We start from the raw sequence: 72,089 nt of genomic DNA on the forward strand, positions 1-72,089 counted from the left end.
GACTTTCTTGCAGAGCTGTAGGGCTTTTTGTATTATTGTTGTCATTATTCTGCAGGAGTACCGTATATGGCATCCTCTCCTACAGCCAAGCAGGTGATGCCCTACAACCCCTAACCACATTCCTGGGTGTATACCCAACAAAGGTGTGTCTATACATTCACCAACACACACAAATACGTTCACAGTAGTGCGAATGTTGCCTCCCAAAGGCCAGTCACCAGCAGCATGCATGACCAATCACTGTGTGTCCACATCATAGAAAACTGTGCAGCACTGAAAACAAGCGAACAGTTGGTGTGCATAATGTGAGGTCACAAAGAAGCCGGACACTGGCACAGTGCCTAAGCAGGGCTGCATCAGAGAAAGTCCCCCTACCCAGACAAAGCTGGTCTATGACATTTCAAGTCAGGATCTGGTTACTGGGGAAGGGACACAGGTGTCAGCTGGACGGGTATGGAGGGAGGTCAGCTCCTGTCCAGCGCTTGTGCATGCAGGGCTCTGTTTTCCCAGGAAGCCGTGTTCAGCAGTGAAGTGCACGGCCCTGGGACTAACTCAGCCTCTGAGAGAAGGGCATGCACAGGTTGGATGTGCTCTGAACCATCCCCTAGCATCCCAGCAAGGACAAACCCAGGGACAAGTTTAGCTTTGAGCCCTGGAGACACTTAGCAGTGCTGAAGGCAGTCCGGCTGTCACCATGGGGGACGCTACTGACAACTAATCGGGGGGCGATTATCAGCATCTTGCTTCAAACATTACAGCCCCACAAGAACACATCGCCCTTCCCACACTGTCAGTTCCAATGCTGGAAGTCTGTTCTCTCGCCAGAAGAGAAAATGCCAGGAGACTGACACTTCTCATCCTGGGGCTGAGGCGCAGCCCCACGAGAACCAGAGCTCCGGACTTCCAGCCCCCATCAGCCTATGCCGGGCGACTGGGACCCGAACTTCAAATTCAACATGTGCTTTCAAATACTGAACCCCACGCCTCCCAGATCACGTGAACTAGACACATCGCCCAGTTAAGAACCCAGACAATGAAAACACTTCCAAGAGGGGGAAAAAATGCCCTTTGGGTCGGTGTTGCTTTAGTGTTTATAGAGAACCTGGAAGAAAAATATTATCAGCCAGAAAATATCACAAGAAATATTCAGCATTAATGCACTGCACCAGGTGGACGCTGGTTGGATAAGTACCTGAGAAGTGGAACATTTCCTGCAAGGTGCATCCAGGTCGAGTCATCTTTCTTCATCATCTGGTCGGGGTTTGCAGAGGTCAGAAGGAGGGAGCACATTTCTTAAAGCTATTCATCTTCTTTCCCAGAGGTGATGTTCTGCAACCTAAACATATCATTACAGAATTTCAGCAAGAGCTCTTCTGGAAACGGTAGTCACGGTGTTGATGAATCTGTACGCTCAGACAGAATGTGACCGCCGATGTAGGTGGGGCTTTTCGAGCCAAGCAGCCATGGCAGGTGGCTTTGCACCCAGTCGTGCCCGGTTCCGGCCTGCTTTCCCCAGAATGCAACACCAGCACTTAAGTGTAAGCAGCGTTCCACCACCACCAAGATGTGTAAGGTCCAAGTTATTGCCCCAGCTCCTCCATGGTGCCAGGCTGTGCGCTGAGCATGGAGTTCTGGGAGAAAGGAAGAAAGATGCCCAGAAGTGTAAGATACAGACTCAGAACCATAAAGGCCCAGGACACGGAGGAAGACATCATCCAAGGAAGTCATGTGAGAAGGTCACGGGAAATAGATCGCTAGGTAGCCCTGGGTGAACACTCCAAAGGCAGTCAATTTGCTATTTTGTAGTCCCTCAGCATCCTGCACCAGCCAGTGCCGTCCAGTCCTCCGGAGGTCTCGCTCCTCTCCTAAAGCAGAGCTCCCACAGCCCCAGGGAGCTGGGGCAAAGTCAGACTCCTGTCACTGGAAACGGGGCCCTTGTAGCTAAAGAGCAGCCCAGAGTGTGCTATTTATACAAGGAGCGTGCCCTGAGCACCTGCTACCACCAGGCCCTGCCCAACTGGGGCACAACAGGGAAGAAAACAGAGGGCCCGAGGTTTCCGCACAGGCAGCCGACAAGGAAGCAACCAAACAGCAAGTCCTATGCCCTCGGGGGGTGAAAAGCTGTGACAAAAAGAAGTGGGACAGGTCTAGGGAGTGGGTTGACAGAAGCCCCGGGAGGGTGGCAGGAACGACCTCCCACAAGAGAGGCTGGAGCCGCGCTCTCCTCTCCCCTGTGTTCAGCCACTGCCAAGGCCACAGCTGGTTCCGAGTGTCAAGGTCCCAGCTAGCAGGTGCCGGGAAGGGGCCAGGTGGTGAAGCCAAGAGTTCATCCCTGCTCTGTCCTGGGGACGTGAGAGCAGCAGAGATGACACGTGGCGAGCAGACGGGGCTCGGTTTCCACACAGCTCTGGTCCGGGCCACTCTTTCCCAAGCCCCAACCTTGGGTTGAACCTGAGCCAATTCCTGTCTACTTCCGAGTCAGTCTCCCACCCGGTAATCTTCTGGGGTCCTTGCTCTTCTTCACATGGGTGATTTTCTGCCTCTCTGAGCACAGATGCCTTCTCTTCGCCTCCTCTTACACGAGGTAGATGGGTGGAGAAGGCACTTCTCCAGGGAACAGTAGGGTGTCACCCCCAGTTACCTCCCTAGCAGCACATCTGAAGATCATGGTGTCATTTCCTTCCCCCACTCTTTCCAGGTTGTTAAACTGGAGATCAGAGAGCAGGAAAAAAAACAAAACCTGAGGCCACTCAGCACGTCAGAAACAGAGCCACAGCTAAAGCCCAACTCTCTGGCTGCCCTAGTTCTGCACCCACATCACAGGTCCCTTTTAGCAAGAAATACCAGGAAGGTCCACTGACTTCAGGACAAAGGGGTTCATTTACCAGCATGACAAGAGCCCGGAGGGGGTTCCTGCTGTCTTTGTCTAACGTTCCTTGCCTGGACTGTGGGAGGCTCCCACGGCTCCAGACACCACGAAGATGTTCAGGATGAGAGGAGGAAGAAAAGGGGAGCACTGAGATATGCTCTGCTGCTCCTCCAACCCCAGCTTTCTGCAACCTCCCAGAACGCCTGTGCTCACATGTGGCTCCTCCCAAACACTCAGGATTCTAAAGCAGAGGACAGAAAAGGCGCGGGGGGGGTGCGGGGGGCAGCGGTCCTGGTGGCCAGTCTAAGGCATCTGCCTCAGTTTCCTTTCCACAACTCGAGCCAGTCCAACAAACCCTAAATGACAGCTACTGCAAGACTGGGCCTGGGTCTGCCTCACGGACGCCCAGGCTGTCCTTCCAACCACAGAGCAGGAACTCTGAATCCATGGGAACCTCAGGAAAACCACATCCCACAGTAATGATGAGTTGGCAGAGAAGTGTAGCAGTCTAGAAAGCTGCATGTACACGAACTCTTGCTACAATTTTTTAATTAAATAAAATAGAGCAAAATTAAAAGTTGTCTCTTCAGCCTTCCTGGGGGCCCCTCCGTGATCGGTCCCAGGTGACCCCTTCTTCTGGAAACAGCCAGAGCTTACACGGGCACAAGCCCCTCTCTCCAGCCTTTCCCTTGCTTTGCTCCTGAGTTGCCTATCTTGGAGACCGTTCCACAATGACATGTAGAGATCTGTCTTCTTTTTTGGGGGGCTGCAGGCTAAGATTCTGTGTCTTGTGAACGTTTCCCAAGCAGTCAAAAGAGGCAGCCAAGTGCAGGAGGAAGGGCCACCCTGCACCACAGTAGGGGCCTGAGCAGCCCTTGGGGCAGCAGCAAGGATGGTGTCTGGTAGGAACTTTGGGGTCCTTCTGTCCTCTCCATAACTCCAGAGATGAGGATTAGTATTCACCCCACTTTCCACACCCATGAGACACTGGAGACACGAATGAAGATTAACTTACCCGAAGTTGTGAAGTTAGTAACGCTGTTAGCTCTCCATCATCATGACAAGATGTCTGACAGCTTCAGAGAGGGAAGGTTTATTTTTGCTCCCACTTTCAGAGGTTTCAGTTCATGGTCAGCAGATCCACTGCCTTTAGCCTACGGGGAGGAAGAGGCATCATGGTGGAGAGCACGGTGCAAGGAAGCTGCCCGCCTCACTGCAGCCAGGAAGCAGGGGCAGGAGCAGACGACGCCCCTCATGGCTACACTCTCTGTGACCTCACTTCTCCAACAAAGCCCCAGGCTCCCACCGGCCCATTCAGCTCTGAACTCATCAACGAACGGACCCACTGGTTAATGCCTTCATGATCCAATGAGCTCCCTCACCTCCGTCTCTGACATTGCCACGTTGCTGATCAAGCTGTCAGTAAGTGGGTCTTTGGGGAATTCTCCATATTTAAACCATAAAAGATGCCGTCACAGAAAGGACTCCCTCCGTGTGCCATGGGCTCAGAATCACACGAGTACCTTGATCAGCACAGTGTACAGCCCACCTGTACAGCACTTCCTTGAGTGGCAAATTACCCAGAGCACCTGAAGCAAGAGCAGGGTCTGGCCTACTGGGAGGGTCCTCTGCATTCTTTCTGCTCAAAGATTTTCCATAGAGCTCAGCAACTGTGCTGGGAGGACAGAAAAGTGCCCCAGGCGTCTGGAGTGGGGACAAAGGAGGAGGAGCTGGTACACAGCTCCACTTTCACACCCTCTGTCTTCTGTCCACCTGCCGGCCACCTCCCCAGCAGCCTCCCCACCACCCCCATCACCCCACCCCACAGCTGGTGGACGTTGGCAGCCACACTCCAGCGGTGCAGTCGTGGAGGCGTTCGCAGGGGGCCTGGGCTCAGAATTCATCCACAGCAGAGGAAGAACAACGCCCAGAGACCAGTGACCACAGGACCCACTTTCCTGCCAGGACCAGGGATGCGGGGCATCCACCTCCTGTGCTCCTGAGAGGGTGGCCCACCGTCGGAGCTTGGTGAATGCATGCGTCATGGATTTAGTTCCTGAAGAAGGTAGGGTTCCCTCCTGTGTGCCTCAATACCCGGGCTGTGAGGATGGAGTTAAAATTGTCTTCTGATTCTTCCAAAATTGGAGAGCATCTCACCAGACATGGGGCAGATGAAAAACATATGTCCCTTGTTGTCAGAGAACTTCCTCTGCCGTGAACGAGACAGATGTGCACAGCATTAAGTGTTTGAGAAAGAAAACAGACGACATAAATACCGCAGCAGACTTGCTGGGGGCGAAGGGCACAGTCTGAATCGCCACTGGAGGGGGGTCTGTCTCCACTGGACCCTGTCGGCACTGGCTCCCCAGGCATGATTCGCCAGGTCCCCGGCCAGGACCCCAAGTGAATGGATAACAGTGACCACGGGGTGGCCGCCAAGGACACTTCCTGTGGTGCGTTTCATTGAATCCTCAGCCCGGCCTTCCCAAAGCAAATGTAACAGGCCCACTGGTACCAGACCCTCCGTCTCTGCATCTGTGCAGTGCGGACAACAGCAGCAGCTTCCTTCTGGAGTGGCTGAAACGTGAATGGAGTTATTTGTAGCAAGAGAAGCATGCAGTGAATGCAACCAGTATTGCTCTGGTCTCCTCCATGGTGCATGTGAGCAAGCAGGTACCCAAGAGGGGCAGATGCAGTTCGCTCCCTCCACATATTCATACACGGCACTCAGGCCCTGTCCTCTAGGGTCCAGTCCATCCCAGCTTCCCACTGGAGCTCCGAGACCATGCCAACGCCAGGCACCTATCCTCAGACACAAGACGACCTGCCACCATGCCCAGCGCACAGTAGGGCCTTTTCCACCATGTGTAAGCTGACGCAAGGCCAATTCCTGAAGCTACTGACAGTTAATTTCTTTTCCTCAACCTAATCCTGCTATCTCTACATTTTAATTTCTTTCTCTTTACTCGTTCATGAAAGTTGAGCCAGGTGAAAGAAACCTTTTGTACAGTTAAATAAGAACCCCATTTAATTGTGCTATCCTGTGCTGATTTTAACGGCAGATATGAAGGATGTGGATTTGCAAAATCCAACACTCATTTTTGAATACTGATTATGTGCCAGGTCCTGGGAATATGTCATTTCCAAAACCCTCTCTGCTCTCAGGGACCCCAGTGCCTTCAGGAAGGGCACTCAGGTGATCACAGGGCAGTGAAGTAAGGGCCACCAAGCAGGTACACAAAGGGTTGGGGCAGCAAGTGGAGACACAGCGTGTGGGGAGGTCACTTGCAGCTTCCAAGGGGTGACTTCTGCCGAAGACAGCCTTAAAGGATGGCGCAGGATATGCAAGGTGATTGAAACGGGGAGACATCACACACTAAAAAGAAACATTTGCAAAATTCAAACTTCCCCAAAGGCACAGCATGCTCGAGAGACCAGCAGATATGTCCCTACTCACCAGGCCTGTGCCCTGGGCAGACATTACTAATCAACCACAGCCCTGAGCTCCAGGAAGCCCTGATGTCCAGGAAGCCTGACCTGGCCTTGGAGTCTTTCTGCAGGGGATCTAGGCAGCCACCACCTCAAGAGCGAGAAGAGGAAGAAGACTCGGACTGCAGATTAGGGACAGAGCACAGCACCACTGCTTCCCAGGCAGAGGAGTACTTATCTTCCATCCTGGTATAGAAACTCTCCAGCATCAATGGTATGGAGAGTGTTGATGGTGGGGCGGGCTCAGGAGAAGGAGTCAGAGGGCAACAAGAGCAGGCGGGAGCCGTTCCTATGAGCCTGATTACCCCACAGGAGCCCCAGAGAAATGGCTTTCAAGGTGCAGGAGACGCCACAGATAGAAGGGAAAGGGTATGGCAGAAGGAAGACAGGGACACTCAGATAACAAGAAATCCCACCGTGAGAGTGTGAGCCCGGAGAAGGGGCGCTTGGAACCTCCGTCTGCTGACCTCTTCCCAACGTGAGAGCCAGAGCAGGGCAGCCAAGTGGAGGGGCAGGGACTTGGGTGGCACCAGAGCGCAACCCCTTCCTCGGACATGTGGCTCGAGCTTCCAGAACGGAGGTGCCAGAGGTGAGCAGGTGTGAGCAGAAGCTCTGAGGGCGGGGCACCTGGACCCCCACAGCAGGCTGAGGGGTGACCTCCTCAGAGCTGCCCGGTGTCCCCGGGATGGGCGCAGAGTGGGACACCGGAGCGAGGGGTGAACGAGCAACCTGCACGAAGTGCTGAGAACGTGACCAAGCCTGGGCTTCTGGACATCAGGTCCAGCCCGACCCAGTTCAGGTCCCCTGGGTGCTGTCCCTCACTTGGTGCTGGAAGGAGCTCTAGGCTGCCTCGTCCAGCCACATGTGGTGCCCGCTCAATGTCCCTGGGGGCTGCATACTCAGCCCCAACCCATACTCTAAAATCGGTCCAATTTTCTGTGTGATTTCACTTTGAGATGTTGTTTTCATGGTTCCCAGAGAGCTTGCTTCACTAATGCGGGCCTTAATGCTAGAGAAACAGCGAACTACTCCATCCCATAAGAATGAGTAACTTGTAGAAGAAACCTGTTACAGGAAAGCAGCTCTCCACACTGCAGCCACAGCAGCCTTCCAGGTCTGAGCCTTCGAACACAAGCCTCCTACAGGAGGAAGAGCCGGGACCCCACTCAGAGACCGGTGACTGGGGAAGCAGTGGCTTGCTGGGGGGACTGCTCCCTGCTTAGCTCTATTGCTCCTAATTTAATCCCTTCCCTCCCCTGGGATTCACCAGGACCATGGCGTCTCCCGGCCTTCTGTACCAAGGGGACCATCCGCTCTGAGAGGACCAGAGGCCCGAGGACAGGGCAGCGCTGCTTTCTCGCACTACCTGCAGAATGAGCAAGGTTCCTGGTTCCTGGTTCCAAGGTTCCTGCCGGAGCGAGGGCAGCTCGACACTTCTTGGCTTTGTGGTCGCCACTTAGATGCTGAGGTCCCTGTGCTCGTGGCAGATAAGGCCCAGGAAGCCCGCTGGGCAGTGGTCCCCACTCTTCGGTCGGGCTCCTGCCCCAGGAGAGACCCCAGGGTGCACAGGGCCAGACCCCACTGGGCCCCTGGACCTGCAAGGTGGTCGCACCGGTCTCCCTGTCCCTTGTTCCCTTTGAAGCAAGAGTCTGCGTGTCTGGGGTGCGTGTGTGGAGGGGGTGTTGTTTGTTTGTTTCGAAGAAGAGAAAATGAAAAAAACTATGAAGCTAAACCCCGAATTATCTCTTCTCCCTGAAGTACACCAACCGCACGCCGCTGGAAGTTCTCAAAGACTTGTTTTCACAGTGCAAATTTCTAACGATTTCAGAAAAGATGGTTAAATATAACATTGTTTTCCCCTTCTGAAGAATGGTGGATCACAAAGTTATCTGAGTTTTACAGCCAGGAAGGTGAGGAAGCATAGATTTGAACTGGCTCGGCACAGACATAAAAATCGCTGCGGCCCACTTGGCGCGTGCAGCTTGATTTCCTCTTGTTTTATAATCACAGCCCTTTCCCTCCGCCAGAGCGGCAGGAGCGCAAGGCAACAGCGCCATCTGTAGGAGAAACTTTGCAGCCCGGGCAGGATGCGGCCGCCCAGTCTAATCCCAGACGGAGGGCTCCCACCTCGCCGAGGGCCTGATGTGGAACTCAGTCATCCGAAAAATAAATGGCTATGACTATTTTGCAAAAAGAACAAGATCTATCAGGGCTTTTAAAAAAAAATGTTCCCATTCCTTTTTATCTAGCAGTTATTCCAGTTCTAGGAGTTTAACCTGTATAGATATCACTCATGTGCAGGGAAAAAAGTCCAAGGGATATTCACTGCTACTACCGTGTCCACTTAGTAGTGCAACGTGACAGCAATCTGAACATTTAGTAGTGGAGACTGTTAAATATATTAAGGACCTCGGTGACACAAAAGCCTGTGCAAACTCCACCAAGGAGGAAGTGGAGTGGTAACCCACTGTAAGATTTTTAAATTGCAAAAGCAGCTTTGCCACCAGTACGTGGGACGTGTGGTTTTGCAAAGGCACGTGTTCCTATAAAGTACAACTCTTGAAAATGAACTGCTGGCCTGCACCTACCCCATATCTGGAAAAAATACATCCTGAACTGATCTGATGCTTTTAGCAGTGACTGCCTGGGACAGCCAGAGCAATGGGAAACTCACTTTCTGCTTTGTGCATTTCTGTTATTTGAATTGCCTGGTAAACATGGACTTGTTTTGCATTTATTATACATGCTGCTGGAGGACACAGTCAAGCAATCCTCAGAGTATCTCCGGAAGGCAGACTTTCCGAGTCTTTGCATATCTAAAAATGTCTTCATTTTGCTCTAGCGCGTGAATACAATTTGGGCCGGGCAGGAGACCGCGTGCACACCGCTTGCTTCCCCGGAAGTGGGAAGGGGAGCCCCACTGTCTCCTGGCGTCTGATGCTGGCCAGGAGAAGTCTAATGCCATCTGCGTTTTGCTCCTGAGCATGCATAAAACCACACTTTTCTCTCTGGGAGGTCTGGGTGTCCTCCTCCTTGGCTTTCTGAAATTGAACTCTACACGTGCAGGCGGGTCTTTCTTCCGTCCTTTCTCCCGATGCTTTCAGCATCACAGTCACGTCTTCTGCATTCCTCTCCATTTCTTCTCTTCCTTCCTTCCGGAACTCTCTCGTGAGATGCCGATCTTTTGGACTCATCCTCCACGTCACACAACTTTTCCCTCATCTCGCTTCATGCATTGCAGCTACTTTCCGGAAAACTCCCTGAAGATGTAGCTCCGTCAGTTCCGATTCGGGACCCACACAGTCAGCTACGTGTGTCGAGAACCCCATGGCCAATTTCTGAGCTCTCTGGCTGACGCATTTCCACCCAACACCCTCCATCTCCTCCGCTCTCTGGCGCATCGAGTTCTGTCTGAGATTTTCTTCGGCCCAGTTTTGTGAGCTCTCACTTCTTCCCAGCGCTGCTGTAGGAATCTTGGTCTGGTGTCCATTTCCCTCAGGCGCCTAATGCCGTGTGCTCACTCGCTTGTCTATGTGTTAAGCTCCCCCTTTTGCTACCCAGGCCATTTATTGCCCGTATCCTGTAGCACTGGGGAAGGTGGGACCCATCCTTTTTCTGGTGTGGAAGCAAGCTGCCCCTCTGAAAGTGGCCTCAGAGCACTCAGTGACTAGGTTGGCCTGACGTAAATGTCACTCGTCCATACACAATTGGGGAAGGCAGGGAGTCCCCTTAGCTAAACTGAAGCCTGGTTTAACTTCCCCCAGCTTAACCCTTAGAAGCTCCGCCACCACCCTCCCGAGTCTCTGGGACCCTGCCTTCCCCTTGCCACCCATGTGCCATCCCCAGCTGTGCTCCTCTGAAAGGCGGATTCCATTGACTTTCTGTCTCCAGGTTTTTTTTGGTCCTGTTCTTTTGGAATTCAGAAGATTCCTGTATTATTTCGATGAGACTTGACATGTAAGAAAAATGCACAATGCCCCTGTGGTCATTGATCTTCCCCAGTGTAGGAAAGGCCAGAGAGTACGTAAAGACTTCCTCCCCTGGGCCAAAGCAGACGTCGGTGGTTATCCGGCACAAACAAGGGTCAGGGCACACATAGCCCATTCCACAGTTACTCGGCTCAACTGTCCTTCTGGGCATCGTGGAACTCAGACGGGCAAGTTGCTCTAACTAAACACAAGTGTTACCTGTCTGATGTCAACTCCTTGTATCACATCTGGCAACAGCTCTTCATCTGCACAAAGCAGCATGTACTCAAAATACACTCATTCACCTATTTTCTCACTTTTTATCGTCTCTTCCACCACTACATTTTGGTCAGAAACATCTGGCTCCTGTGTTTATACAAACTTGATGGAATAAACACAGTATTTAAAATCCAAGTTTTCATTTTTGTTATAACCCCAGATATTCTCATGCAAAAACTAGGAGTTGGGTTTGTTCACCAAGTTCGGCAGGAGTATTTCAAATTCCTAACTTAATTCCGCTTTTACATTCATTTTCCCTCACAGCCTCACACAGCACAAGCAGAGCTCGTAGGAAGATTGCAGAGGCTTAATTTTACAGATACTTTCCCGGGTCACAGCTCAGGAAGGGGCGTCTGACCTTCTCCCCCGCCTGCAGCCCAGACGTGCCCTGGGCAGCCGTCCCAGTGAGACTGCACAGCTCCGTGCCACTTGCTCTCTAGCTGGCCATTTGTGCATAATCCTGCAGTGCGCTGAGCAGCGATCCTGTCCGGCGACTGAAAAGGCGAGTGGCTGGCGCCAGAGCCCTTCTAATACAGATATTGCAAGAGTACAATTTCCTTGAAAGTAACCTGAGTGTCAAATCCAGATGCCAACCCGACACGCTCCCCGCGCACCTGCTGTCTAGGCACAGGTGCAATGCCTTGTAACACAGACTATAGGTGGGCACCCGGCTCCCACTCTGGTCCTCTCCAGTTCTCATCAGCAGGCGGGGAGACCTCTCATGTGACCCAGATCCTGTCACTCCAGGCCCCAAACCCCAGGCATCCTTAGACTGAACTCTGAAGTCTTCATGAGACTGGAGACGCCCCACGATTCCCGTGCCTCCCCTGCAGCTGTCCCCTGGTCTTGCCCTACCTCACAAACTGAGCTTGGAACACATCCTCCGGGGTCCTGCAGCATGAGTGCCCCTCACTCCTGGAGCCTTCTGCTCTTGTCACCACCGCAGGACCTCGCTGCCACCACCACAGCCAAAGCAGGAGCCCCATGGCTTTCCATCCCCTCCCCTCACTCTGCGAGAGCACAACTTGCTAGCTTCTTTAGGTCTCCCGCGTTAGAAGTGAGGGCCCTGAGAAAAAGGCTGTGATCTTCTCTACTCCAGGACCCGTGTGCAGATCTCTATCCGGAACAAGGAGGCACACAATGGATACTGGTGTGTGAACAAATGTGTCGGATCTTTTAGTGAAGTAAGTTAGTCTCCTTCATAACTTCACAGGCAAGGCCAATATCCAGATGATTCCTTTTGCATGAGAATATGGCAAAGGCATTCATTCCTCACAGAGCTAAACACAGAAAAATTATCCGTTGCAACAATCCCATTCCTAGGTACAGAACAAGAAGAATTACAAGCAAGACTCGAACAAACACCTGCAACTCGGTATTTATACAGGTATCATTCACAGTGGCCACAAGGCAAAAGCGGTGCAAAAGTCACCATACATAACGGACAAGCAAAACACAGCATATGCACGTTAACGTAACTCTGTCCTGAAAGGAAATCAAATCCAGACTCGTGCTATGACTTGGATGGATGCGGAAGGCATGAAGGACGTGAAATACGCCAGATACACAAAGGGACAAATGCTGCACCACGCCCCTGAGATGAGGCGTTTGGCACGGGCAAACTCACAAGTACGGAAACGAGGATTCAAGTTCCCAGAGGCTGGGGAGGGCGGGAATGAGCGTCACTGTTTCATGGCGACAGCTTCTCTTGGAATAACAAACGTGTATGAAAAGAAAATGGTAAATGGTGCAGCGTTACTCTGTCTGCCTTGATTTTATGAAATTAGATTATTTATCCTGAGATGGTTTTATTAGATGAATCAGCACTTGTAAGAGTCCTTTACCATCTGTTTAACTTAATATTCTACCAAAATTTCTGATTTAGCATTCTTCATTGGTTTTATAAAAATGAATTCTGATAATTAGGTACATAAGCCAAGGATGCCTTATTTATTATGCAAGGCAGAGAAAATACGTCAATACTGAATTCTTATTTTTCCCCATGTCATTTGTGAGTATTACTCTAAGTTTTTACCCGTATATTACTTCTGTTCCCTGAAGATTAAAAAAAAATCACTTCTACAAATGTTTGTCAAAATTGGGAGCACTTTAACAAATAGCTCTCAAATATAGTACCTTCTAACATGTCATTAAATATTCTCCTTTGAATATAATTTGGGCCTTTTCAGTTACATCAGGAGATTCACTAATATATTTCCATAAATTACAATAAATAATGTCCTGTTCAACTTATGGGGGTTTTCAGCTAATGTGTGATGTGACTGATTCAAGTCAGGCTCTTTGTTCTTCCCTGGGCTCCCTGGCTCTTCCTGCCAGCCATACCTGTTAGGGACAGAGCCTGTTCCACCAGGGTCTTTGAAAGGATTTCAAGCTCTGCGTTTGGTGGTCATTGTGGATGGGAAGGAGGTTGGGAGAGGGACTTGAAAGCCCAATCTGCCACTGTGCGGGACTGCGTCACCTGTGTAACCATCATAACAGTTAAAAAAGCACTTGCACCAGTGGGGAACCAAAAGAGAGGACTTGAATGAAGATCCCCACCGTTTTGCAAAGCCCACTACCCCATCTCTGATGGTGGGAGCAAGATTTCAGATGGTACAAGGGCAAACATTTGTTTAATTGTCCACGTTGTTGAACTTGTGGCGGGTGACACTAACTTCACGTCAGTGATAACAACAACAGTTCCATTTAAAGAGATACATTTAAATTTTAAAATGTGTATCTTTCAGGAAAGAAAGAACTGACTTGGACATGGGATTGGAAGCAATCCATGGGGTGCAACAGTGATGTCAAGTGGCTGCACCGGGCCACGCTGAACCAGCAGATGCTCCTTGCTGGCCCTCAGAGCAGTGGTGGTCACTGAGGGGAGCTCTGCCATGGGGACAGCAGAGCCCGGAGCCACAATCTCTGCCTGACAGGTGGGGATAGGAATGGTCCAGCTTTGCAGAACCCACAAGGCAGAAATGTCACCGGCTGTGCCCCACAGCTGGAGAAAGCCCCACAAAGAAAGGTAGGCTTGGGACACAGAGAGCAGCTTGCTAAAGCCCAGCCCATGGCCCCACTGTCCTCGCTTCCCCTGCCCATCCACACCTCCACTCCCGCACCATGCCTCACTCCTCCATCTTTCCAGCTCTCGGCAATCTGACCTGCCTACCTCTATCCTGGGCTCAGTCTTCACCGTGAGCAGCTCCCAGAGCCCTGGCAATGGAAGACCTTCCTCCTTCTTGGGGTTGCCACGCAACAAACACAGCTCTGGGCCCAGAATGGACCGCCTTGCATGAACCACTGGGTGGTGACAGGATGTACACCCACAGCTCACAGGCCTTCCGAGAAGACAGCAGTTTCAAGCTATGTTGGTAACCCCCTTCCATCCCACCTCAGCCCCTGCGGCAGGTCTCCAGGAGAACAGAATGCTCATTTCAGGGACAGTTCATTGTGACAGCCCAGCAGAAATACTTGCCATTATGCCACCATACTGGGGCTCACTAATGTTAGACACTGGGGAAAAACTTAAATTCAAAAACATGAGTCTTCTGTACACCTTTTCTGTCCCTTAGATAGTCATCAGATGCATCCCAGTAGAAGGACATTGTCCTCCAGACCCTCAAGGTCACAGCAGACAAGGAATGCCCAAGCAGAGCCCAGAGCCTGTGACTAATGGTGGTACAGTGTCATGGATGGAATCCTGGAACAGTCCAAGGACACCGAACATGTGTGGACTTTAACTCAGGGTAATGCATGAATGGTGATTCATTAGTTACAACAAACATACTGTATTGAAGTGGGACGTTGTGTTAGTCAGCTTCCTGTTGCTGGGGGGAAATCTCTGACACACAATCTAAAGGAGGCAAGGGTTACTTTGGCTCATGGTTTCCAAGGTTTCAGCCGACGGTGGGCAGGTTCCATTGCTGTGAGCCTCAGGTGAGGCAGAACATCCCGCAGAAGAGCAGGGCGAAGTGCAGCTGCTCACCTCATGGCAGCCAGGAAGCAGAGATAAGGGAAGAGCCAGAAAGAGCCAGGTCCCAGAGACCCCCTTCAAAGGCAATGGCCTGCTTCCCCAGCTCTTTCATTAATTCTCTAATAGGTTAATCTAGTTGACGCCACAACCCAGTCGCCCCTCAGGACCCTTTGTGCATCAGGGATCCAGCACTCAGTAATATGACTTGTGGGAGCACTTCGTATTTAAGCCATAACAGGACCGGGGATTTAGCTCAGTGGTTCCACTGCCTGCCTTGCAAGCTCAAGGGCCCGAGATTGATCCCCAGTACCAAAGGAAAAAGAAAAAGCAAAGCAAAGCATATTTAAGCCTTAACAGACACACAAACACTGCCTTAGTTACTTTTGCTCTAGATGCTGAGACAGTTACTTGACCCCAGTTTGTAGAGGTTTCAGCCTATACTTGGCTGGCTCCAAGGTAGGGTGGCCTGGCAGAGGATGGAAAGCAGAGGACAGCAAAAACAAGAAAGCAAGGGACCTTGACAGCATCTTTCTGCCCCTTTTATACTCTAGGCTACTGGGATTAGGGCAGCATCAAGCCAGTTGGTGGGCTGGGTTAGTAATCACAGACCTTCCTTCCCAGCATTAGACACTCTAAATCCGGCCACCTCTGAAAAAGCCCCACCTATACCATGTACGGCATTGAGGAAACAGCTAGACCCAAACCATGACACATCAGTCATAAGGAAGTGGGGTCTGGAAGATACTCAAGCTCTCTGTACTGTATCAGCAGCTTTTCCATAAATCTAACCTGTTGTAACATTAAAAATTGATCAGAAAACAAAACAAAAATGGGGGGGGTAAGTGTCCCCCAAAGCTACTAGGCTGGCATAGAACAGAGCCACGGTTTGGACTCACCACGTCTTGGAGCACTGGAGCTGCGCTGTCCACTCTGGGGTTGATCAGACCAGGACACACCAGGAAGGAGACCAGCAGACCCAGCAGAGGAGCGGCTGGAGGTGCATCACTTCTACCAGGATTCACAGGAAAAAGCGGAATCAGGAGGCGAGAACGAGCCGGAAGAACAAGCCCTGTCCTCCTGCAGGACACTTGGCCTCGGGCAGCTCCGGCGCACCAGCCTCGTCCGTCTGGATGGAGCTACTTGCCTGGGACACCTCTGTCTTCCAGCAAGGCCCATGCTTTCTCTTGTCACAGCGCCACCCTGTGGCCACAGGGAGCTGCTTCCCTCCCCCCAGCAGGCCCACAGCCCGGCAGGAAGGAAGGCTGGGTCAGGCTGGGCGTTTGTACTGGGCTGTGGTTGGTCTTGGAGAACCAGCACCTGATTTCTGCCAATGCTTCACGGCACCTCTCCTCTCTAAGGAGCTCCCGGGCCCCATCATTTGATTTCCAAAGCAGTGAGGTAGAGGGCAAGCAGCACCTACGCCTATGGTCAGAGACTGCCTTCCTGACACGTCGACCACGGTTTACGTCAGCAGTTCTCTCCCGTCATCTGGTGTCTTGATGAGGTTCTGCTGAGTACTGCCGATGGCGAGGCAGGAGGAAGAAGCTTATCTCCAGCCACTGGACCCCTTCTCGGCCTTGAGGTAGTAGGGAGCCCTCTTGGCTGCCAAGCAAGCATTCCCACTCCTCTGGAGCTGACCCACGTACCAGGAACCAGTCCATCGAGCTGCTAGATTTTCCTGAACCTAAAGGGTCCTGGCCAGTGTGCTGACTGAAGGGCTCATCAGTATCTGAGGAGGAGACATGGTGACCTTGGCTGTGCCGGGTGAGGTCATCTGCGTGACGCCAAATGTGACAGCTGCAAACTGCACACGCATTTCCTTCCTGCACACAGTGAGTTCCCTCATCCTTCTGCTTTTGAGAACATGGCAACCTCAGGTGGAAAACCTGTTCCAGGAAGCCTTCGCCACAGAGAGCAGCACCTGGTGCTTTCCTTGTGATGAGAGCCCAACTACAAACGCAAAATCCAGGAAGAGCATTTCCAAAATGTAGATTCCTTGAAACAAAGGGCTCCTTGGCCATGCCGGTTTTCACTAAGTTGACAAAGTTCCTTTTGTGCAGGGTTTCCAAGAGACCGAGTGTACAAATTCGACTCTCAGGGAGGCAAATGGGCTTCTCTCATATGAACACAGAACAATTCTCTCCTTAAAAATAGAAAATTATGCTGGACCGTCTTCTTCCACCCCACGCCCAGGGGCTGGGGTACTAAAAGCTCTTTTTGTAGTCCACTCCTTCCTGAAGTCTTAATACAGCTCTAGATGCTTCCTTGCTGTAGCCTTACCTCCCACCAAGGCTTCGGGCAGGCCTGGGGAGGGGTGTGGCAGGCAGCAGTTGCCACCTCCTGCTCTTTGGGGACATCACATAGAGAACATCTTTTGTGCAAAGTTTGGGTTTTAGTGGTGAGCAAAAGCATCCTGTTGATGATTTCAAAGGCTTGCAAAAATTAAAAGCAGCTGCTCCCCATATAGTGTCTGGGCTGCTGGCTTTAGTGGATCTAAATATGTACCACGGTTCCTTAAGCTCACAGACATTTCACCTTGACACGGCAGTGTCAGGGGACAGGTGCCTCCAGCGGGCCGCTCTGCGCAAATATCCGTTCCTTAGGACCAAAGGAGCCATTTGGAAATGTCTCGTTTGAAGTCCCTCCTTTTGAAATATCTTTGAACTTGTTTCATCTCCTTTTACCTTTCAAGGAACTGCTACCTTCGCAAACTTTCAGAGACATCCTGATTTTTAGTTTGAATTCTTGGGGAATTTCTGGGACAACTTTTGCATATGGGTACTTTGTCTGGCACTTCTGCTACAGGTGCATTTTCATTCACGTGTCTTGCACGTCACTGGATTTGAAAGAAAATGAGAGCGTGGAGATTAAAAAGTAATGGGAAAGGAAATTGATGATTCTAGCTTGTGTGCATGCAATATAAAGAAAACAAAATTAAAATGCCAAAAGTATGACAGCATGCTTTCATCATATCAACACCAGGGATGGAAAGTTGGGTTTTCCTGATGCTGAGAGCTGGCTGAGGTGATGGACCTTACATCAGTTACCTGGTAGAGGCTCTGTGGACCACTCTTCCTTCTGTAGTCTCCACCCCAGCGGTGGCCTCTCTCAGCCAGCGTGGCTGCTGTGGTTTGCACACTGCTAGAGGGGCTTGGCTGAGTGGCACCCCGACTTCCATGTGCCTTCTCCTTGCACTCAGACATCTTCCTTTGTGGGTTTGCCCTTGGCCCCTGGGCACAGGCCGGGAGGCTGGCAGTCTGGTGCTACACCATTGTTTAACAGGGGTGCTGCTGAGGCATGAGAACTCAAGCTGGGAAATTTCATTGAGTCCTCTCTCTCCTCCACGTTTTAGCGTTTAACCAAAATGACACAAAACAGAGAAAAGAGTTAACCTGCTTTATGCCAGGTGCCCTGAGCCTCATGAGGTGCCTGATGCGGGCTCCTACACCTGGCCCCACCTGGGCACTCCACTCTGCTGCCTCCCCCACCTGGTTCCCCAGCCCCCATGCAATACAATAGCCCTGGCATCTTAGGCTGACCAGAGCTGTGTCCTAGGTTGGATATAGGCCAGGTTGGATGAGCCCTCTCTCCTGAGAAGGGACAGCTGGAATCTTTCTAGATGCCCAAAGGCAACTGATTTCCCTTCTCAGTGACAGGAGGGGAATTGTGTCCGAGACACAAACACCTGAAATTAGGCCTTTATTAGGAGGACGGAGTGTAGAGGACAGGGTGCAGGGATATCTTGGATAATGGCAAGAGCAGTAGGGAGAGGCTGCCTGGATAAGGTTTTATATGGGCCAGGGGCCCCTATAAGGAGGGGTACAGTGGAGGCAGGTGATTGGCTGCAGCCAGAGGTGAGGTTTAAATCCATTGGCAGATTTAAATTTCCCAGTGGGAAGGACGAGAAGTGGGAGAGATTTGCCGTGGGAAAGTTGGGTCTTTGTTTCCCAGAAGAAGCACTGAGGATGCGGGGTTAGGGCAATTTTATCTAGTGGGGAGCTCTGTCACCCAGGAGAGCAGCTGGCAGTGCCCTCCCCTCAGTGCCCAGGCAGCAACCACACGTGGGATGAGAGCTGCTGCTCTGGACTCCATTATGGAGAGGACATAGGACTGTGACTGACAGGTGCTCCACACCAGTGTGATCCAGTTTGAATCCTGACTCTTTTTCTCACCACTGTGGCCTTGGGTGAAGTACTTAACCTCGCCGGTCTTCAGTTTCCTCATCTGTAAAAGGCAGCTGGTGTTATCGTTTTATCTCAAATGCTTGTTTTGCAGATTAATGAGCTAAGAACAGTCCTTAGCCCACAGTCACTCAGTAAGTGTGAGCTCCTTAACTCTTACTCCTGTTACTGCTGGTGCTGTTCTTCTTACAAAATAGCATTTTAGTCTAGAGATGTAGCGGAACAGTCAAGTGGTGCTTGCCTAGCATGGGTGAGGCCCCTGGGTGTGATCGCCAGCACTGCAAATAAATAAATATACAAAATTTCGACAACATTTAAAAACTGAGTTGGATTTTACTAACAATTCATGAATCAGACAGCATCCCTTCCAAAGATTTGGGAAGGTGCTCACTTGGATGAGCTGAGCAGAGGAGGTAGGAGGAGGCAGGGAGAAAGCAGAAAGTAGGAACAGACAGCAGGCCTGTCCTTCCAAAGCTGCTGTGCTCACAGTACAGCAAGGACTTTCTAGTCAAGGGCAGGCAGACTGGGCCTCTAGGGACCGGTGCCGTGAATGTCCTGAGATTTGGAAAACTGGCCCATTCCCACGTGTCCCTTACTCATGCGGCACCTATCGGTTAACTGACGCCATGCGGTCAGGTCAGGTCTGTCAGGCCTCAGGCAGGAGCCCTGTCCAAACTGCGGGCCACCCCATCACTTCATGGGGCCCCAGCATTATCCCGGCAGGTGCACCTGGCACAGGCTGTGGCCCTTGGCTTTACCGATCAAACACTAATCCTTCTCCCAGCAGCAAACTCACATAAGCTGGGCTTCCACAGCCGCCACGACACCACACGTGGGGTCTCTGACCCGGTGATCACAGAAATTAAAAACAAGGCCACGAAGTGTGAGGACTCAAGCAAAGCTCAATTGAAAAGGAAGAGAGGGGAAGGGACTTCAGCTTGAGATGAAGAGAGAAACCCAGAGGAGCAAGCTTTTGCTTCCCCTGCAGAGATTGCAGGCAGGATAGGGCTTTGTCATTGGTTCTCAGCACATACTTGAAGGATATCTTCCTTCTTGTGCCTGGAGGAACAGGAGTATCCCAGGAACAGTTTACCCCAGGAGCTCTCCAGCCCTCCCAACCCACCTGCTACACTGAGACAGACACACTTCCTTTCTGCACAGGGGCGCCCTCAACCAGCATAAATATCTGGCCATGTAATAAGGAAAGACAACTGTAGCTACTAAGAGAAAACCTGGATGAGGGTGAGAGGAAACACGCACCATCCTGCCATTTAGGAGGTCTCAGGGTGTGGGGAAAAACATATAAGATACTTTTAAAGGGCCCTGCATTAGGACCCCAGGAAGGTACCTGCCCTTTGTCCTCATGGTGGTCCCTGACTCTCAGATGCATAAAACCCAAACACCCACGTTTTAACTTAGAATCACTGAGAGCCATAGTTTTGTGTCAAGAACCCAGACTCTGGAGTCAATCTCCCTGGATTCGAGTCCTCGTGTTGCCCCTTGTTAGCTGTGGATTGGAGTGAGTGACAAAGCCCTGTAAAAGGTGACCTTGATTCTGGAACATGAGTGAACTTACCTGGCAGGACTGAGCAGGACTGACACAAGGTAATGCACCAGAGGGCTTCACAGGGAGGAAAACCTGTCCTTGCCTGACCAAGCCCTTCAATCACCAGGGCCATAGGGAACCAGCTCAGATTCAGAGTCACGGTTTGATTTTAAAATGAGAAGTTCACACTGAGTTAACATCGCTATGGTTCCTGCATTATCTGCAGCAGACAGACCAGTGTGGGGCCTCACAGATAATCACAAACAGCCTGGAGCCTACCAGGGGCCAGGAAGACTTAGGGGGAGTCAGGGATAGATGCTTAGTGTCATGGCTAAGAAGCAACAGCCTTGCCTGACAGGCTTTGCGGATCTGGCCCAGTACAATAGTCAAAGCTCTTCCACCCCCAGAGGCTTGGAGCCTCTCTCCTCAGAGTCTTTGCCAGTGGGATTCCTGCAGGCTCAGCTTCCTTGACAGAACAGACCTTCTTTGAATGACACAGCCTCGCCATAGATATGCTAATCGATGGCTCAGTGGCTTAGCCTCTGTTGTCTCAGGAATTTGGAGTTGATCCATTCCTTAAAGTCCAGAAGATGCAGGTAAGGAAGGATCCCTCAATTTGGACTCCACCACTTCACACCTGAACACTTAGGCTGGGTACCGAGGGTCTCTGAGTCCTAAGGCTGCATGTGTAGCTCAGCGTCATTTTTAGAAATGGCATTTTGTGTCTGCACGGACAACAGCAGCTGCAGTCCTGGTGCAAAGCACTTCCATAGAGCATCTCCCTCAACACAAAAGTAAGTCCATGCAGAATACTACTCAGCAGTGCACGGGAATGAACTATGGACGAATGCAAAAGCTTGAGGAAGAAGTGGGCTGTCAAGACATTACACTGAGTGCAACAAGCCCATCTCAAAAGGCTACCCAGTTTCTGATCACACATGTTAATACACATAATGATACTTAGGGGGCCAGGGGAAAGTGTGTACTTTGATGCTGTCGGATGAGTCTTACGGGAGAAGTGGACAGTTGTAGAGAAACATGATTGGATACAAAGGGATGTGGTCCAGCCGGCAAGCTCAGGGCAACCTCAGAGCAGCCAATTTTGGGTATTCTGTTCTTCATCTCTCTAAGGCAATCCTTTCCCCAGGTTATCTGCCTCAACACCTGTCATATGAGGATTCTCAGGGCAGAGGAAGGAGGTCAGAGAGTAACCAAGTTAGATTTTAAGGCTTCCTCTTGAAGAGAGGTATTCTAGTGCCTAGAACACCATGTGTGGGGAGAAAGAAAATTGAGAGACAGGAGGACAGGACAAGTTCAAAGAGCACCCCCGGTCTCTGTCAGCTCAAAACACGTGATATGCCAAGGTGCCTGCTGTGAGGTGTCATGTTCTGAGCCGGGGTACACAAACCGCGCAGCACACTTGAGCATGATTCAGTCAGGTAGGATTGCTATAACAAAGTACCATTGACTGGGTGGCTTGGAAATAGGAATTTTTCTCAGTTCTGAAGGCTAGAAGTCTTACAGCAAGGGTCAGCATGGCTGGGTTCTGGCGAGGTCCCTCTTCCTGTTTGCACACTGGTGTTCATGTGGATCACAGAGGGCAGAGGAGCTCTCCAGGGTTTGTTCCGAAGGGCAAAATCCCACACTCTGCTTACCAGAAAGACGTAGAGCCCACCTGGTGCCCCACTTCCAGGAGCTGCCTTTCTTCTTTTAGCTTCAGTGAAGACTCTCCTTGACCTTCTCCTGGTCCGTGATTTCATTATTCGACTTCATGAGACACCAGCCCAGTTTGGATAGCAACACAATGGTCTTCATGACCTCACCACTTCCTGAGGCCCCACCTCCTAACACCACCACATCATGGGCAAAGACTTTAGCATACGAATTTTAGGAGGACACAGACACACACACGGGCATACGAGGTAACATGTTAAACTGATGCCACAAAAATAAAGCCAGGTGTATGTAACAATCTCAACAGGCTTGTCTTGACATTATACTGTGCTTTTTCAAGATACTACTGTGGTATCTCTGCGTTATTTCTTACACTCACATGTGAATCTACATAACTCTTACCAGAGTTCTGGATCACAACAGTCCTGACTCCGGGGTCCCAACACACCCAGCCCTGGAGAGTCCGCTCAGAAAGAGACACACACAGTGAAGTTAAAAGTGGATTTATTTATTCAGTGTGACCTCACTGGGAAGAAACAAGGGGCCTGGGTCCTAAGCCCTATTTTCAGGGTAGAGACCAGAGCTTCAGAACTAACTAAAGAAGGAACATGAGCAGGGACAAGGGGTTTGTGTGGTTAAGGAGTTTGGGCCAAACTGTGTCCTGGTTGATCTTCATCTCAGTTCTGGTTCTGCCAGGTTCTGCTGGCTCTGAGGGAAATCATTAGTTCCTGAACAGGCAATCTGGCTCCCAGCCAAAGATGGTTATTCCCATTTGGGGGGCAGCCTCCTTTCCCATCAAAGGATGATCTACCAGCAAGACTCCCTGTTCCTGGAGTCCTGAACACACTTCGGTTATTATTCTCTTGACATCATCAGCCTCCAAAGGGTATAAGCAGGATTACATGACTTTGGGGATAATTAACCTTGTATTGCCAGTTTTTAGACAGATTTTCTTTAAATGATCAACACATTTATTGCTGAGTTGAGCAAGACTATGACCTGAGGTTTAAGGTAGCAAAGAAGACAGCCGCAGCCCAAGAAAAGAGTCCTTGTTAACAGTGCTATTAGCAAAGCAGCCCTTCCTCCCCTGCTGTGTTAATGTGAGTGCTCTGCAATGTGCAGCAGGGTCTAGGAGCCAGGGAGCATTGCCTTGGGCCACCACACCACTGCCTGTCCCCTCTGTGACCTTGGGCCTACAACCTTCCCTACCAGAGCCTCAGACCCACAGTGCGAAGGTCACAGTCGTGCCAACCCAAAAATGTAGTAGTTTTTAAAATCTTGTTTGCTTAAATTAGAGAGAACTTGTTTCTGTTGCCTATAACAACAAAACATATTTATTTGTTACATAGGCTATTGTATTGTAAGAATTCAGGTGACTATGGTGAGATATTTTGTCAGCTGGCTAATGATATAAAGGACCAGTCTGCAGCAAAACAAATATTTCACTGAAAAACAAGATATAATACATGCATTAAAAAGCTGGTTTCTACATAAATATGCTTTCCTTCCAAAAGTAGAGAGAAGTATCCAATAAGGAGGAACAATCCAAGATCTCAGGGATAGAGAAGACATATTTAGGCGAAGCCAGTATTCTCCACTGCTCCTCACCTGGTGGATGTGCTGGTTTGCGAGTAGCACGGGCAAATGCTGCAGACACGAGGAGAAAGACAGCAGCAAGTGGGAGCGTTTAGGGCTGAGGGATATTACACATGGAAGGGCTAGGATGTGTCCCAGCGGTAGGGCACTTGCCTGGTATAACAAGGCCCTGGGTTCAATCCCCAACACTGTGAAGTGGGTAGGACGTTATACTCAAGAACGCCAAGGCTACTAGGATATAGAAATCCAAGACCTTGGAGAGAGGACAACAGAAATGTGAAACCAACATGCTGCCCTTGTTCCCCTTGTGATTTGTGCCAATTTGTATAGGGGCTAGAGAAAGGCTAAGAAGACAAGCAGAGCTCTGATCTAGATGTTGGGGAAACTTATTACTTTCAGCAACTTCACACTGCTAAGAAGGTGAAATAAGTTCAAAATTCATCAAAGAAAAGGAGCAAACAGGAATAAAAAGACATTAACGCAATAAAAACTCAGTCTTGGTGTAACAAAACCATTTCTGACTTGGTTTAAGGTCTTCCCCTAATGTAACTGCCTAATGTAAGCTAAAATAAAATAAGATTCTTCTCTGGAGGATTGCAATGTCAAATGCAGGCTGCAGACCATCAATCAGTCAAAACAATAACAAATTAGCATGTGAATCATGAAATAATACAGAGAGGAAAAGCAGACAATGAAAATAGATCTATGGGTGATCTATGTATTATAGTCATTAAGGTATGGATTTTAAAGTATCTATGACCATTACTCAAGAAAACAGCAGAATGGAGAACTTTATTAGAGAATTAGAATATATGAATTGCCAACTGGACATTCTAGAACTGAAAAATTCAATAACTGAAGTTGCATTCTCAATTAATGAGTCTAACAGCTGATCACACATAACTAAAAAGAGGATAGCTCGAATGATTAAAGAGAAAATACAGGTAAGTGGGAAAAAAGGATAGAAAGTACATATTGTAAGATAAATGCATATAACTAGATTTCCAAAAATATGAAGTGAAAAATGGGGAAAGAAGTTCTATTTGATGAGGTAATAATACTGCAAATCTGATTAAAATATAAAAGTATATACTAAAAATATTATGAACCCTGGGAAAGTTAAATAAAAAGAAAATTATAACTACAAAATCTTAATGAAATTCTTGAGCACCTAGAGCAAAGAGAAAAAATTTAAAGTAACCAGAAAAAAATACATTATGACAAAAAGTAGCAATAGAACAAAAGATTAAATAAAAGGAGAGCTGAACTAGATTCTTAAGACATACAGAAAGGTCCCCAGAACTATGAGGCACTGCCTTGAAAATAAGAATGACAGCTGACTTCTCAGTAGAAAGGATGGAACCTTAGAAAAATGAATGACACTTGTAAGGCAATGAAAGAAACCAATGTACAACGGAGAATTTTATTTCCATGAAAATGACATTAAAAAATGAGGACTAATAAAGATGTTTTCTGACAAACAAAATCCAACAGCTACAACTAAGATAAGAAAGAGGTATCTACAAGGATATAAAAATGATCCCACAAAGAAAGACAGAAATTCAGAAAGACCTCTATATAAAACAGTACATGGGTATCTGGATCAATCTCAAGAATTACTATGAGTAAATAATAATAATAATGGGGTCTTATGGCTTTTGAAATATATTTAGAAATATATATAATTCTAAATATATTTCAAAGTAAAATGCACCAATAAGACCAAAAGGAAGAGATGCTAATTAGTTAGTGTTCGAAAGTAATTGAGTTGTCTGGGAAGTAGCAAAGTGGTAATTATACTAGACAGGTACGCTGTAATGGCTCAAGGGTACATGTTCTAATGTCTAGCTTATTAAAATAATAGCAAAAGAATGCATAACAAGCTAAAAAGGAGAAGACAAAAGCTGTGAATACAAACCCCTTACCACAATATTACCACATATTTTCTGAACATACACACACAAAAAAAGTTAAAAAAATAATGCATTATGGCCAAGTTGGATATATTCTAGAAATGCAGCCTATTTCCAGATACTTGTAACATTTGTAAAACCTCAGTGTAATTCACCCTGCTATGACCGCTTCTACCAAATCTCCAGAACAGGGCCACACTTTACCAGGCAGGAAGAGTCCTACACAAACCCACCTCACTTCAGGGCCCCAGGGTCACCCTCAGTCCTGATTACCTGACTACGGATTCGGGAGTGTCTGCAACTCAAACAACTCAGTAGTAACTCCCTATACTTAGGACCACAGTCTTATTATAATGAAAGGATGCAGCAGGGGTGCATGGTGTGCACCTGGGATGGAGGGTCTGCGAAGCTCCTGGCCATGCCCTCCCCTTGGAGTCCTTTACTTCTCCCCAGTGGTTCTGGGATACGATGACTCACTAGAGTGTTGCCAAGCAGGAAATGCACCTGAGCCTGCAGAGTTTGGAGTTTTAAATGCTGCTTCCTCACATACTGATTATAAGTCTCCAGACTTTTCTGGAGAATCTGGCTAAGGCCCTCAGTCTCTGATTCCCGCAGAGGTCAGTGTGAGGCATGCTCTGTCCCAGATTCTCCACAGTAGACCACATTGTGGATTGTTCAAAGTCCTGGCTGTTGGACTTGGAGATCACCTCATGGGAGCTGAGAGAAAAAGCCAACCTTTTGGTTCTGCACTACCCAACCTAATTCGCAGAATGAAGGGGAAATTATATAATCACATAAGCATAAGCTTCCAAGATTAAACCCCACTCATAATATAAAAGAATGAGTACCAAATTAGAATAGAAGGAAATTTCTATAATATGACCACAGAGGTTTACAAAAATTCATACACATGACACTTAATTGTGAAATGCTGGAAACTATCTGCCAAGATGGAGAACAAGGCAGTGATAGTCATTACCTAAAACTCTAAAAATCCTAATCAAGGCAATGAATAAGTAAATATAACAACTTAAAAAAACTATCTTAATATTGATAAGTAGAAAAGCCAGAAGGACCCATAAAGTCATAGAATTAGTAAGAGAATTTAGGTGCACTGCTACATACACATCAGCTTATGAAAAGTAATTGCCTTTTATGTACTGGTAACAAGTAGCTAGAATTTGAAATTTTTAAAAAGTAACAAATTTTTACTATTTTGATGATTAATCTTGATTGTCAACTTGATTACATTGAGAAATACCTAAGAAATCCATGAAGCATGCCTCTGGGTTGTCCCGGGAGGCTGTTTCTGGAGATGATTGGCATGTGGAACAGCAAATCCGAGTGGGGAGAACCACCTTGAATGCACGTATCACTGTCCAATAGGCTGGGTGCAATGAAAGAGGAAGAGGGAGGAGGCCCCCAGGACAGGCTTCCTGCTCCCTGCTTCCCAGCTACCATAGGAGAGAATTCTCCCTCTGCCATGCTCTCCCACCATGAGGTTTCTGCCTCTCAACAGCCTAAAACAATGGACCCATGTCTTAGTTACTTTTCTCATTGCTAAAACAAGATACTGGATACCCAAAGTTAAAGGAGGAAACGTTCATTTAGCTTACAAATTGCAGAGGTTTCAATCCATCGTGGGCTGGTTCTGACGATGTGTGGCATGGCGGAGGGGTATCACAGAGGAGAAACAGTTCTTTGAATGCAGAAGGCAGCAAAAGCAGGAATCAGCAAGTGGCAAGCAACAAGCAACAACCTTCCTTCCGCTCCTTATATCTTATCTAGGTTACCGACCCCTAGGGCAAGTAGCACTCACACACAGGGTGAGGCTGCCTTAATCCTACCATTGAACCACAAATCTCTCCCAGCCTCACAGCATTGCAATGCTAGATCCAGCCCCACCTATGGCCACATGAGCCTTTGGGGGACATCGAGACTCAGGCCATAACAATCCAGTTGATGATAGACTGAAACCTCTAAAACTGTGAGGCAAAAATAAACCTTTGCTCCCTTTAACAACTTACCAGTCCAATTATTTAAATACAGGATGATCAAAAATTGTATATTTTTATTAATTTTTACAAGATAAAATGACAGGAAATATTAAAATGACAATTTTATTGATACAAGAATCAACTGGTTGAAATGACACCTGCCTGAGAGACGCTTGAGATAGTATGAGGTAGTCCGTAAACAAACACTGCTGCCTGAGTGGCACCTGCGGTAAACTGTTAAGTGGTTAAATTGTTTCCTCGGGTACTTTGTCATAACAACAGAAAGCCGATTTGAAAAAAAAAAAAGAAAGCAGAAATATCAATTCTCTGGGAATAAAGCTAACAAAAGACATGCATAAAAATGATATGCATAATTTCTACAGAGAAAAATGCAAAAACATAGAGCATTTAAAAGACCTGGAAAACTGGAAGGATGTGTTCATGAATTAAAAGATTTGTTTTTAGAATGTTATTGTTTTTTCCCCCAAATCAATGTATAGATAATATACAATCCCATCGGAAGTCCCAGTACAAATGTTTTTTATAAATTGACAAGATGGCTCCAAAATTTACATGGAAAAACAAAGGCAAAAGAAAAGCCATGGCAGGCTCGGACAGAGCCCCAGGTTGGAGCGGGGTAGGACTGAAGGCCGTGACAGAGCGTGTAGCCTGGTGGGGAGTGCAGGGTGGCAACTGACCAGGAGTCCCAATCTCAGCACTGCTGACCTCTGGGGCTCTGGCTGCTCATGAGGCTGCCTTGTGCGATGTGAGTTGTTGCTGCTGTTGTCTTTTTAAATGTTTGTAGTACATGACGTTTGCATTCATGTTGCAGAAGAGGTACAAGTGCATAACACAGCTTGTTGTTGTATAAATCCCATCCTCTGCCCACCCATCTCGCTCCCTCCATCTCTAATCCCCTTTCCCCACTTTCATTCTTGTGGTTATTAAGTTAGTTTGTATTTATGACGCATAAGGCTCACATTCACTGTGGCACTTGGCACCTGTACAAGGCACATCTGATTTCTTACCTCCCCATAGTAGGGTCCCTGCTTTCTACCCATTAGAAACCTCCCCCCACATCACATAAACTCTTGTGACATAAAAATGTTATAATAGACAAATAAGAGCTGGTAAAACAAGATGGAAAGCACACGACAAACAATGTATAGAGTTCCTTGACTTTTGACGAGGGTGACGCTGTCACACATTGCAGCAAAGTCTGATTCCAAGTGGTTTGTAGATCCTATTGTGAAAGGTGAAAATTAAAACAACATTTCTAATGACAATAAAAGAGAAAATCTTCCTAGCCTTGGGGCAGAGAAACATTCTTTAAATAGAACACATGATAGCACAGACCATAAAGGGGAAAAGATGATATATTAGACTTTATTAAAACTAAGAACTTAGATTCAGCAAATGACACATCATGAGAGTAAAAAGACAAATCGCAATGTTGGAGAAGATAATTCTAAGGCAAATATCTGACAAGGACTACTGTCTAGAATAGATAATGAGTTAATGCGATAAAAAGGAAAAAATGGCAGGCAACCCAATAAAAAATAGTATCAGCAAAAGACCTAAGACACTCCCCCAAAGAAAATAAGCACATAGCAAGACATTTAAGAGAAGGGACTCAGGAAAGTGCAAATTACAATTACGATGAGATACCACTGTATGTGTGTTGGTCAGCTAATTGTCACCATGGACAAATAACAGAAAAAAAGGAGTAAGGAAAGATTTATTTTGGTCACGGTCGCAAAGGCTTCAGTCCATGGTCAACTGAGCCACCAAGGTGGAAATGCCATGGCAGAAGGGTAGAGTGGGGGAAAGCTGCTCACCTCATGGCAGCCAGAAAGTAGAGAGAAAGGAAAAGAGCCAATGAAGGGACCGGAGACCAGGTAGAGCTCCTAAGGCCACATTGCCCCATCCACTCCCTTCAACTAAGCCCCAACTCCTGTTTCTGTCACCTCCCCAAAAATGCCATCCAATTCTGATCTCAAATTACTAATCCAATGGTGATGTTGATCTCTCATCATTCAATCTCATCTCCATGCCCCACCTTTGAAACCTGCTGCATTGGTTTTCAAAACTGAGTCTGGGGAATACTTCATGTTTAAATCAAAGTAGTATTTCATTGTAGAAATGAAATACAAAAGGGAGAATAGCCACAGTGGTGAAGTCAGACAATGTCTAGTGCTAGTGAGGATTTGGAACAACTGAACTGCTCTTCTGATGCTTGGGGCCTTATGTGGCATACACCCATCAATGCCCCCACAAAGCTCACCATCAGCTTTACGTGTTGTTGTGCAGGAGATGTTCGCTGGGTCAGGGAACCGACTCCTGCCTCTGTGGAGTGGCGGTAAGTTAACACCTTTCCCAGAGAATCCCGTAGTTGATGGGAGACATCTCAAGGAGACCTGTCCCACCGTGTTATACGCATCCCTCAGGAATGACCCACAGCCAATACTTGAACTTTTAATGGGTACAAAAGCCTTCAAAAGCCTAACCTTGTTTGGTGGTTCACGCTCAGAGTGCCTCGTGGCAGCTGTGAATCCTGACCAAATCTGGGCGTTGGCTTGGCGCCTCCTCTGCCCCCTCCTTTCCTTACTTCCTCGAAGCTTCTTTCTGACTTCATCCTTTCTACAACCCACTGGGAGGCCTAGACCCAGATTAGCTTCTTCTGCTAGAGAACGCCATGCAGGAGGCTCAGCAGTTCTGTATGGCAGTGGGATTTCCCTCAACATAAATGCCACAGGGACGCAGAAACCCCAAATGTCTATCAAGAGTACAATGAATACACTGTGATTTCTTCTTCAATGAAAGATCACACTATGACGAAAATGAACACCATACAACTTCACCCAACGTGGTTCACCTCCCAAACACAGCAGCAAGTAAGGGAAGCCAGACACAAAGGGCACCATACTGTGCCAATCCACTGATACACAGTCAACAATCAAAATTCGATCCCAAATGACAGGAGATCCATAGAGGTTTCTTTCCGAGAGTGTGGACCTTGGAGGGGCGCTGCCCTGATAGCCTTCTTACTCTGGGTAGGTAAAGATCCACTAAGTGCACGAAGTTTATTGCTGTACATTTATGTACATATATTGTGCTGTAATAAAAATACCTTTTTAAGAAGAGATCGTGTTCTTATATATTCAGTAATAAATTATACAAATGTACTGCTGGCAGGAAGTTTACTGTAATTCTTTATTGGATTTCTTTCTAGCGTTTAGTTATCCCTCGGGTCTCTTTTGCTGAAAAGAGTGAATGGGTCCCAGGATGTTTCTTTTATATACTGTGGCCACCAGGCAGTCCGGGAGGAACGTATCCAGGTCACCCTTCATCGCCTGCTTTGCTCATCTGGTCGGCCTGGAGGCTTCTGTGTGGCAGTTGTCCACTCAGTCATCACTGGACTCCTGGTCTGAGCCAGTCACCGCCTAGGCTCTTAGGGCAAAGCCATGACTCAGGCTGGGAAGGATCGCACCCGGCAAGTTTTACCTGCCTGTTCACCTGGGAGGTCACGGAGCACCGTGGAGGGGGTTATGCAAAATGCTTGCGATGACATGAACTTTTCAGTAACAACTAGTGGTAGGAGAGAAAGCAAAAGCTGTTGGGCGTCTGTCTGTTCTGCTTCGTTCTCCAAAAATAACAAGCAGGCGGCCATGCAGGCATCCAGAGGTGGAAGACCAGGACCTCGCTCATTTCATCAAAACCTTTAGGATTCTTACACCCCAAAAGGAAGGTACAGGGAGTGCCAAGATGTCTGAGACTGAATTCCCCTTCTGCCTGACAGTAACATTGCCTCAGAGTCATATTTAATTCACCTTTTTAAAAAATAAAGAAATCTGGCATTTCTTATATCCCTGAGTTTGTGGATACGAATCCTGTTCCGCCCAAGGCAGCACCATCCACAGCACAGAGAGCTTCGGAGCAAAAGTAGGAGCCTGCGCAGATGGCGGCGGGGTGCTGGGGTAGCTGGGAGTAAGTGTAGGCACACCACCAAGCCCTTTTGCCCTGTACATCTGAGAGCTTGAAAGGTTCGCCCTAATCCGTTCCCAAGCACTACAGAGGGTTCTCCCATTGGCCAGAGGAGAGTGCAGCCCCCTCAGCCAATCAGCTTTGGCCACACCCCGGGCCCAGGGCCCTAACTGTGCACACAAGCCGCTCCAAGGCCAGCGGGACCCAGTGCCAGCCTGGGCCAGCATCCCCTACAGCCTCCCCCCTCCAGATCGTCAGGGGCTGCCCAAGGGCACGAGCCAAGCACAGGAAAATGCCACACTGCATAACAGACAACAGCCATGCCCAGAGCACCTGCTGTCCCCACAGCAATGACACCTTCTCATGCCCAGCTTGTAATGAAACAACACACTTACCAGGGAGGGGAAAATGCAACTTAATGAGATAGAATCAATAGATAAAACAAAGTATACCCTTCCTGGGCTATTAATTAGGAAGATCTAAATAAATCTCTTTCCCTAATTCCCTTGGAGTTGAAAAGTCAAAATGCATATTCATTAAAATGAGGTTCTTAGCTTGTGCCCCCCGCTGTGGGGATGTCAGAGGTTTTATCTATACTTCCTGATGCTTGACTATAATCATGCTAACCATGGGTTTTGCATATCTCTCTTAAGGCAGGCTCCATGCTCATGCAATTCAAATGAGCATTCAGATTCAGCCATCTGTAATTCCAGTGACAACTGTCCCCTTCCCACAGACTCGCACCGCTAATCAAAGACTGCAGCTCGGGGCTGCGGCATGGGAGGGCAGGGCCTTGGAAGTGGCAAGTTGAGGGACACTCTGAGCAACAGACTTTAAACCGAATGCAAGAGGGCCTTGTTAGCTGAACAGACATAACCTCAGCTCCCAGTTCCAAGGCTGTCTCAGAAACAAAGAGTCGTCACGACATAAAAGTATCCATCTACAGGGGACCTGCAGAGAATTAGCCCCTGTCAAACTTCCCACCCACTTCCTTCTGCTCCCCCCTGGCACACTGTACTTCTGTTTTTATGAGCTGGCTTCTGCGGGAGACACAAGGGTGGCAACATCTAAAAAGATGGGACATATCAATTTTAGACGAAGAATAAAAATTGTGTAAAGGATGCAGGATCTTGTGAAGCAGATAACTGTGGTCTTGGAAAACAGTCTCATGAGGAGACAGAAGATTTGGCAGAGTGAAGAATGGAAAGGTGAATTTATAACAATGATGACAACAGAGAATTTTCAAAGGAAATCATTTGAACTATGAAACCATCTTGGCAAAGTGGACATAGCAACTCTATTTATAATAAGCAATTAAAACAATCTCAATGTCCATCAAAATTTGGACCATGGCCGAGTAAACATGCTACGTTGGACGAGGCCCTTCTGTGTGCCGAGTGGAAAGACAGACACACCTGGATGGTTGGATTACAGGAGGCCCAGGAGCAGGGGAGAGTGCTGTGTGCTAAGGACTTCAGCATGGCGTTGCTTCCTGATGGGGAGAAGTTATTAACTTCAAAGGCACAACTGACTCCGAGCGGATGTATCCAGATTTAAAACTCCACTGAGCCAAATGCGTAAAACTGAGTACACTAGTATAAATGGTGCTTCAATTAAAAATGTTTAAACAATAATATTTATTATTCTCCAAGAAAATTGATAAGGCCCTCGAATGACTCTTCCAAACATCTCCTACCTGGTGGTTCTAGGAAAGTCAAGCAGAAAGTGAACAGGGCTACTGTGGGCTGGCATGCAGCCTGGTCTGAGAAATTGCATGGAAAACACACACTCACCAGCTAGCACAGGACAAATGCTGCAGGATTCCACTCATGTGAGGCACCTGGAGTGGAGGAATTCAGAGACAGAAAGGAGGACGGAGGTTGGGGGGCTGGGGAGGTGGAGTGGGGTGTTATGTTTAATGGTGTAAGGTTTCAGTGTGGGAAGAGAGAAGAGCTCTGCAGAAGGATGGGAGGCAAGGTTGGGCATGGGCTTAGTGTCACTGTCCCTATGCTGAAAACGATCAAAAACGGTAAATTTTACATAAAATGCATTTGATCACAATTGAAAAAGTGGGGGGTAAAAAAACAACACTTGATTCACCCTCTATCTTAAAATTAGTTTATGGTTTTGGTTATGGTCTAAATATTACATATAAAATAATCTTCATGACTTTCATTGCATCACGATCAACTTTCAATCAACTTTGCATTTCATTGCGATTTTGCCTGTCTTTACCATTTAAAAGCCAAGTACTTGCAATAACTAAATCCACCTCTCAGTCCTTTTGCTAAGGACCAAGTATCCTAGAATCACAAAGAACTTCACAGACATAAGCAACATTTCAAGGCTTGCCCAAGATTTAATTCAAATTCTTTTTCCCAAAAAAATGTATTTTAGCTATTCCAAAAAAGTATAATAAAGAACAATATGCTTAAATGTCATATATACCCAGTTATACCACAGGCTAAGCTGTATTTGTGCAGACCTTGAGATGAATCCCCACACAATTTTTGTGCATAGTTTAGTGTCTTTCAGTGTGCTTTATTGGTTAGGAAGGCTGTCGGTCCTCATTGTGAATTTTAAAACCCCCGTGCTCTTGTGTTCTGCTCACATAACACCCTATCAGCTGATACCCAGCCACACACCAGGTGAGCCAGCGGCAGGGTGCACCCAGCATCCCAGGTGTGGGGTTATACAGGCAGAGCAGTAGTGCACACCTCTTGTAGGGGTAACAGCAGTGACACTTATGACCTCAGGGCTGGCTGGGAGCTATGGAGTGACCCCCAGGCCAGCTCCTTTCTGCTCCTTTGTCCTGTGACCTCATTACCTCGTATCAGATCATTTTCCTATCTCAGAGCAAATCCTCAGAACAATCCCACAAGGAAGATGGTGCTATTATCCCACTTTCCATGTGGAGAAACTCAGGTGGGGCTGGGAGAAATAGCTGGCCCAAGGCCACACAGCCAGTTAGAGAAAAACTGGGCAACAGCCATGGCATAGGCCTGGAGCCTGATTTTTCCTCCACGGGCAAGAGCGCTGTGAGTGCTGCAGCTGCCCTAGCATGTGCAACCTTCAGGTGCTTCTTATATGAACCTCTCCTTAGAGGAAGAAACATGACCTTTCAGCAGGTGTTTCTGCTGACCGTGCCTGTACCTTGGAACGCAGCCTGTGCACCCCATGGGACCAGCTGGCTCATCACTGCTGCTGTCCCCTGGACACTCTCGGTCACCTGGAGCAGAACCCCACCTTTCCAGTTTGCACTGGGTCCTACAGTCCACATACTTGTGCTGGGCACTGGTGATTCGTATTGAGAGCAACTCCTGCTTCTCCTTCACTTTGATTCATTAGTTTGATGAAAGAGATGGAAACGTGAGGCTTGAACGCACAACTTCTGAGCAGCGGTCTTCTGCCACTCTGCTACATCCACGACTCCTTTTCCTTGCCGCAATCCCAGTTTTCCTTAGAGCTCACTCATGTCTTTCTCCCCAGCCCTAGTCCCAGTACAGGTGCAGCTCTGGCCCTGGCCCCTGGGATGCAGTGTGATGAGACACAGGGTCCATCCCAGCCTCCCTCCATGACTTTAGGGCCTGGGCATGTCCTTGCTTTCTCTGCTGGCCCTGAGGATCCCAGACCTGCAAACATGCAGCACTGTGGGCCAGAGCAGGTCTGGGAGTGAACCAGCAGACCAGAGGGACTGAGCTGGTTGTTGGATGTCAAGCAGGACTTGGTGGCCACTGGAGTGTGTCACTCCAACCCTTCCTCTGGACCTTCTTGTGTCCTATGAAGAGTCCAGGCTAGCAGAGGACAACTCTCCAGGAACCACTCAGTGCTGTAGCCCCAGTTTCCCTGCTAGTTGTGCCTGGTTATTAAATAGTTTACCAGTCCCATGTGAACTTGCCAGCAGCCAGGTACCTGAAAGTGGAGGGAGGGAGCCAGTTTCCATGGAGACTGAGCCCCTGCATGGGCCTGCACCCAAAGCCTGTCCTAATCTTGCATCATGCAGCCAGTGAAAGGCCTGGGCCAGTGAAAGGCCTGGGCCAGTGAAGGCCACGCTAGGAATCCCATCACCTATAAGCAAGAGTTTTGACAAACACACCTGGTTTCAGTGTTTGTGATCTTCCAGGGTTTAGCTGCCTTCTGGGAAGTGGCTGATTTCAGGCAACAGGTGGAGAAGGTAAGTCTGGACATCACGTGTGTCACATCAGAAAGCAGCCACGGCCAGCAACGGCTGCAGCAAACAGCTCCACTGTCCAGAGATAGCCGCGACACCACACTGTTTAAACCCATTCGCTCACAGTGACACTGCTCTCTCCTCCAAAAGTAAGCAAGCAAAGAAAACTCCATCCTCATCACTGGAGAATGCAAATAACGGATTTTGAAAATTACTAAATACAGGGAAAAGATGAAACTTTTAGCCTCACTTTTTGGAATAAACTGAAAACCACAGTCACCATAGATTCGACTAGAAGGAATTCTTCTGATGAAATATTCCACCTAAAAAATAAGATGGGGGCCAGGGATTTAGCTCAGTGGTTCTGCTATCCACATTGCAAGTACAAGGTCCCGAGTTCAATCCCCAGTACCATAAATAAATAAATAAATAAATAAAGATGGGGAAACAGAACAAGAACATCCCTGTTTTGTCACACTTACTGAACGAGGGACCTAGGCAATGATCAAATCTCTCTCTCTCTCATACACACACACACACACACACACACACACACACACACACACTCACACACATTCTCTCCAAAAAAAACCCCAGATATGGGTGTCCCTAGCATAAGCAACATCACCTCCTATAAAACACCCTTGCTCAAGTACCCAAGCCAGGATCCCATCAGAACTCTCCCTCTATCAGTTCCCAGAGGACAGACAAATGCATGCAATAACTCATTGGAGAGTCAAGTATCAAAATTCAGTCTGGGAAAATCCACAGAACAAATAAACAAGTAAGTGATAAGGGATGAGGGAAAATTACAGATTTAAAAATGGAAACTAGCTGCAGCATGGAACCTTGTTTGGATTCTAATTTGAACAATCTAAGTTTTCTTTAAATTATGTTAACAGGAGAAATTTGAATTTGGGCTATGATAGTTTTTGAGGGTTTGCTTATGCTATTGTGGTTATCTTCCAAGACAAGCATCTTTGCTTGTGGAGATACAAGTAAACTTTAAAGTATTTGTTGGACGGTGGGCAGGAGTACTGAGAAAGTGACGTTACACAGGGAGGCATGACAAACGTTGTGGGCAGGTGAGGCATACATGGGGTCTGTGCTCATAAAATGCACACAAAGCTTATTGAATTTTCCTTACTGTATTTATTAAATATAATATTACATACACACGGGCACTTAATGACTTATTCTAATAAAATGGTGTTTGGATCTATCTTGCATATTGAGGTTCCATAAAATATTTAACTCTTAAAAAAGGCTTTTTCATGGAAAGCACAATTTCATAGCATCCATTTGCTGTGATCATTCGGAGTGCTATAATGTTGTAACATTTAAGAAAAGGAGAATAGGAGAATACAGACAGGACCTCTGGGGTCCTAGTCACTCTGCCCCGGTCACGTGCTGACGGTGATCCTTTGAACTGTGTTCAGTTCAATCAAGACATCCTGCAGTTAAAATGACACTCTTCTAGATTTCAAAGTCTCAATACAACAAAGACTAAACTACATTATTAATTTTACATTCATGACCAAAGGTTTGTTAAGAACACTGCTCCCTCCTATTCCACTCGAACTGGTGTTTGTCGTCTCCTTATACCAATGCAGCCCTACCCCTATTCTCACCGCTAGTTCCAAAAGCAAAACCTTTCCATAGTCACAGATATTGGGTGGATCAACTTATAACCCACAAAGAAGTTTGATGTTTTTCCATCTGTTTCTGTGGTACTGGGAAGGGGACCCAGGGACATTCTATCACTAAGCTACATCCCCAGCCCTTTCTATAAACATAAAAAGGTCTCACTAATTTGCCCAGGCTGACCCTGAATTTGCAATCATCCTGCTTCAGCCTCCTAAGTAGCTGGGATGGCAAGCGTGTGTCACCTCACCGGCTTATTTTTTTCACTCTAGATCCACAGAGAGAAAAACAGCCCACAAGCAAGGGCTCTGAGCCTCCAAGGAGCCCTCCCTCTGAACTACTAGTCTGCTCTCTGCCACTGAGAAGGAGAGAACCTTCAGGGCAGAGTCTTTTCTCTTCCATGAATTTGAGAGTCTAAATCTCTGAGGATTAGGAGGCCCAGCCAGTATCAGCAAAATGATAGGAAAAATAGAGTAATGATGACAAAATAACAGTCTGAGACCCATTCAGTATTTCTGGCCACAGTCTCCCTTCCCTCCGAAATGCTTGGCACTGGCAATTATTTCACTCTAGGAAGTCTTACCGATTAGGGCAAGGTGAAAAGGAGAGCATTGTGCCCTGAAAAAAAGCAGCAAATGAAAAGCCCAAGTTTCACCAGCACAGAGAATGCAGTTTTTCTTTGCTCATTCAGGAGCAACTAGGGTACGCAACACACCTAGGAGATGGCCGGCTGTGGCCGGCATGCTTTACCTCCTCGTCACAGTGTCACCTGAGAAATAGAGGTCTGGAGAACTGAGCTGGCCTTGGGCAAAGTGAAGCGCAGGTCAGGAAAAACAAAAGGCCACGTGCCTTGATCGCAAAAGGCCGCCCAGAAGACACCCTGCACCCTGAGCCTCCACCTAGCACACATTCCACGTGTTAATTACTTGCGAATCCATTTGGTAGGAACCTATGTGCGTTCATCCACTCGGTCATTCACTGTGCTAGTCAGCTTTTCACTGTTGTCACAAAATACCCGTAAATGCAAACCCAGGGCAAGGAAGGTCGGTATTGGCTCACAGTTTCCAAGATTTCCGTCCATGGTTGGCTGCCTCCTCTGCTTCACGCCTATGGCAAGGCAGAAACCCAGTGGTGGGAAGGCATGCCAGAGGAAAGAGCTCACCTCACGGCAGCCAGGAAGCAGAGAGAAGAGGAAAGGAGGGGCCAGACACCAGCTCAAAGCCATGCCCCCAGAGCCCTGGTTCATCCAGTTAGGCCCAACTCTTAGTAAGTCCACGGAGCAGGGAACGCCTCCATGGATGAACCCACTGATGAAGTTAAACTCCTCCTCATCCAATCACTCCCCCAAAGCCTCTCCTCTAACACTGCTGTACAGGGGATCAACCTTCCAACTTGTGAGCCTTTCGGGGGATATTTTAGATTCAAACCACAACATCTACGTGAACTTGACTCTGCAGCCAGCTGCCAGAAATAGATACAAAGACAAAATGAACGCTCTTTCTCAATTCAAGAAAGTCACCACCTGGCTCAGAATCATTTTGAAAGGCAAGAGACCAAGCCCTCATTTGTTTGCCTTCTTAATTTGAGAAACTTCTTAGTCTGACTTTACCCATACTGTTTTTGTGTTTTATTTGTTTGTTTTATCTGAGCTTAGAGGCAGGAAGACTTGCAATCAAAGACTGTAATTTTTTTTCATTGTTTTATTTCCTGTCTATTATAGTTGGATTCAGGACCCACTTTTCTGCAAAGTCTTCCATTTGCATCTGTGTACACTGTAAATATTCAAATCCTCAACAAATGGGAAAGAAAACACTCAGAAAGCCAGTTACTTGACATCAGTGTACTTAACTGATTTCTTCCTTGACTATTAGCCAGCTTGGTGTTGCCCAAACATGATACAGTGGCAGTGCAAGCTAAAATGAGTGTTATTTAGCCCACACAAGATTTTCTTTTTAATTGAATTGATGTTTTGTGATGCTTCAGTTTTGCTTTGCAGCACTGTAGATCAAACCCAAGGCCTTGAGCATTCTAGGCAAGCACTCAATCACTGAACACATCTTACCTCTGAATGGGTGCTTTAAAATTAGGACATTTTATGTAAAAATCCAGACTTCTGGTTTCTGATGACAAATTGGAAACTCTACTCAGAAAGCACTGCACGGACTCCCATGCCTGCCCTGTTAACAGGGCTGGACGTGACTGGCAGCCATCCTCTTCCAAGAGCCTGTTCATTCTAGTTCCCCACAGAACCACTTCCTGTTGTGCCCCACCCTTGTGATACGCACGCCATTATCATCAAATACCTCACCTACACAGTTGCTTTCTTATGGTTTGATCATATTTCTGTGTCTCCATTTTTATCCAAAGATAGGAAATAAAGCTCTAATATCTTGTTCATTTACCCTGGCCACCTGATTCCTACAGCTATGGCTCTGTTATGGCTTTTAACCAGATGCCCCTGAAGCCTCGTGCACTCACAGATGGGGCCTTGGGAGGTGACTGAATCATGGGTGTGTGGTACTGATCAGTCCACTGACTGGCTTAGCGAAGTTCTGGGTGCGGATGAAGAGGGAAGACTCACCCTGGCTGTGGATGGCAGCGACCAACAGACTTGTAACCTGGATGGAATAAGAGGGGAAACAAGGAGGGAGGTGCTTGCTGCCTTCTGCCTGCTGTGTATCTCTGCCAGACTGCCCTGCCTTTAAACCAGCCGACTATGGGCTGAACTACAAACTGTGAACTAAAATAAACCTCTCCTCCTTTAACTTCCAGTTGTTGGGTATTTTGTCCTAGCAATGAGAAAGTTGTTAAGACAGCCTCTGAGGCATAGGATAGACAAAGTACACTGCAAATTAAACCAGCCAGCGAATGAGCAAGTAAAGGTCTTCCATGGAGCACAAAAGCACGTGACTAAAAACTCCACATTGCCTTAGCGGATTAGTCATCAGTAGCTGAGAAACAAAACTCCCCCAAATGCAGAGGACTGTATTTGACTTTCCATTCTGAGATCGGAAAGTTGGGCTGCACCCAGGAGGGTGGCTATTCCATGGTCTCACCTAGGTTCATACAGGCATCCATGGTGAGCGGATGCCCAGGGCCTGGCACACACCCTAGCAGTCAGCTGGCTGCAGGCCGGGCAGCAATGCAACTGGGCTCTGCGGATGCTCTACCTCAGGCCTGCCCGACTCAGCTTGTGACCCTGGCTGTGGACTTCCTGTGTTAGTCTGCTCAGGGTGCCATGCAGGATAGCACAGACCAGGGGTCTAAATAACAGAAACGTATTTGCCCACAGTTCTGGAAGCTGGAAATCCAAGATCCAGGTGTAGTAGTACAGGTTCTTTGGAGGCCTCTCCCAGGTCTCAGGAGGCTGCCTTGTCACTGTGTTTTCATGTGGCTTTTCCCCTGGGCGTGTGCAGGGAGCCTAACTCTTCATAAGGTACCACCCCACTGCACTAGGGTCCCACTCATGTGGCCTTATTGAAGATGTATTATTCTGTGAAGGCCCTGCCTCCAGACACAGTTGCCCTGGGGGTTAAGGCTTCCCCTGTGAAATTGTGGGGATGCAATCAGTTGCCAACAGTTCCCAAGAGCAACCAGAAGAGGAGCCCCTTGTGTCTGGGACCTGCTATTGTCTCACCGGCCCAAACCATTCTGTGGCCAGGCTCTCAGTCTGAGGGGCCACCCAAATGCAAGGGGGCAGGGAGGCAAGAAGAGCAAATGGGAGGAAAGTGGTCAGCATATCAGGACAGCAATCTTACCCCAAACCGATCCTTTTGAACTACAACCCACTTTAAATCAATGCTGCAGGAGTTACTGTGTCTCCCATCTCCGGTCAGGTGACTACCCAGAGCCAGTGGCGGCAAATCTGTAGCACATGTCCGCAGTGGGCAAGCAGAACCCTCTGTGAGCATGCAAGCCAGTACAGCCAGCATTGCCCGCAGCAGCTGAGCATTCAGGTTTAACTACGGTGTTGGCACTTTGTGACAACTAAGAGGGTTTGGGGTTGCAGTTTGGGCACTGTGTCTCTAAGAGGTTCGCCATCACCGAGAAGCTGAGTAGGGGATCCCCTTCTCCTTCAAATGGCTGGCAGAGACTGGGTCATGGATAGAGTCTGCAGGGTAGAAAGGAAACAGAGTGGATCTCTGTTGGGAACCCTTACAGCGAAGGATGTCATGCTGTCAAGAAAATGTGACGCCAGAGGCAGCTGTGGCCACTTTGCCTCCACTGGAGGACGAAGCCACCTTTTGGAAGAGAGAGGAGGAAACAAAATGTAGACAAAGGCCCCAAAGTCTGGCGTCCGTGCCTGGGTCCCGCCATGCCCTGGCTGCCCAGCATCACACGCACCCTGTTGCTTGGGTGGCCCTGAGCTGCCCCTTAGAGCCAAGTGCACAGCAGCCACTGCAGGTGCTGATTGGATCAGCCCGCCTTGCAAGAGCACCCGACTGCAGGGAGCCCTGCCTTCCATTTGCAAACTGGCGGGGTGGTCTACAGTGGTTCCTGTCTCCGCTTTGTCCTCTGCAAAGGTAGAATGTGTCTATTTTGTAAGCTCCAAGCCTGAGCTTCTGATCAGATGAGATGTTGCATGGCAAAACATTTCAAACTGTATAAATTGTCAAACCAATATAAAGAAAAGAGAAAACAGCATCTTTAAGGATGAAAGGATTGACAGCTAATAGCTCGAATTATGTCACACCAACAATCCATCCATTTAGTTGAGTCAGTAAGAGGACTATCAAACGTGTTTACTGTTACAGAGACCAAAATAACCACACACTCTACACCGGGCCTCCACCTATAATTAACTTTTCAATTAAATAAAGGCAGCCTGGGTATTGTGTGATGATGTTTGACAGTGTTAAGGGAGGGGGGAAAGAGAGGGGAACTGGATCTATCAGGATGACTTCGGGTGCAGGGAGCCAACACCAAGATGCCTGACTCTGAAGATAAAGAAATCACTGACTCAACAATGAAGCGGGTAGCAGGTAGGCACCCGTGTGAGGACTTCGAGAGTCTGATTGTGTGGACACTGTCTCCCTCTCCTTATGCCCTCTGCCCTGTTGGTATTGGTCTCACATTCACAAAAATCCCACAGGCCATCACTAGAAGCATGGGCATGTAGGATCACACATTTTGCCCTTGCAATTGCCAGTGCAAAAGCATCAACTTGCTAAATAAAACCCTTTAATATATCCCCACTATTAGAACCCTAGTCCGAGGTCCCTTTATTTTTTCAATGTACCAGGATCTTCAAGAACTAGAGGGGGCCCGGCCTCCCTCAATCCCAGGGAAGTCCTGTTTGTCCTAATCCAACCAATGATCGATACTGAAATCTCTGTCTGAAAACTGTCCCCGTGAAAGGCAGCATCTTCCTCCTGTCTGTCACACACATTTGGAGGCCTATAATCACTGAGGTGGGCTGAGGACCCCATCAGCTCCCTGATCCCACTGCAGGGAAATCTGCAGATTAAGATTATAGAAAGTGCAATCAGCTAAGTACTTCCCACTGAGACCTGAGGAGGTAAATAACAGAAGTAAAACTCGTTTACTATCATGCACAGTGGTTTGGATGCCCATTTAAGTCTGACATTTATTTTAAATTTTAAAATAGAACTTTAAAAAAGAATTTTAAATCGGCATAAATCTCCTAACCTTTCTGATGTGCTCTTTCTCTGCATCCACCACAGACGTTCAGACGAAAGTCTTCACATTGACGTAAACATTTTTTCAGCTGATTCCTAAGGGGGAGGAGGACAGAGAGCTTGGTCACTCTGTGTCGGAACCAGAGAAGCTAAGTGCAAGGTACATCCGAGGTTTGGAACAACCCCGCCTAGTCATTCTCCTGCCGGCTGAATGTGTGTGCCTTTGCATAAGCAAAACCATACGAGACACGCAGGAGCATCCAAACCTCAGTCTCCAGTCAAGCAGAAAGAAGCAGCTATCCATGCAGGAGTTTCTTGGGTCTGACATCGTATATCCTAATGGCACACCACTGAAAACAAAAGCAAACGTGCCCACTTCAGAGATGAACACCATGCTGCCTAGTACTGAGGAGCTTTGGGACCAAATGCTAACAGTGAGTTTTAGTTTTATTCAATCCATCCTACCAGTCAGTCTAAAAATAAAACTCCACTTACTTAAGCAGGCAAAGTTCCCGCCATTTCATTCTGTAAGCCCATTTTCTTTGAATTATTGTATGTGTGAACTATAGTTAAGGAGATCACCACCTAGGTGGCAGCGGGGGTCATTCATACGTTTGTATTTATATCCCCATGCAAGCAAATCATCCTGTAGACAGTCAGTGCTGCATGTGTGGGGGCTAAGGCTTGCTGAAATTTACACACTTGATTATTTGCAAATGTCACCTAGATGCCATCACTCACCTGGTGGTCAACCCTGTGTTTGTGGATGTGCACTGCAGTCTAACCAACCAGAAAGTCCTGGTCAAGTTATTCTACCATGTAAACATGATGGTGCCAAAGCAAGAATAAATAACTCTTACATTTCCCATAGGGTAGATAACTAGAGGGTGTTCATTTTGCCATTCCTAAAACCTCACAAAATAACAGGTTGCTTTTCATAGGACTTCTAAAAAGTCTATGATCTGCTAACAAACCACCTTCGATAAGATTCTTTGTGTCCTCCGAGGGACAGATAGACAAGATCAAGTCAGAAGTTCTTCATTCTTGTCAGAGAGCTTCTCCTCCTACCTCTAAGGACAGAGCAGCTAAGATTCCAAGCCAGCTTTGCTAGCATTACTTGAACTGGAAAAGGCCCGGCCACATGGAGTGGTGATGCTTGTATCAAAAGTTATAGAAGGTTCCCCAAAGAACATCTGCTATGGGTTTGCCTGCCGTGGCAATCTGGGGGAGAATGTGTCTCTAGGGCTCGTGTGTTGGAAGCTTGTTCCCAGCCTGGTGATGTTGAGAGGTGACAGGGAACCTTCAAGAGCTGGGGTCAAGTACAAGGTGGCTGGGTCTGTGGGGCACTGCCCTCCTATGTCAGTTCTAGCAAGCGGGCCGTTAAGAGAGTGGGTCTGGCTCCTCCCACACCTCCAGTCTCAGCTCTGACCTCTCTCCTGTGCAGACACTCCTGCCATTGTTGTACCACCTGCCATGAGGTCCTCACCAGGTCCTCCATGCCAGGGCTGGGCTCTTGAACCCTAGAGATATCAGCTAAATATGCTTCTTTTATCTATGAAGTAATGGCCTCCAGGATTCTGTTACAGTAACCAAATACAGATTGATATATTTGCCCTTTCTCCTTTTTCCAAATATCTAAGTGTAAGTTCCTGTCAGAGAATCCCTCTCTACCACAAGGTGGTTGCACAAACCTATATTAAGGCTCCAGAGATGGAAGCGGGGCCCAAGCTTAGCCGGCAGACAGCTCCTCTCAGGCCAATGTTGTACCCAAGGTTGAAGCTCTGCTAATGAGGCCCTCATTCCCTTTCCAGTGAGATGGCCGACAGCTACTACTGGTGACCACCTTTTCCCCCAGGAGGAGAGTCTGCTCCAGGATGAAGCTGACACTGAAGGCAGCAGAGCGGTGACAGGAAAGAGTAAGATTCCTAAAGACACCACTATGCACTCGGCCAACCTGCCTACAAGCTGGCCTCTGGCTTTTCCGGGGGATAAGACAATACATTCCCTTTCCAAAGGAAAATTAACCTGTGTTTTGAGTGGGACCTCAGACTGGAGGACTACTATCAAATCCAGTACTTGTGGGCAGTCCAGAGAAACACATTTTTGGGAAAATGGAGGAATTACATTTTGTAAACCACCAAATTAGGACAAGAATGCAGTTCAGAGTGTCTTGGTGCAATCCTCTTTGACAAACCCAGGTTAATCTGGTGTTTTACAGTTCCAGAAACTACGAAGGTATTTATCTGTATTGTGGTTCTAAAACCACACACATTCTACAATTAGCCCAATCCTATATCCTGCATTAAGGTGTTCAAAGGGATTTGTGTGTGCCTTAACCAACGATGAGCTGAATGTCTCTCTTAAAGTGTTCTTTTAATATTTCCCAGCAATGACAGATGCAAGTGCTGGGAACATTGTGGTACAATTAATAGTGACCCAAGAAAATAGAGTTCTTCTTTGCTGCCTTTATGTAAATTGATTCAAATACTTAATATTATTTCCAGTGATTCTCAGATTCTGCTCATGCTGCTTCTCTCCAGGATAAAAGTGACTGTTGGCTTCCCACTCTAAACTCCACCTTCCTACACAAATACAAAAGTCTCGTAATTTTCTTTATGTTTCAAGCTTTCTATTGTAGTAATATCTAGTCGATGTCATATCCCACTGCTGGCAATTCCCATGTTAGATGTAAATGGTTTTGATCAACTTCATTTAATTCAAAGTAATGTAATTATTCTAGAATGATGAATTTATAAGGAAAAAAAAAGAAGAGACATATATAGCCAGCCTGGGATACTTTATATTCCCAAGGGACTTACAACATGAGACACCAGTACTTGGAGAGATGGTGAAGTTCAGCAATGGGGGAAGGGCATTTCTGAACACTGAGATTTTTACAAAAAGCTCCTTTTGAGTCTCTAAAATGAAAGGGTAGCAAGGACCTAAAACAGCAAGAGTACAGAAGAGGCTTATGTCTGTTACACATTCTGGTGGTCTCTTTTCTTCTAGAAATAATTAATGTGCACATCTAAAAATAAAGATTTTTTAAAACAGAAGCCACAGTACCATTATCACACATAACAAATGACAAAAGCTTGCTAATATCACTTTTGATTTGTCAAGTTGTGATCCAAACAATCCCTCTCTCTACCTCCCAGTGAGATGAACAGGGCTTGCATTCTTCCTGATATATACCACAGCTGCTACTGTCCCAAAGACAACATGACTGAACTTGGACTGGAACTTGGAGCCAAAATAGACCTTTTCTCTTTTTAGGGTGATTATTTCAGTGCAGTATTTCTCACGGCACTAGAAAGCTGGCCAACACATCATAGGTGGCTGCTCCTCTCTTCCTAATGGTTCACCAACTTGTTTGCCCATGATGTCATACTTTTTCTGTATTCTAAATTTTGCCAGTCACAACCCTGTGTTGTCCTTTAATATGTTTCTCTTCAGGTTCAATATTTTAGCAAGAAAATTGCACACATGCTATCGGGTACTTGATTTAGGTGCACAGTTTCTGCTCATTTTTCTTTTTGGGAAGCGGGTAGTCAGTAAGTGCAGCACAGAAAACAGAAACATCCTGAGGTTCCGATTCTATCATCCATCATCAATACAGAGCAGGAGCCCTTCAATATAAAGAGAATACACCATTGGGCTACTTGACGTATAGCTGTAAAAGCAAGGCTAAAAGAAAACTTGACTCTTTCCAGTTATTTGCCGACTGAGTTGGATCTCTATTATCTTTCAAAATAAACCGATGACTAAAGTTTTTGTTCCATTGTAAGTCACAGGTGAGTTTCCCATCCACTTTCTGCTGTTTACTTGTGTGTAATCCATGAGATTTAACACATGTGGTATGTTTAGGTGCATTGTGGTTTGTTGTTGCTCTGTGTATGGACTGCAGTACAGTAAGTGTGCTTTCTGCTGTTTCTCTTACTGGGCAGGCTTCCGACGTGTCACCTGGTCAAGCCAGAGGTAAAGTTTTTGGAGCTGAGCTGAGGAGTCCTTCTCCCGCATCTGTTCCTGAGGTGAGATGCTCCAGCTTCTCCTCAGGCTTGCTTTAGTGGGATGTGGATGCCAGGAACATCCACGGTTACCAGTTAATTCCTGGTTTCCGAGCCTGACCAGTGCAGAGTTAGGAAATGTGTATTTTAAGTCAAAAGACATTAGGAGCTCATACCAATATTCCCAATTCAAATTTATAATATTAGGGTTTTAGGTAAATTCCTTTCCATTTTTCTCTCTTTCCCTTATGTGATACTTCTTGATGACACTAATACATTATTTATCCTAAAATTTTACTGAAATACTTTCTACATCACAACAGCAACATTATTATTAACAAAAAAGAACAATTCTCTGAGGTTCTTTCTGTCCTTAACATATATTTCACTAAGGTACACAGCCAAACTTTTTTGTCTTTGGTAGTACCTTAAATTAATTCCTTTCTATGTATGAGTTCAACCAACAAGTCAATGCATAACTGTATTGGTTTCATTTTGCTTTTGGTTTTGAAGAAGGATCAAGGAAAAAGCAAAATATCATCAAACTACAAATAATAATTTCTTTAACATTTTACTACATGTCCTTCTAGTCATTTGCACACAGATAAATTATTATAAAAGTGAAACCATAGTTACTGCTATGGTTTGTATGTACAGATGCTGGACACTGGTCTCAGGATGGTCACAGTGAAGTGGTGGACCCTTCAAGACGTGAGGCCTCCAGGGAGGTCATTAGATTCCTGAGGCTCTGACCTCAGAAGGGATGGATGCTGGTCCTGCAGGAGTGAATCACTTCCTGTGAGAGCAGGGGCTATCATGAGCGAGCACCACCCGTTCCTGCTCTCTTGCTTCCTGTTTGGCCTGTGATCTCTTACACACTTTCCTACCACATGACACTATTTGCTGTGTTATGACACAGCCAGAAGGCCCTCACCTGTAGTCAACCAGAGGGGGCTACCTCAGCTTAGACTTTTTGCACCTCAAAAGGTTGAGATGAATAAACCTTTTTAAAACTCAACTTCCAGAGACTCCTGCAGTAAATCTCTAGTCCCCATCTGCCCAGTTGTGTGACACCGGCCTGAGAAAAAAATACACTAAAAGGCAGAACTAAGAGAGAAAAAGCAGGGCCAGGACGACCAATGCCAGGGCAACCAACCGACAAAGGTGCCGGCCACTCCCAGGCCCTGACTTTTATTGGCAATCAATGGGGGGAAAGATGATGTGTGGTTTCTATGGAAATTAATGTAAACAAGGCTGAGAAAGGAGAAGACAAAACATTCTCAAAGTAGGAACAGAACAGACAAAATATATGAGTGTAATTAGAACACAGTCCTTCTAGTCTGAAGGTTTTAGTTATGGGAGCAGAATTAGGGTGTGAGTTACTCTGACGTCGGCATGTAGGCTTCATCCAGACTCACTTCTATAAACAGCCAACTGTGGGGTTGACTCTTCACAGCCTGCCTTGGACATAGCCCATATTACAGTCCTCTGCATCTCCCCCTTCTCTGTTTGACAACAGCAGCTGCATCAGGTCTGCTGATCTTTGCAGGCCCGAGGGCTGCACCAAGTGAGGGGAATCACTCAGATGCAGCCTTTACATGGCTCCTACCAGGGTGTCACAGTGGGCTACTTGCCACGAATCCATCTTGGGCCATGGTGGTACCTTCTGGGATGATGGCCACAGCATCTTTTTATTTTCTGTTGAAAAATAAGCATACTCTGGCCTCTATGTTATTAATTGTAATGAACCATTTACCTTTTAGTTAGGACATGCTTTGACAACACTAGTGTCTAGGATGTGTCTGTAGATCTGTCTTTGTGTATATTTACTTTCCATAAGTGAGTCTAAAAAATTTAAAATGAAAGTAACAAGATCTGATTAAGCTTGGAGGTAGCTGTACCCCCCATTTTTGTTTATGTAATTATGCTTTAGGGAAAGGTGAGTATGTCCAATGATGGCTCGTCCCTGTGAGTTCTCTAACGGACCTGTGTCACAAGGACATTCAGTGTGTCTGACTTAGGTGTCTATAATAATTTAATAATAAGAGAATCTTCAACTGCAGTTACAGGAGGAGGTGTAGTTTCAGTCCAACTGCTTCGAGATGAGAAGGGTTTATATAGGGAAGACAGCAGTTAGGGGCTCTCTTCAGGGAGCTAATTGAACAGGCCTTAAATAATAATCATGTTGTAATTTAGGAATTATAAACTTTCTTTATAAAGTCAGTCTGGTGGACTTTGGTAAAAAATACCTAGCGCATTTGTTGTTGATTTTGTCCACATGATAAGTTGGAGTCTGGAAGTCTACAGGCAAGAATAAACAAGTTTTTTAAGAAACTGGGGCATTATATTCAAAGTGTAAGTACTAAAATTAAAAAAAAAAAAAAAAAAAAAAAAAAAAACAGGTTGGGGAAAGAGCCATGTATAGAAACTGTTTTTAAAGGATTAAAATAGTGATTGTAACCTGTTGGCTCCTAGATCCTTTTACTAATGGAGGCTATCTATAAGTCTGATATTTTGTTATAATTTTTCCTTTAATTTTAGCTATAAAAAGATTGAAAATTTAATAATTTTAAAAAACAATTTTAGCTAAAAAATTTTAAAACGCTTGTTGAGGTCTATAAATTTTACCATAGTTTTGTCTAATAACCCATAATAGGGGTGCGTCAGCAGTGTACTTGGAAACTGCCAGTAGGGGTCAGCAACTGGACCCCTTCTTATACACAGCTTTATTATTAAGGTCCTGACTTCATACATCTTTGGATTGTATTTTTCTACGGGGTGCTTAGACCAAGTTAAGGTGGGACCTATATTAGTTAAAATTAACCTCTTGCTGTCTATCAAGGTCAATCAAGTCCCCACAGGCATTACTTTGAACCCTGTATAGAGCCTCTCAGCTCCTGTCAATGTCAGCCATCAGGCTGTGTCATAGCCTTGCTTGACCATGTTGCTTTCTGTGAAAGCATGGGAGATTTTTCCCTCCAAGTGACACTCCTTTAGCACACTGTTGATTCTTATCTTTTTGGTGTCCAATAATCTCCCTGTTCAGGAGGTTGGGTGACTTACCAAAGTTGTAGGATCTTATAGAAAAGATTCTTCATGTCCAGAGTTATTTGTAGACCTTGAAGGGTCAGGGACATAATGCTGGCTGTCTTCTTAGTCCAGTTACCTTTCTAGTTCTGTTCTTTGTTGAACACCCAAAAGAGAAGATCAATAACATTAGCATTGCAATGAGAACAGTGAGCTTAATTATTATAATTGTACTTGGATATCAAGCATTTTAAAATATAAAATATAGTTAGAAGACTGTCATTTTTTTTAATCAATCATGGTTGTTCTAGTTGTTGGATTCCTATAAAATGTTAACAGAAGAAAAAGCTCCAACTCAAGAGGCACACATAATATTTTAGCATGACAATCATGACAAAATTATCTTTGTAACACACTTAAATGTACATCTTAATATAAGATAGCCATTATAAAACACACTCATTCTCCTCCAAAAGCACAAATTTCTCATCTAAATTGTTATCCTTTGATAGGATGCCCCTTAAAGAAATGCATCAGCCTAGCAATGTACCTGTTATCATAAGTAGGTGGAGAGTAAGAGAAAGGCAAATACCTGAATCAAAAGGAGGTTATTACTACAAACAATATATTAGAAAACATGTGCAGTCAGAAAACATAAATGCATTTAGTATATCCAAAAATTAACAATAACAATTATCACCATTATATGTATGAAACCTTATGCCCTTTAATTTAGTTTGGTCCCAAAAGCATCTTTTCAATAAAGCCTGTTGTTCCCACAGAAAAGTTAATCTTTGAAGACAGCAAGAGTAAACATATCACAATAACACATTTGGAACTTAACCCTTTGATGACAACTAATGCGGAAATATTAGTCTCTTTTAAGGCTATGAAAACTATCAGGGTCAGTCTGTTGTTAGACTATGGAAATTGTTGAGGTCCCACTAGTGAGCAAAAGCTGGAAAATACTGCCATGCAGCCTCTTCCTTACCCACCAAGGGGAGTCCTGTTTAGCAGTCCCTCTAAACCCAAGAATTTTCATTAATTACTTTGACAAAGTTTATTTAACATCCCATAAAAACCAGATTATAACAAATAATACATTATTTGTAACCAATAAAAGTTTTGGAATGATTATATTTACACAACACTGTGCAGTACATCTTTTTAATCTGTTAGGAACCTGGGGGGAAAAGCGTTCCTTTAACTTTAATAATCTTTATTATAAGCAATTTAAATTATAGGCAAATATCTATTACAAAACCTTTTTTAAGGCAAGAAAAGGGAAAAAATTTTGAGTTCAAACAGAACAGATGTATGATTGGACAGACTGACACACGAAATAATTTATAAAACTAGAGTGCACTCAAATATAGTTAATTTAATTATAATATCCTTTTATAATTTTAGGTTCATAATTGTAAATAATACTAGTCAAAACTTTTTGTAAATCAATTAACAGAGATCTCTTGTAGAATTAGAATCAGAAGAAATGAAAGCTCTTTATGCTTATAAACGCAAATGTTTCAGAACAAACTTGAAACCAACAAGCATATTTCCTTGATAAATCACTTCCACACACCTTCTCAACACATCTAGGCCTTCTGGTCTTGCTTATCTTTCTTTATCCTTCTAACAAGAAAAACATACTAAATCTTTTCATATCAAAAGTGTATCTCTTTTATTTATAGCCTTAATATTTTTCCTTTGTCTCACTTACTATAAACCTTCTATAACAAACTTGTCTTCAGCTGTTAAAATTTTTTAAAGTTTCCCTTTTTTTCTGTTCTCAGATTGTTACATTTAAAATTTGAGTGGCTGCCAATAGAACAGTACTAACCTTGAGTTCTTCATCAACAAAATACAGAAAAGAGCAAGTTAACTCTATAATTACAATTCAAGAATTTGCAATGCACCAGAAATATTTTAGGCACACCAATTAAGCATCACCTCAAATTGAAATAAGGATACATTTATCAATTAGCTAAAATTTGCAACTTGACCTCTCGTGTAAAATCTCTTTGTGTCTGGTAGAGAGCACAGTTGCAGTTTTTTTGGCTTTTTTTAGATTCCAGAACTTGGCAGGCAGCGTCAGGCTGGTGACACAGTGCTGACCTTTGGGCTCTTAAAGCTAGGAGTGTTTTTTCTCACTATTTTGCTGTGTGCTCTTCTGAGATTTCCTATTTGTTTTTAATCCATTACTTATCTTCTCATTTCAGTTCTTTCCAAGGTGAACGCAAGCCTCAACCCTGAGTCCAATCACAGCCCAAACCCTCCAGTGCACTAAGGCCACATAGTTCTCCTCATACTCCCCCCCCTCCAACCTTCTCTGCTCTTGTATCTTAGCAACTCAACTGAGGGGGAGGCAGCTTGAACCCCTCTAGAGGGAAAGCACTGGGGTTTGCCTGTAACGACGTCACATTTTCTGAGAGGCAAATCCACCATGTAAGACAGCAGATACGGCAGGCAGGTGTTCTAAGAATGAAGCCAGTCTTGCCAGTGGCTGACTGCCACAGAGCAGAAGCTGGAAGGCTCACAGGGTCGGATATTCAGGCTGCAAAACAGAGTGCGAGAGGCTCCAAGTTGTCAAGGTCTCAGCTAAAATCTCAAGAGAGATAACTTTCCTTCTTTGTTGAGCTGTCTGAATGTTATTTTTGACACACTCCCTAAGTTCCACATCTAAAGTTCTTGTTTGTAGAAAATGACGGTTATATTTAATCATCTTTTGCAAAATTTAATCCAATACTACAGGCCAACTTGGGCCAAAAGTGAGTTTGTATATTTATTTTTTTGCAGCATTTATTTCAACACTGCAGGCCATCTTGGGCTGAAAGTGGTTACTCTGTGTTTTAGTCCCAGATGACTCCCGTTACTACCTTCTCACGTGGGAAGTACCTACCTCTTATTTTTTCTGGGATTTTGTGCTTACCCTTGACGTGATGTAAGGTGCACTACATCATCGATTCTTTTATTTTTTCTTTTCTTTTTATTCCTTTTTATTCTGAGCAGCCTCACTGAGCCGGTGATTGCTCATGGTTCAAGCCCCACACTGGATGCCAACCGCCAGAGACTCCTGCAGTAAATCTCTAGTCCCCACCTGCCCACTGTGTGACATAGGCCTGAGGAAAAAAATACACTGAGAGGCAGACTAAGAGAGAGAAAGCAGGGCCAAGACGACCATAGCCAGGGCAACCAACTGACAAAGGCACTGGACAGTCCCAGGCCCTGACTTTCATTGGTAATCAATGGGGGAAAAGGGGATGTGCAGTTTCTATGGAAATGAATGTAAACAAGGCTCAGAAAGGAGAAGACAAAACAGGAACAGAATAGATACAATATATGATTGTAATTAGAACACTGTCCTTCTAGTCTGAAGGTTTTAGTTGTGGGAACAGAATTTGGGTGTGAGTTACTCTGACCTCCATGGCACGTAGGCTTCAGCCAGACTCACTTCTATAAACGGCTAACTGTGGGGTTGACTCTTCACAGCCTGTTTTGGGTATAATCAATATTATGGTCCTCTGCACTCAACCGCCTATCCCTGAGGCATTTTGTTATGGCAGTACAGCGTGAACTCGGTTACATAGGCTTTATATTTATTTTATTCATGCCAAAGTATTTCATAAACCTGCTCTCATTTCATTAAAATATTTCCAGATCATTACTTCAATATCTTCACAGTGTTTCCTCATCGATTACAGCTCTCTCAGTGAGTCCTCTACTGTTGACCATTTACATTTAAACAAAATATGTCCACACATTCCCAAATCAGTGCTCTACAGTAAATTCTCATAAACTAATTTGCTGAGTCAAAGATAAAAATGAAACAGTTGCTTTCAGACTTTTGTTTCCTGCAGCTAAACTGTTCTGAAGTATTTGAGAGTTCTCATACCCCTAAACTCTAGGCTTTCCAATCCGTGCTTTAATTTGTATAATAGAGCCATAAAGACTGTATGTGACTGTTGATTATATAAATGGTTTTCTAAATGAATTAAAATAGTTACTCATTCATTCACTCTTTCATTCAACAAAAAGGTGAATCTGTAGTTGCCACTGGTCTCACCCTGTGCTGTGGCTTTGGTGTGGCCCTGACCCACAGACACATGCTTACCGTCATGGGGATAAGATTCCAGAGGACAAAGGTCTGTGAGTACCCAAGGGATGAAAGAGAAATGCAGAGTAACATGAAGGCTGACAATAGAAAGACCAAGCTAGACTGGGCACCCAGAAGGGAAGAGTTTACCCCAAGACAAAAAGGATAGTGAGCAAGAACTAGGAGATGAGCAGAGGAAGGGCAGCAAGAACAACCAAGAAACGAGGGAAGTATGTGCAAAGGCCCTTAGGTATAATTCATATATTTGCTTAATTTTCTAGTATGTAAGTGCTCCATTCTGGAAAGAGGATCCTGAACTCCAGAGGCCCATCTCCTGAATGCCAATCGTGCCAATGATGAGAACACACAGAGCACAGAGGAAGTGGAACACGCCTCCTGCCTCTTGTCTAGGACTCCTCTCCTGGGTGTGCTTGTGTGTCTCCATCATCCTTGCCAACACAGCAAGAAGTGTCTCTTCATCATTCCCTGACACCCTCCCAGCCAACCACGTGATGGCAGTGATTTACAACACCTGTACATCCCAGGCAGATTAGAAAGAGAAATCTCCATAATTATACAGGCTTGCTGTTATTTAAATATTTACCAACATTAAACACCAAAGGGCTGTGCAAATGATCCAGGGACTCATATTGTTCTAAGCTAATATTCTTTGTACAATATTATGCAAATTGCATAAACTTTATTTTGTTGTTGTTGCTGCAAGCGGTATATCCCAAGGCAGCCATTCACTAAGTTGAAGCAGATAAAGTTTTAATAATAAATAGTGACGATGAATAAGTCACAAAGTTTGTACAATGCTAATGCACTCGCTCACCCTAGGGTAGTTTATTAGATAAACAAGTAACATTTCCTGCTTTGCTCTTGCTCAAGTGGCATCGTTTTCCTGGAAATGTCTGTGCAATAAATTATTTCAACCCATTAGGTGTTAACAAACAAATCATATTCACTTGCAATCTGTCGTGAATTGCTGAGAATTGAGATTTAAATACTGAAATTATACATTAATTTTACTTTGCAACAACAAAGCTGGTTAAGAGAAATTAAACTTGGCTGAAATGGGAACAAAACAGTATGCCTGATGCTGAATATTTTAAGCCTGCAAAGGAGGCTGCGAATTGTTTCATTAATATTCAGAACACTTGGGCATTTGTCACAATGAGAAAAATGCAAATAATAGTGTCATGCCTTGGGAATACCCACTAGCAGGACCGTGTCTGGGCAGTCGGTGTGTCTGCCCACAGGATGCCAGTGCTGGTTCGGCATGGGTCAGGGCCCCTTGCGCCTGTGTGCTGGGCTGGAGCTCTCTGGGCAGAACTGATCCCAAGCCAAAAGGTATCATCCATCTTTGCCCGTAATAGCCTGCTTCCATTTAGAAAGGCGAGTGAAGAACATCTTGAAGAATTTATCCATTAGCAAATAGCTGGAAACAACTTCCATGTGCATCAGAGGGTGGAGGATAAGAAGAAAATGCTGTCCATCTGGATAATAAAGATGTCTCTAGGTACAAAACAGGAAGAGGCAACCCATATGGTCCAAAATTAATTTCCAAATTTAAGTTGCTTTCATGAATTTTATTGAAGAAAATCATATTTTCAGAAACATGTGCAAAACCATATGACGATGAATTTTCCTGAAGTGAACACAGTTGGGGAACCAACGCCCACATCAGCTAGATCCCCTGTCCCCCTCCCAATGACCACACCCTAACTTTGGACACCGCAGCTAAGTGTGGGTGCCATCGACTCTTCCACCTCTGGATTCTCAGTCAGGACAACATCTGCAAGCCTTGCCCACTTGTTGCTGGCAGTGGTCCTCTGCCTGTTCTCCTAATTCACCTCGTTAAAGGCTGGTGTTCCACTGTCTAAACACGCTGCAAGTTAACTCTTTCTCCTCCTCGTGATGGGTACTCGAATGCTCTCCAGGTTTCACTATTACAAATCATAATGCCTTAAACATTCTTGCATATATCGCTGGTGAGTGCCAGGGTTTGATTTTTAAATATAAACATAGTTGCAGACGGTGCTGTGGTGCCTCCGTTGGAATGAAAAGGGAGTGGTGTCGCACAAGCATGCACGTGTGCATGTTCACCAGTGACGTATGAAGAAACCATTTCTGCCTTTCCCAAAATAACACCCATACCTGCTGGTGAGAAAGGCAGGAGGGGGCCTTACTATCATTGCTTATACTTTCATACTATTCTACATTTTCCAAGTGTGTAGATCAAGTTTTCAACATAAATTAATCAGAGGTAAGGGAACATAATGAATTGAAACTCATTTGGGTTCTGTCTGGGCATGCGGTCATTATTGTAACAGTAAATTTTATTTTCCTTCAGCTGTGCCTCCCAGCTTGCAAAATACTTTGCCAATGTGTATCTGATGCGCTTCTCATAATAACAGTGAGAAGCAGCATTTCCATAACCATCTCTGCGCACAGCTAAGCTGCCTGGTTGGCTTGAAATGAGCATTATTCAGTAACCCTGCTTCACCAAGGGGGAGATAACCAAGCAAAAAGGCTGTCACAAGGAGAGAATGCAGTGCTCAGCTGTCCACTGCATCCGTTAGAGGCCCAGGAATCTTATTTGCTTGCCCAACTCCTCTTTGATATAGGAGTTGGGCAGAAGCAGACCAACCATCCTAGTATTCCTGGTGTCTGTCACGCATTACCAAACTGTACTCTTCATTTAAATATGTATTGAGTCTCTACAACATCTTGACACAAGAGATAAATAGAACAGATATTCTATTTGTTTACATGAAGTTCGTGGTCAAGTAGAGAGGACCTACTCACAAGTACATGGTCTAGTGGGTAACGCCTGGCTTCCTTCTTCATTTGTAAATTGGAATCACTTTTAATTCAGCTAGCCTGCACTTAAATCATAGTTCCACTCTAAGCCACCAGCCTTGCTAACCTCACAGAGCTACTCAAGCCCTGTAAGTGTCTGAACCCACAAAGCAGGCGCCAGAGCCTGTCCCACAGGGTCATGAAGATAGCACACTGAGATGACAGATACAAAATGCTTGCTAGAGTTCCCGGGGAATCCACTGAAGTTCTCTGAGCACTGTCTAGTACGAACCTGTTCTAACCCAGACCCTGAAATGCAGCTGATGCTAAATAAATGTCTTTTGCATGGATTTAATTTGCCCCTGGAAGCTCCTAATTCTTGGTGCTGAGGATCAAACCCAGGGCTTCACACACAGCAGGCAAACACTACCATTGAGCCACATCTCCAACCTAGAACACAGAGCCTAATCCCGGTAGCTCCCTGCTACCCCAAGCTATTTTCACAAGCCTCTGGAACACACGGGATCTCTAGAATCGCTTCCAGGGTGCTACTGAACAGCCACGTGGACCTGGCTCCCATTAACTCCTCACTTTGTATCCACTGAGGGCCAGGCTCTTTTCCATAGATCTTCCACAACACCGTTCCGCAATACCACTGCGCTACAGACCGGGCCTCACTGTGTGAACTTCTAGTGGCCTCAGACTATTGAGGTTGAGAGCAGGGTGACAGATAACAGCTGTCCAGTGCAGTGCGCAGCTGTAGAAGTAGATCTGGAAACCAAGTGGTATCCAACAATCCCTGTCATAAACGATTACTTTGTGGAATCAGCATCCGCTGGCACAGCTCTCTCCAAAGCCTACGGGGCTCCGTGGCTGCATCCGCACTATTTTCTCAGAGCAGTACAATCTGTCTCCGCATTTATGACACAACATTAGTGAAGACGGTAGGTGCAACTGGTAAAATCACTGCCATGAAAAGAAAGACAATATAAATCTGTAGTCTAAGGACATGACAGCTCCAAACTGTTCATACCACATGAAGCAGGAGAATGAGACCAGGAAGAAGACCCTCGCTCCCTTTATCTTGTATCCTGTGCTGAACAAAGGGGACCATGGTTCCCATAGCTGTCATGCCCCTCCCCTGCACTTCCTTTCCCGCCCCCAGCCCCCGCACCTGCTTCCGATATGGACTGGAACAGCTTGCCTTGGTGTCCCCTGAGGTCTGTCAGTGGCCACTCTTCCCAGGATGCTAGCAGCCCTAGTGTCCCTCCCTTGCTTCCTTCACTCCGGATGCTGCAGCAGCCTCTTTGAAAAAAAAAAAAAAGTTTTACAGGGCACTATCCTGGCTTGGCTAAGGTCAGGGAGGGTGGAATTTGGACCATCATTTACATTTCCCAACTTTCCAAGCCCCAGTAAGCTGACACGAACACATGCGGCCTTTCTCGATTCCCAGGTTTCACCCCACCCACCCATTTTTCATGGAGATCCTATAGCTGTCAGTCAAAAAGCACCTGTCACCAAGCCCTCTTATTATATCCCAGCCATGACAGCTACAGCTGTCTAGGATGCCCTGAACCCACTTGAACAAATCACTGGCTTGCATGTGGACCAATAACAGTTTGCAGCTGCTGTATCTGTGAGAAACCTCACACTTGGGTTAATCTAGGAGGGGTCCCTCTAGCATCGTGACCTCCCAATCCTGACACACAAGTACAGCCTTGCTCTGGTGGCCCTGTAATTCTACTCATGATTTATTTCTCCAGTAGTGTGGGCTCGATATGTCTGTAAATCTACTCAGGATTCCTACTCTGAATAGTGTGGACAGAGTGGTCACTTAAAAGAGAAAACAGTGGACACTAGGCACTGTTAGCTCTGCAGAGCCCCAGAGACTAGCAGCCAAAAAAGACCAGCGAGGGAGAACAATGCCCAGTGGCACCAGCACAAGCCAGGATCCAGCAGTGGTAGAGACCAGGGCTACAATAGCCAACCTAACTCCATCTTGAGCCTCAACGCCATTTTGTACCCGTGCTTGAATAAAGTGCTTGTGCTTGGAGAAAGCACTCAAAACCCCTGCATCCTGTTTGGCAGTAAATTTGTTCAGTTGAAGGATATTTTGCTGCTCACCTAGTGTGTGAAACTTCCCTATGCCCTCCACTCCCCACTAACCTGGAGTGGTTCTGCTTCTGTAAGATTCTGCTTGCTCTCCCCTGAGCTTTCCCAACTGAAGGCATGATTTAAAAAGAGAAATCAAACCAATTCCCATTGGCAAGAGAACTTTCCAGGCAGTAGCCCCCTTGGCCACCAGCTTAATAAGTGGGCTCAAATCTGACACAGAGTGTGGTGCATCTCCATTGTTCTAACTCACTTGTTCATAACAGAGCCAGCAGTGTCCACCGCTGGCATCCCAAATTAAACTGTGCCCACCTGTGGCATCACAGCCACGAGTAGAGCTGTTTTTGTAGATTCACGATTTCAATCTGAAGGAAGCAAAGAACACTCAACAGAATGGCAACAAGAACAAGACAAATAAGCCACAAAATCAAGGTTTTTAAAGACCTATGGGGAGGTGAAAACAAGAAACCTAAATCATCTAAATCCCTAAGGGACAAGACTTCTGAACCCAGGTGATTTGTACAGTAGATGGGACCAACACAGCACCCAACACCAACCCTGGCAAAGACCACAGTACCTCTTAAGGGGTGAGTACAACTCACTCAATGTCTTCTGCTTTTTCACAGCTGGAGTAGGGTGAGCCATGAGACATACAAACAAGGAGGAGAAGATGACCCACCCTCAAGAGAAAAACAGTAACCACAAGCACAGCCATACATGATCTAGTCATTAAATTAGCAGCCAATGACTTAAGTATAACAGTGACAGATGTTAGACACCTCACACAGAAGGGACATGTGCGGACAGGTGGGAAATTTTTCCAGAAAATTAACTTAAATAACAGCTGAATGTTTAAAAATTTAAAAGCATAGTATGAAAAATTAATATTTTTTTCAACAGGCTTAACAAAAAGCTGGGCACAGCAGCAGAAAGGGACCAATAATCACAAAGAAAAAACGTTAATGAAACAGAGGTAGAAAGCAATTTGCTAACACTAGAAGATTATGTCTGAACATCATGTGTCAATACCAAATACTTAAATATAGCACAAATGGAGTCCCAACAAGATAGGAGACAACATGGGGTAAGGAAAAGTATGTTCCTAACATCACAGACAGAAATTACTAAAAGATGATAAGAAATAACAGTGTGGAGCACCATAAATCTCAGCAAACACCAGAAGGGACAGACAGATGCACACACACTCTCACACACACACACACACACACACACACACACACACAGCCATGATATCATAGTCAAGCTGTTGAAATCAAAGAAAGAAAAAATCCCCTGGGAGAATATGATGTTGCCTGAACTGGAACAGCAGCAAGAATGTGTCACCACTCAGCAGGAACCATGGAAGCCCAAACACGGGAGTCATTTTAAAAGTCAAAGAGGAGAAAAAAAACTCAACATGGCATACTCTATATAGTTAAAATAGATGTTAAAAATTAGGAAATATACAGATCTTTTAGATGGACAAAAGCTGAAAAAAGTTATATCCAATAGAGAAGTGCTTAAAAAAAAAAAAAAAAAAAAGATAAGCCACACACAGTGGCTCATGCCTTTAAGCCCAGGAAGGGGGCAGGAAGATACAAGTTCAAGCACAGCCTGGGAAACTTAGGGGATTAGTGAGATCTTGTCTCCAATTAAAAAAACATTTTTTTAAAAGGTTTGGGGACATGCTTCATTGTGAAAGCTCTAGGTTCAATCCTCAGTACTAATGCCAAAAATAAAAATGGTAAATTGTATTATTTTAGGATTATGAGAAATGATATCAAACTACAACTGTTTAAAACACAAATAAAGTTTTCAAAGTTTACAACATACACAGAAGTGAAATATATGGCAATAAAAGCACAAAGTGTTAGGAACTAAATGGAATTACAAGATATTTACATTTTATGAAGTGCTACAACATTATTTGAAGCTGTCTCTGATAATTTAAAGATAAATATTATAATATCTAAAACAGCCATTAAGATAAGTTTTAACAGATAAAATTTAAAAAGATAAATGGAATACTTAAAAATATTCCCTTAACCCAAAGGAGAGTAGAGAAAAAGTAAGATAAGAATAAAGAATAAATGGAACAAATAAGAAAAAAATGACAAAATGGCAGGCTTAAATCTAACCACATTGACAACCATATTAAAAATTTGTAGACTGAACATTCCATGTAAAAGGCAGAGTTGTCAGATTTTGGGGAGGAAAAAAAAAGAAAACTCAGCTATATGCCACTCACTAGAAGCATTATTTACATATAGACATCTAGGTTGAAAGCAAATATATGGAAACAATTTTATCAGGCAAAGAACAACCAACACATTACTACCAGGAAAAGTACTTGTAAACAAATAACACACTAGAAACAAGGGGCATTCCCTAATTATTGAAGGGTTAATTCATTAATAATACATAACCCTAAGTGCTATGCAAACAAAAACATTGAGAAAACAAATGGAAGGAAAGGTGAGAGAGAGAAATCTTAATTGCAGTTGTTGCCACTTTCTTGTTCGTAATTACTAGAACAACTAAAGAGTAAATTCCTAAGAACACAAAACATTTGCTCAACACCATCAATCAACCTGAGTGTTGAAACACAGAACAATAATGGGTTATAAAAATAAGACTTAAATTTAAAGGACTGAAACATACAGAGTATGTTCTTGGATCAAAATGATATAAGTAAGGCAACAGGACTGTTAGAAATCCTAGCATGGTTAAAAATTAACCAAAATGCCTCTAAATAATGCATAAATCAAAGAATAAACCACAAGGGAAAACAGACAGTAGATTAATTGAATAATAATAAAAGAAACAGAATATCAAAAATATCAAAATTGTAGGGTGCTGCTAAAGTCATAGAGACAATGTATATTTTTAAATATATGCATACATGATACATTTTAAAAGAAGGTTTAAGATGAGGAACCCAGCTTTTGATTTAATTAGCCAGGTAAATATAAACAAATTTAACCAAAGGAAATAAAATGATAGAAATGATTTTAATTGTATAATAAGCAAAGAAATAGAAAACAATAACAGTAGCAAAAAGCAAAAGATTACTTGAGAAGATTAGTAAAATTGGTAAATTCATAGGAAGACTGATAAAGTAAAAAAGAGAGAAAATGAAAATCCTTAGTGTGGAGAATCAAAGTGGGGATGTGGTTAGTGATCTTACAGCTTTTGCATAAATAACAGAGAATGAATGATTTTACCAATAACTCAACAACTCAGATAAAATTATTGAAAAACACAGCAAGTGTAGCAGGGATTAATATATCTATATAGAAGAATTGAATTTATAATAAAAATCCTTCCTACAAAGTCAAATATAATTCCAGAGAGCCTCAATACAAATGATAACCAATGTTTAAGGGGGAAAATAATGTCATATGTACACTTTTTACAGGGAAAAAGGAGCAAGGCACACTTTCCACTTGTTTTAGGACAGCATAAGGCCAGTACATACTGACAAATGCAAACTAAACAAAATTATAGGCCAGTATCCTTCATAATACAATTGTAAAAATATTACATGATAAAATGTAACATATATCATGACTGAAAAGAGCTTATCCTAGGGATTCTAGTGGATAAGTCTAGTCTGCCTCAAAAGGCAGACTAACTCACCACAATAATACAATTAAAGACAATAACTATATGTTCATCTAAATAAATGCAGAAAAAACCTTTGACAACATGCTAAACCCATAAATAATTTCCTAAAGCTTTTAAGAAAATAGGAACGGTAGAGCAATTTCAAATTTTGCTAAGGGGTTATAACTCCTTCAGAGGAGTAGAAATGTTTTCCTTTTCATGTAAGGAACACACCAATCCCATTCAACACTGCAGTAGAGGCCTTAGCTGTTGCAATATTGAAACAAGACTTAAAGGAAAACAAGTTTTTCCCAGCCTTGGGCAGTCCCACCCCCAGATCCAGATCACCACCATCTCCTCCCCATAGGTATAATTCCTTATGCTGATACAGAGAAAATTGTCAACTCTGTCTTGTAACAAAGTTTATGTCATTTTGTTCTCATAAGACTCACAAGGCTCTGTCTTCTTTCAAGGCTCAATTGCAAAACTATCTCCCTTTGTCCTGTTTCTGTAAACTTGCTTGCTACATCACTAGAAAGACCAACTCCTTTGACCAAATATATAAAAATTGAAACTTTCCTTCATTTAAGGGTTTTCCTTTGGACAGGAGTCTGTTGAGATGGTGTCCACCTAAAACCCAATACAATCCTCCTGTTTCTCGGTGGTCTCTCCTGTCTCTTAATTCCTGCAACATTTCTGGTGGCCATAAAGGGACAGGAGACAAGAGAATTGTTTTCTCCTTTGCCTGTAGACCCAAGGAGACCCTGAGCTGTGAGAATCCTGAGACCTCTGGTACTACTGAGTGAGACTTCAGCTCAGAGAGGTAATCAGACTTTCTGCAGCTGAGAAGCTTCTCTCCTGTCATTGCAAAAGGAAGCTGTGGGGATTCAGGATGATTCTAGAACAACAGCAGGCTACAGGATTATGGTAAGGTTTGGGGCGTAAAGGAAAACCCATCCCAACAGGACAGGAGGAGAGGCTGATCACCTCCCTGAGGTGTACTGAGCAATGTAATGGGGATTAAATTAGACAAAACCTACAACCCCAAGCAGAATATGTGAGTGCCATGCAGCAAGAGTGGCTTGCAAGAGGTGTATCAAGTAATGTGACCCAAACAAGTTCAGATGAAACCTACACCCAGGTTGGAGAAAACTGGAATAGGGAAATACGTGAGTGCATGTGAATAAATAAAGTGGGAAAAAGGCTGGGAAAGCACCAAAAAGCATGGAGTGAGGGGTGCAAAGGGTGCTCCTGTCTTCAGGACACCCAAAGTAAGTCTGGTGCTGCCTGGGGCACCTGGAAGCCAGAACAACTCCAGTCTGGGGCTGGATGGCCAACATTGAGAAGGAAGGACTATATCCTGCTTGGCCTAAGGAGGTTCTACAAGAGAAATCAAATCACAAATTTTAGCAAATTGATAAATGTACTATTGGTTTCCAATTAAACTGATGTTTTATTTAATTTTCATGCTTAAAGCATTGCATTGCAAATCCTTGATTTGTAATTACAATTGTAATCACAAGCTTAACTTACTCTCTCCTCTGTTTTCTGTTGGTTTAAGATAAGAATATAGATTCAAGATTACTTAGAGGTCTGTTGGCAGTTAGTCAAATTTAAAATTTAAGTCTAAGAGGAGGAAAAAAGGGAGAAAAAGACACTTTAAAATCTAAGTGGCTACAGCCAAGTTTGTTATAGAAGATTTATAGTAAATGAGATGGAGAAAAATATTAAGAAGGCTAGAAGTATGAGATACACTTTTTTTTTTCTTTTTATACTGGGGATCAAACTTGGGTCCTTGCACTTGTGAAGCAGGCAGCAGAACCACTGAACTAAATCCCCTTCCCAAGATATACTTTTGATATGAGAGGATTTTGTATAATAAAAATTTTGTCCTACTAGAGAGATAATGACAGAACTGGAAAGCTTATATACATCAAGGAAAAGCTTGAAGAAGTAGTTTTTATCAAAAGAAATATGTATGGTTGCTTGTTAGTTTGGTGGAGATTGTCCAGGTGCTCACACAGATGTTAAAAGGATAAAATAAAAGCTTCACATGGCTTACTGGCCACAGAGCTCAGGAAATGTAGAGCTCATGAACTGGATGCTCCAACAATTGCTGAAAAAATATTACTAAGAAACCCACTTGAGATGAGACCAAGTCTTTCCTACTGTCCTCCTCTGAGTTTGATGCATTCCCACTAAACAAATTCAGTATCCCCTTATGGAATTCTGTTCACCCAGTCACCCCAATTATGAGGCAAATTAAGGGAAATTTTTGTGAACTATGAAAACTGATGTTAAGAAAACAGATACACACTTTAAAAATAGCAATGTAAGACATCCAGAACTGGATACAAGAGAAAAATGTTCATAAATCTAACAGACCCAATATTCTCTTCTATGCCTGGGAACTTTGGGTCAGGAAATGAAATCCAACAATTCTGAGGTCTATATTGGATGGGCCTCATACTGTAATCCTGTCCACACCCACTGCTGTTAAAACTGTGGGGACTATGCCTTGGATCCACCAGAGTTGGCTGAGGCTAGAGGCTCAAGACTGGTGGACCCAAGACCACTGGAACCAGCTTCTCCTATGACAAGACCAGGCCACCACCAGAAACAACAGCCCACTCTAGTCACCCTGGAAGCTGTCTAATCTATGCAAGGATGAAGATAAGGAAATAGCAGCCCTGCTCTGGTCACTCCAGAAACTAGCCAGTCCATGCATGGTGGAAGCTTGAGGATCGACACAGAGTCACAACAGTAACATAAGTCTCTTATCTTTTGTAGTAATTCTCCCTTGCTTCTTACCCTCGCTTGGCAGAAACACTCCTTCAGCCATTGAGACTCTAATAGACAGACACATCACCACTCAACTGATAGCTCTAGCCAAGTACTAACCTCTACTCAGTAGTCACCCCCCTGTGATAAGAAAATTGACAATGACGATGTTCTCTATTAAAATTTGTTATGCATCATGTAAAGAAAGTTACAAGATCCAAATGATGCACCGTAACTGTACTGAATACCTAGAAAGTATCAATAAATTCAATGAAAAAAATAAATTAAATAAAATTCATTATGGAAGTCATCAAAGGAGAAAATGAAGCATAATTTAAAGGAAAGCAAGTTTTCCCCAGAAACTCCTGTTCCCAGATCACCACCTGCCATAACTATAACTCCTTGTTCTGGTACAGATAAAATTGACATCTCTGTCCTATGACAAAGTTTTCACAAGGCTCTGTCTTTTTTCAAGGCTAAATTGCAAAACTGTCTGCCACTGTCCCATTTCTGTAAACTCACATGCTACATCACTAGAAAGACCAACCCTTCTGACCAAATGTACATAAATTGAAACTTCTGTTTGTTCAAGGCTCTCCCTTTGGACAGGTGTTGGACGAGATGATGTCCACCTAAAACCTAATAAAATCCTCCTGTTTCCCAGTGGTATCTCCTGTCTCTTAAATTCTGCAACATTTCCACAAGAAAAAGAAAGAAAAGCCACAAAATTGGAGAAAGACCATTTATATGCCTCCACTAACTGGCAACATTGTTATATATATTAAAAATTTTCATGGAATCTCTGAAGAAAATCTATCAGAGCTAATAAGTGAATTTAGAAAGGTTACAAAATACAAAGTCAATGCACAAAACTGAATTATATTTCCATATATAAGCAATGAAAATGGAAAAATGAAGTTAAGATATAACAGATTTATAATTGCATTCAAAAATATCAAATACCTAGAATAAGCTAACAAAAGATCTTCAAGACCTCATCACTAAGCATTGTAAAACATTGTATTGTAGTAATACAAATTAATTTTTAAAACTAAATGAACACCCAGGGCTGAATGATTAGTATTGTTAAGATGTCTATTTCTCTTGAATTGATACATAGATTAAACACAACCTCAGTAAAAATCCTTCGGTCTTTTAAAATAAATTGAAAAGCTGAGGCTACAATTTATATAGAAATGCAAAGGCCCTAAAAAAGCTAAAACAATTTTTAAAACTATAATCAAAATTGGAGAACTTACATACTCTAATTAAGACCTAGATAAAGTTACAGTAATCAACATAAATGGAAGAAAGTAAACAGGACAAAGGCCCTACATGTAGTTTTTGTTGTTGATGTTTTGGGTTTTGTTTTTTTCTGTTTTTCAGTGCTAGGGATGTAACCCAAGGTCTAGCACATGTAAGGCAATTGTTCTACAACTAAACTACACTGCAGCACTTTGTTTTTGAGACAGGGCTCATAGGTAGCCCAGGTTGGCTTTGTACTTGGGGCAAAGCCTCCAAATAGCTCAGCCTCCAAAATAGCTGGGCTTACAAGTATATGTCACTATACCAAGTCTTACACTGATTTTTGAGAAAGACATCAAGTCAACAAATAATGCTGAGAAATTTGGAGAACTATAAGAAGGGGAATGTTTTCTCCCACCTTGCTCCAAACTAAAATAATAATAATAATAGATTACAAATAGGTCTAAATATAAAAATTATTGTAAAGCTGTGAAAAGCAAAATAGGAGTATAAAGATTAAATGAGATTTTTTAAAAACTTTTTGTTTTAAAAGTCACCACTTAGGAAATAACTACAGAAGACAGAAAGTATTCATAATACATTTGTCTAACAAAGGACATATATCCAGAATGTTTAAATAATTCCAATAAAAGACAGGATCAGGGATGTAGCTCAGTAGCACTGTGCTGGCCTGGCAAGCTCAAGGTCCTGAGTTCAATCCCTGGGACAAAGAAGAAGAAGTTGGAGGAGGAGGAGGAAGAGGAGGAGAAAAACACTCCAATTAAGCGTGAGAAGATTGTAACAAATGAAAAGGAAGCATTAATCACTAGGTAAACCAGATTACAGAAAGTTACCTTTTCGTGTCCACTAGGCTGGCCCAAGCGACAAGGCTGTCTCCTGAGTTGCTAAGGACACAGAGCAACTGGAATGCTCGTGTTGTTGGCAGAAGGACAGAATAGTATTTTGGAGCAATTTGGGGGCAGTTTTTTTTACAAAGTTTAATACACCGCTCCCCTATAACCCAGCAATTCTGCCCTATATATTTACCTAAGGCAAATTAAAATATATGTCCACAAAAACTTGCACAAGAATGTTCATATTCTTATTTATATTAGTTCATGAATCTCGAGAGATGAGTGGATGAATAAATTCAAGTATATTCATAAAATAAAATGCTGCTTGGCAATAAAAAGGTGTGAGGAACTGTTACTATACAACAGGACTAAGTCACCAAAAAACCAGCACCAAAAGAATACACTGAGTATGATTTCAATATAATTCTTACATTAAAAAACGTGGCTGGGGCCAGGGATTCAGCTCAGTGGCATTGTGTCTGCCTCGCAAGTGCAAGATCTGAGTTTGACCCCCACTACCCCAAAATTAATTAACTAATTAAATTAGAATTTTTAAATGTGGCTGAATGAGTCTGTGGTAAGAGAATCAGAAAGGGCTCCACTGGCAAGGACAAAGGTTCTATTTCATGCTGCCAGTAATGACCATACGCATGCCTAGAATGGACAAAACTCGCCAAACTAAATCCTTAAGATCTGTGCGTGTAATTGCTTATCAACCAGTCTATCATAAAAATGTTTTTAAATGATGCCTATTTTGCCGATGCTGAATGAATGAAATTTAAGAGTGGGGTTGCCAAAGTGATAGGAGAAGCTGGGTTAGGCTGCTACCCCATGGGCCGAGTCTTTGGACAACACAAGGCCTCCTGAAATTCAGCTTTCCCCCTTCTCAGCCCTTTGGGATGGGCACAACCTTTCTTATGGAAGCAGAGAAGAGGGAGTCAATCTTTGCTGGTAAAGCCGCTCTCAAGTACAGGAATTCTTCCTTCTCCCAGAGTCCCTGTGCACAAACCACCCATGGTTCCCCTTCACGGCAGTTCAACTTGCTGCTCGGTGCGTCTCCCTTGTGACTCCTAGAGCACGCCCATCTTGATACTCCACCTCACAGCATTTCTTTGTCAAGTTTCTTACCTGAAATTCATAATTTACCATTCCCTTCCTACTAAACATAATGCCTACCTCACTTCCCTGTCAGAGAGGACGGACGAGGAGGAGTGAGGCCCTCTGGATTCCTTCAAGCAGAGAGGACAGTGCCAGCTAGCTTACAGCCATAGAATCTGTCCTTTCATGACACCATCCTGGTAAACACTAAGGCAACCCACTAAATCAAACACATAAATTACTTTAACTTAATTTAATTAACCCAATTTAATTTTAACTTGTATGGATTTTGTTGGACCAAAAGACAGGATTTTATGCATATCTATTCAGGGCAAGAAATCCTAAATTTTTCTTTGATCATCTGCTAATTTTTCTGCTATAAGAATTAGCCCTTGCTTGGTAGTCTTAGCTTTCAGGCACAACCTGATGTTGATTTTAATTACTTAACCTAAGACCAAGGCATAGTGAAATACCCACTGAGTCCTATTTCAATTTCAGCTCCTTTAATGTGAAATCTACAGCTTGCAGAGCTGGACTTGGCCCTCTGAAGTAAGCATCACACGTTGTGAGGCATTTAAATGTTCGTTTCCTCTTTCCTCCCATTCTCCACCCATGACCTTTCACAATTACCGTTATTAATTAGTCCAGCAGTCGCCACTTTCTCTGTCCCTGTGCCACAATCAGCTTCACCACGGGGCCTCTTGGGGGAGCCAGGCCGGGCCCAGTGTGTGTCCCCAGGTTCAGGGCAGCCGAAAAGCACTTCAGTCCCCAACGCAAAGACATCTGGAGCTGCCGGCCCTGTCTTATGAAGACATCGGTGTGGATGGTTCACGCTTTATACCTTCCACCTTCAGTCCAATCTCTCACACCTCTTAAAGGATTTTTGTTTTAATCTTCTTGGTTAATTTAGATTAATGTAGGTGTGAGAGGCAGCAGCCAGACCTTATTTTATTTTTTGTCCTACCCACAGCCAGATCTAATGACCACAGGTGACGGTGTTGACTGCAGTTCAATACTAATCGGCCTTAATAGATTTCTCCAGTTTGCCTCACTTTCTAATTCAAACTCTGGTGCAAGATAAAAAAGAAGTCTAAATAGCTTGATGCAATCAAGCTGTGGCATCACCCAGTCCTTGCCCACGATCTGGATAGGCTTACACTGTGCTTTCTTTCCAGTGGTCCCTCTACGTTGTACCAAGAAGGAACCACTGTCAAATTCATTTTGGGGGCAAAACATGACTAGCAGGAAATAGGCTGCTGTGGGGAGAGTGTCTGAGACCTACAGTCTCTGAAAAACTTACCAAGTTGCATGAAGAAAGAAAACTCAAGTATTCCAGCTAGGAGACTAGGGACGGAGACGGGTACTCTCACAGAAGAGTTCCCTTTTGTTCTCAGACGTTCTCCTCCTCCATCTCAGAAAAGGTAAGGATAGTCTGATCGGATGAGCAGGGCCCCCAAAGAACTTAGTTTTGGCCCACATGGGCTCTGTAAAATTATTACTCTGGAAACGCAAGTTGAGGGGAAAGAGGATGCATTTGCAGTCCAGTAAGTCCTGTGTTTTGGCCATCGGTATGTGAGCACCTACTAGGTACCCAGGGTTTAGGAAACCCACTTGGCCTGTGTGTGATGGGCACCTTGTCCTGTGAAGGCAGACAGACAGAGGATCCACAGCCCAGGGCCAAGGGGGCCACACTCCGACAGTCTGTGCTCCATCCTGAGCGAAGCCGGCGAGCAAAGTGTGCTCCCGAGCCCAGCTGGGCTTCCTCCTCCACCGCCGCTGCTACCCTGCGGGAAGAGCGCCTAAGGTGGACGTCTGGAGGCCCTGCAGTGCGGGCGGCCCATGCTCTTCCCTTGACCTTGGATCTGGCACCAGTCAGTCCAGCGTTCCACAAGGGTTTAGTCCTTGTGACATACCCGGTGCCCAGCGCAATGTGACTGAGATCACAGCTCCACAGACCGTGGTGCCGGCACAGACCTGATTACTAGCCAGGCGGCTCCGGAGGTCGGCCTGCAGGCAGATGCATCTGATTACTCCAGGACTGTCTCCACCTGCTCTGGGTGAGCTTCTGACCTCCTGCTCCTCTGCCTCCAGGCCATGGTCTCCCCTCCATGCTCCCAGGCAATGCTCCTTCCCACCTTTATTCTTAATGCTCCAGGTGCCCTTGATTTCTCCTCTCATCTCCCCCCTTCCTCTTGCTCTTTGTATCTTGACCTATTTCTCTCTGTTTGTCTCTCATTCTTTGTCCATTATTTATACAGTGGGTCCTCCAAGCACTGTCCTCACACAGGAAACTGAAGGTTAGGTTTGCATTAGCTCTAGATATTCTGGTTTTTTGTTTGTTTTTTTCCCAAAACAAGACAGAAGTCTCTGGACGCCCTGGGCCTGCCTTCCATTCACAGGATCTCCGGGTGGACCTAGGATCATTCAAGTGAAAGTGTTATGGATATTGTCCAACCTTAAGCAAACATAGGAAATGTTAACGTTATAATCTACACTGGCTTGACATCCCCAAGTGATTTTTAATGAGCATTTATCGTTCATCGATATTTGCTGTGCAGTGCTGTCCAGGGGACAGAGAAGGGGCCATTGGTAATGAAAGGACCAATGCTGTAGCCATGTCCAGATCGATCTTCCACAGTCTATGAACACAATCCCCAGGGTATGACGGCTGCTCTCAAAGGAAGGCACATGGTGCTGTGATGATGAGTTATTCCAAATCAGATGATGCCCTATCCAGCTCAGGCTGCCATAACAAGACAGCAGAGACTGGGATGCTTAAAAAACAAAAATGTATCTTTTCACAGTTCTGAAAGCTGGAAGTGTAAGGTCAGGGGGCCAACGTGGTCAGGTTCTGATGAGGACCTATTCTTGCCTCGCTGACAGCTGCCTTCTCACTGTGTCCTGGTGTGGTGTTTGTTCTGTGTGTGCTTATGGGGGGCGGGGGAGAAAGAGGAGACATCTCCACCAATAAAGCCACTGTATGGTTATATCTTGATGTCCCTCAAAGCCTCATGAGCTCATAGGCAGGTCTTTCGGAAGAGCATTAAAACATGGGGACCCCACAGCTAAACGTGATGTAAGTATGTGGGGCCTGGCCAGAAGAAGTGGTTCCTGGGGAAACAACCTAATAGGGTGCATCTCCCTCCTCTCCCGCTCTTCTTGACCCCCACGACAGGAGCAGCTTTTCTGTGCCCTCCTGCCATGCCATTTCTGCTTGGAGCCAGCCAACCATGAACTGAAAACATAAGCCAAAACAAGCCTCTTCCTTCAAGTTGTGTCAGGTATTTTTTCTTAGCAACAACAAGGTGACTAAGCCACAAAGCCTACTGGATTTGGACCACCACCTTTCAATTTAATTACTTTCTGAAAGAGCTACATTCAAATACACTCATGTTGGGGGACTTGGGCTGAAACATATGAATGCTATTCCATAGCAAGAAAAGGCTCTGTGAACAGGTGACGTTTATGATGAGACCTGGAGGGTGAGAGAGGAACTGTCACTGGAAATGCTGGAGATCGTCTGCTGCAGAAAGAG

At 45.1% G+C, this 72,089-nt stretch overlaps 2 long non-coding RNA genes across 4 annotated transcripts in view; both read right to left on the bottom strand.

The window, feature by feature from the left end:
* LOC104871572 overlaps positions 1-16,561 on the bottom strand; it is a 49,909-nt gene extending 33,348 nt beyond the window's left edge. The window contains exons 1-4 of one of the 2 annotated variants that reach the window (XR_782907.2): positions 15,478-16,561; positions 3,885-4,023; positions 1,193-1,336; positions 1,072-1,102 (exon numbers count right to left, since the gene is read on the bottom strand). This is a non-coding gene — a long non-coding RNA (uncharacterized LOC104871572). Of the gene's footprint in view, positions 1-1,071; positions 1,103-1,192; positions 1,337-3,884; positions 4,024-15,477 lie in introns of those variants that run through there. The other variant, XR_782910.2, reaches the window with a different exon arrangement.
* Positions 16,562-27,121: 10,560 nt separating this feature from the next.
* LOC104871561 lies at positions 27,122-58,137 on the bottom strand. Of its 2 annotated transcripts, none has more exons than XR_782904.2 (4): positions 58,033-58,137; positions 49,997-50,109; positions 42,937-43,022; positions 27,122-27,190 (listed from the first exon to the last, which is right to left on the bottom strand). It is a non-coding gene; the product is annotated as an uncharacterized LOC104871561 (long non-coding RNA). The 2 variants fall into 2 exon arrangements; XR_782903.2 differs by lacking the exon at positions 27,122-27,190 and adding an exon at positions 39,683-39,905.
* Positions 58,138-72,089: the final 13,952 nt, after the last annotated feature.

The sequence above is a fragment of the Fukomys damarensis genome, unplaced genomic scaffold, assembly GCF_012274545.1.
Source record: "Fukomys damarensis isolate Sample0158 unplaced genomic scaffold, DMR_v1.0_HiC HiC_scaffold_22, whole genome shotgun sequence".
NCBI classification, from domain to species: domain Eukaryota; kingdom Metazoa; phylum Chordata; class Mammalia; order Rodentia; family Bathyergidae; genus Fukomys; species Fukomys damarensis.